This window comes from Coptis chinensis, chromosome 3 (assembly GCF_015680905.1).
Source record: "Coptis chinensis isolate HL-2020 chromosome 3, ASM1568090v1, whole genome shotgun sequence".
Taxonomy (NCBI): Eukaryota; Viridiplantae; Streptophyta; class Magnoliopsida; order Ranunculales; family Ranunculaceae; genus Coptis; species Coptis chinensis.
Genome location: NC_141458.1, coordinates 97,720,681 through 97,780,401, shown reverse-complemented (window position 1 = coordinate 97,780,401; position 59,721 = coordinate 97,720,681). Strand labels below are relative to the sequence as shown.

At 35.6% G+C, this 59,721-nt stretch overlaps 1 protein-coding gene and 1 long non-coding RNA gene across 2 annotated transcripts; both read right to left on the bottom strand.

Annotated features, from left to right (window-relative positions):
- Positions 1-11,935: 11,935 nt before the first annotated feature.
- LOC147511965 (uncharacterized) lies at positions 11,936-13,348 on the bottom strand. Its single transcript, XR_015217115.1, has 3 exons — positions 12,909-13,348; positions 12,554-12,784; positions 11,936-12,045 (listed from the first exon to the last, which is right to left on the bottom strand). It is a non-coding gene; the product is annotated as an uncharacterized LOC147511965 (long non-coding RNA).
- Positions 13,349-44,195: 30,847 nt separating this feature from the next.
- Positions 44,196-46,131, bottom strand: LOC147511964 (F-box/kelch-repeat protein At1g57790-like). Its single transcript, XM_086598625.1, has 2 exons — positions 45,518-46,131; positions 44,196-45,427 (listed from the first exon to the last, which is right to left on the bottom strand). The coding sequence occupies exons 1-2, from the start codon at positions 46,129-46,131 to the stop codon at positions 44,317-44,319; spliced, it is 1,725 nt and encodes a 574-aa protein (XP_086454751.1). The 3' UTR covers positions 44,196-44,316.
- Positions 46,132-59,721: the final 13,590 nt, after the last annotated feature.

The following is a 59,721-nucleotide window of genomic DNA, read 5'->3' as shown; positions in this document are numbered from 1 at the left end:
TTGCTCCAAGATGTACTGGAATCAAGGTCGTCCCTCATGTCTGCGTACTGGTACAGCAGTTGCACTCTAGAAGCTCTCTTTTTTTTTAAAAAAAAGAGAGGATGGTATTGATAAGTACCCAAAACTGTAATATAAACCCCGTAGAGACTTTACATATTGGTTAATTATGTATGTAATAAATGCAAAATAATTGTATTTCCATGCTTTTGTAGGTTTCGACACGTAAACGATGAAATTTCAACAAAACCGGTATTTTGGTATGGAAACAAGGTGAATATGCTAATTGAAAACAAAGCCTTTTTATCAAGTCCAAAAGAAGTTCATTGGAAGCTTAAATCAAGCCCATGAAGCAAGCCTGGTCAAAATGATCAATTCCGGGTCAAATCTTGTAGAAAAATCAACGAAACTTCGGAAAATCATATCTTTTGACTCCGAACTCTGTTTTGGGTGTGTGACCTGTCAAAACGATTAGTGTAACAAGCTCTACATAATTGTATATAGTTTCCATCAATTTACTAGACTAGGGGTAAAATAGGTCCGAACTAAGACAAAGTAAAAATCCAATTACTATTTATCATGATGTCATTAAGTGGAAGCTTATGTAATCGCCCACTTTCTCCACTTAATAAGTGCACAAACCACTCATAATTATTTATTTTGTAATGGGAATTACTATTCACCCACTTTCTCCACTTAGATTAAAATAAGGAATAGTAAATTCTATTATAATAGTTGATTAATTTGTAACCTTTGGATTGAAAATATAAGATGTAATCTTGGCCACCCATCCACTCCTATGAAACTATAAATAGGAGGGGTGATGCTCTAAATAAACTTGCCAATTCACTTGTGATTTGTAGCCTTGTAGCCCTTCACTCTCTTCTTCTTCTTCTCTAAATTAGGAAATAGGAGTAGGATTAAAGTAGTTGTAGAAGTAGCTATAATTTTAGTAATAAAACTTCTTATTCTTCTTCTTATTCTTCTTCATTTTTATTAGTTGTAGTTATCTCACCATGAGCTAACTCCTCCTTTGTAGAGGGTTAGATAAACCCATGTGAGGATAACTCTACTAATGAAGATTTAATTCAATTGCTTGAAATTTAACAAGTTTGATGTTTACTTCAATTACAAAATAGTTGAGTGGAAAACAAACTAGAGGTTGAAGAAATGCTCTAGAGATAGGGTGCTAATTTAATCTCTCATGCTAGTAGAATATCTTTAGAGATTTAGACATTCTACTAGGGATCAAAGTTTAATATTCACTTTGATTTGTCTATGAATCAAAGTGAATATGAAAACTAACAATTAAAATATTTCTTTCATTAATAGTAGTTTGAATCACATGGTAAATCAAACCTCCACAACTTTCTCTCTTCTATCTTCTCAAGTAATTTTAGAATTAAGTTGTTGATTGTAATTTGAAAGTGAATTAAAAGTAAGTATAATGTAAAAATTTCTACCAAAAGCCTTCTCTCCTTAAATGTTTCTTGTGATTAGTCTAGCTAAGTTGTGAACCAACACGTGCTTCAAATTTAGGCATGGGACGATACCTTTACTCGAACTATATTTCAACATGATTTGAGAGTAAGGTAATTGATTTAAGTGTGAGTTGGAGTAACGTCCAATTTAATTCTTATCAAATGGTGCTGCTGCCGTCCTGACATCTACCGAAGTGCGACAACAAAGCTCGTCTATATCACGGGGAATCCCCCCTCTTCTCTCCCTTCCATTTTTTTCTCTTTATTTTTTATTTTTTTATTTATTTTTGTCTACTATTATTTTTTAACTTTTGTTTTGTTTTTTTTTGTCACAGGTTTCATATCTTGCGAGGAAGTTCCGACATCATTTATATATCTATAAGGTGGAGTTGCGGGATGCTTTTCAAGTTCCATTTTCTACCACTCATCGACTCACTTGCTAGAGGAGTAACTTCTTGCATGATATAACCTGTTTAGACCTTGTATACGTATAATAGTGTGTATTATAGTTTTTGTATGTAAAAAAAAAAAAAAAAAAAAAAAACTCTCATAAATCTTAATCATATTCTAACGGTGTCTAGGAAACTTGAAAGTTGAGGTTACTTAATTAGGACCGTGCTTGCACGGAACCCTCCCTCATATCTTTTCTATGACCTGCCTGTTAGTTTATGCACTTGTGAAGAAAAAAAAAATCTCGAATAAATCTTAATCATATTCTAACGGTGTCTAGGAAACTTGAAAGTTTAGGTTACTTAATTAGGACTGTGCTTGCACAGAACCTTCCCTCGTATCTTTCCTGTGACCTGCCTGTTAGTTTATGCCCTAAAAATAAAATTAAAAAAAAAAAAAAAAAAACCTCGCATAAATCTTAATCATATTCTAACGGTGTCTAGGAAACTTGAAAGTTGAGATTACTTAATTAGGACTGTGCTTGCACAGAACCCTCCCTCGTATCTATCCTGTGACCTGCCTGTTAGTTTATGCCCTCGGAAAAAAAAATCATATACAAACAGTGTCTAGGACACTTGCTTGATTGAGGTTCTCTAATTAAGGAACGTGAAAGCACGAAAAACCTCCCTCAACTCTAACAAGTTCCCTGCCTGTTGGTATATGCGCATGCGATTCTAGCTTAACTGCTACAATTTACACAAGCCTAACCGTTGCCAGTAACTACCGTAGTTATGGCCAATCATTATGAGCAACATCCCTCTTGGAATAACTATGCACATCCAGAACCTTGTTCTTGTTGTGGTAGTCATTACCATTGGGCTTCTCAATGCCCATCATATCAAGAGTTTGAGAATACTATGGGACAATCGTACAATTTTGAGCCTCAACATTCCAACTTTCATAGTACTCAGGAGTTTTATAGTCATCCCAATAATTCATGGAGTTCAACCATAATGAGTCAACGACCATTCATGTCTACACCTGGGCAGTTCAATTACGGGTTCATAGAAAATCAATCCCATGAATTCTCTAGACTAATGGCCCAACAATCCCAAATATTGAGCAACTTCCCAAGTAACATTACATCTACTCAGTGGGAAGTACCGAACTCCCAGCTAAATTCGCAACCCCTACCCAATTCCTATTCCATGCCCATTCCATCCTTCCATACACAATCACCCACTAAACTCATATTTAATCAGTTTACCAGTTGCCCTGACTATTCATTTCAATACCCAACAGAAGCACTGGCCAACACTGACAATACACATACTCAGTGTGAAGAACCATACAATCCACCTTCCGCTCCGCCACCTTTCACAGACCTGATTCAGCAAGCAATGACCAATCATGCAAAAACACTTCAAGAAATAACACAGTCCTTGTGTTTGTTACAATCCACTTCGCCATATGCCCCACCTGAGACTAATATTCTTCCAACCAGGCCAGACCACAACGAACAAGTGGACCAAAGTGTTACCATAAATAAAACATTTGCTGAACAACCCCAACCCCATGACCTTCCATTTGACTATTGTGTGAACTCTACAACCTTTAATGATGACTATACGCCTCAAAATTTAGCATCTCTCATTCACCCTAGTGCACCATCACCCTTACACTTCATCATTGACATGTTAACCACAAACTATGAAACATCAGATTTCAGTCAATGTGAACCTTCTCAGTTGGAAAAATGCACTGCTCCCATGAATGAGGAAATTCTTGCAGAGGACTCTTTAGGCCTTAGGTTGAAAAATGAATCGACACATATGGACGAACCCATTGAGGAAAATTTTGAAGTTATAGGAAGAAAGGACAATGACATAGCCAAACTAGAACATTTTGATAATGTTATAATGGAACTTGTTACAGTTCCAGAGGAAAAGGGTAAGGAAATCGAGACCACTGATTCTAAACTGATGCAAGTCGAAATTGAGGTGTCTGACGTAGGAAATGTAAATTCTATCAAGCCTTCTATCTCTGGACCTTTTCGAATGAACCTCCAATTTGCACTTGAGCCTTTTGCCTCAGAGGTCCTGTATAACTTTTTCAATCCTCATGGTGACAAATCTTTTCCTAGCCCACATACCCATGAGTCCATTGCACCTATAGTTGAGAGACAAGTTTTGCCTGAGTATTTTGGGGAACCTATTTTGTCCACTCTTTCATTAACTAAGTCTCATGAAGGACAACTACAACCTCACTTCCATTCTCTCTCATCTCAAATATCACAAGTTCATCTTTTGGGACATTCTCACTCTCTTGATCAACTACAGCATGATGTGTTGCATGACGGGATCTTGCATAAGTTTTATGATGGGTGGAATAAGTTTATCTTTGTTACTATTCACCATAAAATTCAAGGACACCATTTCTTCTTGTTTGGGGGTGCATGCTATATTATATTTTTATGGCTAGACCCCCAACTCTTTCGACTATTAGTGTATAGTTGACAAAATATCATCCATCCAGTTGCACCTCAAGGTGTGCATAGTCTTAGGGAATCTGACTTAAAAAGACCCCCCATATAGTCTCGAGTATCTGACTATAAACGACTCATCTTGTCCTTCGGTGCACTCCATTCCATTCTTATTTAGAGGGAGTGCACCATATTGGTACTCGGGCCCTCATTTCTTTTCTTTCTTGGAGTATGTGGTTGCAAGCGCCGGAGTCTTAGTCCACAACAACTTTATTTCATAACTGAGTATAAATGTCGCCCCGATATCAATGTATATATATGTATTTGGTGTGTTTTTCCCTTTTTGTTGTGTGATATTTGTTTGTTTCTTTGTTTGTTGTTTGTTTTCTTTGCTTAGTGTGATATTTTCAGTTTTCTTTTGGTATATTGTATATTGTGCTCGAATACCATTTTGTTGCAGTTTGTTCGCTAAATCTTTGCTCAAGCTTCTCAGGTATTTTTTTTTCTCTCTCTTACACTTTGAGGACAAAGTGTCCTTCTGTTTGGGGTTTTTTTGCAAAAATTTAGCATATTAGCTTGTTTATAGTTTTACTTTCTTTTCTTTCCAACGTATTTAGTGACAAAGTCTTGTTTCCTTTTCTGTGATGAAAATTGTCTAGAAATCTCACCTTAACACTAGGACGAGAATTTGTTCCTTGAAACTTAGGTTAATATGTAGGCAATAGTTTTTATATCTTTTCATGAACATTCATGCAATAAGTATCGTTGACTGTACTTAGCAGTAAATTTCTGGGACCCACGGTTAGACTACTTAATTTCAAATCTAGTGAAAATCTAGCTTAAAAGCCTCGACAGGAGTGATTTATAAGTAATGACACAGAAGAGTAGTTATTTCGAGTAGAGAAATCACACGTCTACTTACTTGATCACCATCCGAATCCTAGAAGAGAATTTAGCCTTTCTTTGGATCGATATAGCCATAAATACATACCAGTACAAATTTTACCGCTAGTCGCCCCATTGAACCATTCATTTAGCTATTTTTCGTTTTTCACCAACATTTCCTTACCCATCTATTAACCCCAAAATAAAATAAACCCATCTATTTGATGAGTATGAGAAATAGGATGAATGCAGAATAGTGAAGAGAAAGACTTGTCCAAACAAAAATCAGTTACTTTCTTCAGAAAAGAAAAGAAAAATAGAAATAAGTTTCCAAAAAGAAAAGAAAAAGAAAGTTAGAACTCTCCAAGTCAAATCAAAATGAGTCATAAACCAAAAAGGCCTGAGAATGGAAACATAAGTTAGAAGCAGCAAACAAAGGATTTCTCTAGTGTTAATTTTTTTTGATTTATCCTGTTCTCTCATACTTATCATATTTTTTATTTTCCATTCCATTTTCTTCTACACTATCACCTAAGCCCCATAATTCCTATTAAAGACCTCTAGCTCAACTAGGAGTAGGGTAGTGTGATAATAAGTAGTAGTTGTGATCGATCGACCTCGACTCTTCTGAATGTCATTGAGTATGTGAGGAAACGTGTGCCCACTGCACACTGGAGTTAGCAAAACTTGAGTGGAAAAATTATGAGAGAATTTGTGTTTTGACACATACCTGTGAGAACCTACTTAAGGACGCTCTCCAAAGGATCCAGAAACAGCCTTGCTTATACAGTTCATTGTAAAAATTCACTGTATGCATGACCATATGTAGATGTTTTAATTATTGTAAATTTATTAACTTAAGTTTCAATGGAATTAGTTCTTGTTCCCCGTTAATGAGATATATAGATATTTGAGATTAATTAAGGGAAGAAGTCTTTGTTATTGAGTCGTTGTAGTATAAGTGAAGTTTGTGAGTATCTTCTCTGTAAAACTCTCACAAGGCTATAACTCGTCCACTAGGGAACTCCTAGTGGTTTAAGGCCTTGTTGCATACGGTCAATGCAATCGCACTCTGTGAAACGAGAATTAGAGTAGACTACACATTTTTGGCCACTTATCTGTTTATGGTCTCTTCTTTGCTTGAGGACAAGCAAAGTGTTGTTTGGGGGTGATTGATAAGTACCCAAAACTATAATATAAACCCCGTAGAGACATTATATATTGGTTAATTATGTGTGTAATAAATGCAAAATAATTGTATTTCCATGCTTTTGTAGGTTTCGACACGTAAACGATGAAATTTCAACAAAACCGGCATTTTGGCATGGAAATAAGGTGAATATGCTAATTAGAAACAAAGCCTTTTTATCAAGTCCAAAAGAAGTTCATTGGAAGCTTAAATCAAGCCCATGAAGCAAGCCTGGTCAAAATGATCAATTCCGGGTCAAATCTTGTAGAAAAATCAACGAAACTTCGGAAAATCATATCTTTTGACTCCGAACTCTGTTTTGGGTGTGTGACCTGTCAAAACGATTAGTGTAACAAGCTCTACATAATTGTATATAGTTTCCATCAATTTACTAGACTAGGGGTAAAATAGGTCCGAACTAAGACAAAGTAAAAATCCAATTACTATTTATCATGATGTCATTAAGTGGAAGCTTATGTAATCGCCCACTTTCTCCACTTAATAAGTGCACAAACCACTCATAATTATTTATTTTGTAATGGGAATTACTATTCACCCACTTTTTCCACTTAGATTAAAATAAAGAATAGTAAATTCCATTATAAAAGTAGATTAATTTGTAATATTTGGATTGAAAATGTAAGATGTAATCTTGGCCACCCATCTCACTCCTATGAAACTATAAATATGAGGGGTGATGCTTTAAATAAACTTGCCAATTCACTTGTGATTTGTAGCCTTGTAGCCCTTCACTCTCTTCTTTTTCTTCTTCTCTAAATTAGGAAATAGGAGTAGGATTAAAGTAGTTGTAGAAGTAGCTATAATTTTAGTAATAAAACTTCTTATTATTTTTTTTTCTTCTTCTTCTTCATTTTTATTAGTTGTAGTTATCTCACCATGAGCTAACTCCTCCCTTGTGGAGGGTTAGATAAACCCATGTGAGGATAACTCTACTAATGAAGATGTAATTCAATTGCTTAAAATTTAACAAGTTTGATTTTTACTTCAATTACAAAATAGTTGAAGTGGAAAACAAACTAGAGGTTGAAGAAGTGCTCTAGATATAGGGTGCTAATTTAATCTCTCATGCTAGTAGAATCTCTTTAGATATTTAGACATTCTACTAGGGATCAAAGTTTAATATTCACTTTGATTTGTCTATGAATCAAAGTGAATATGAAAACTAACAATTGAAATATTTCTTTCATTAATAGTAGTTTGAATCACATGGTAAATCAAACCTCCACAACTTTCTCTCTTCTATCTTCTCAAGTAATTTTAGAATTAAGTTGTTGATTGTAATTTGAAAGTGAATTAAAAGTAAGTGTAGTGTAAAAATTTCCACCAAAAGCCTTCTCTCCTTAAAGGTTTCTTGTGATTAGTCTAGCTAAGTTGTGAACCAACATGTTCTTCAATGTTAGGCATGGGACGATACCTTTACTCGAGCTATCTTTCAACATAATTTGAGAGTAATGTAATTGATATAAGTGTGAGTTGGAGTGACATCCAATTTTACTCTTATCAGGTATCTTTATGTTCTGATTGGAGACAAAATCTCTTTACAAGTGCAAAACTTGCGAAAACCCTTTTTCATTAATAAATTTTTGAAATCATCCTTCTCAAATAAAATTTTCTTCTAATTTTATGTTCTTGAGTGATGAGGAATTTCAATTTCCAGGGTCTAAAGGGTAAAGGTATAAAACAGTATTAGATGAGAAATTGGGAATAAGAAGGGTAGTGGAGTAATTTTGTTTTCTTTGTTTGAGTAGTGGATTTGAGGGAGCAATAGAAAATTTCCAGACACGTAGCCAGTCACTAAACCGGGCCAAAATGCATGTCACCGTAGAATTACTCTTATAAGACTCCCTAACTGGAGAGTGGAGACCAATTCAAGGATGTGCATCGGACCCGATTTGTAGATAATGCAGATAAAAGGGACTAGGGTAATTAATGGTATCATAATTTATCATTACTACTTTTGTTTTAATACACTAGTAAACTCCAGCGCAAATGAGGTGGTTTGAATAGGAGGGTAATAAAGAAAAATGATATGGCATGGTCTTGTGATATCATGATTTTTGAGTTTGATAGATTGTATAAGTGGGTGGCTCCTAATGATCAATAAGAAAGTAAGGGACGCAGTGAAAAATTGAGATTCTTGGGTATTAATTAGTGAGTGTTTGTAATTTGTAATTAATTATTCTTTTATTAGTGGACATAGGCATCGCCCGAACCACATTAAAACTTTTGGTCTCTTCAGATTGTATATGTATGGTTCACTTTTCCAATTGCTATAGAGAAACACCCCAAAACCAAAATCGTATAGAGGGGGCTTTCCACATATAGGTGCACCATCCAAATTCCAACAATTATATATGCACCTTTAAATTGATTACAATGTTATATGTAAAGAGTAATTCTACGAAGACATGCATTTTGTCCTGGTTTAGTGACTGGCTACGTGTTTGGCAATTTTCTACTGCTCTCTCAAATCTACTACTCAAACAAATAAAACAAAATTACTCTACTACCCTTCTTATTCCCAATTTCTCATCTAATATTGTTTTATACCCTTAGACCCTGGAAATTGAAATTCCCCATCACTCAAGAACATAAAATTAGAAGAAAATTTTATTTGAGAACTGGGTTTGCTGGAAAAGATGATTTCAAAAATTTATTAATGAAAAAGGGTTTTCACAAGTTTTGCACTTGTAAAGAGATTTTGTCTCCAATCAGAACATAAAGATATCATCCTCTCTTTTTTTTTTAAAAAAAATAGAGCTTCTAGAGTGCAACTGTTGTACTAGTATGCAGACATGAGGGGCCTTGATTCCAGTACATCTTGGAGGAATACGCACGAACCCTTGCCTGATGAGTGGCCCAGATGTGAGAGTACACCTACAGCATGCGTATGCTAGATTTTGCATTAAAAAAAAAACCAACAGTTGGTATTGTTCAGTGTTCATCGGTGGAAGAGAGAAGGAGAGTTGAGAGTCAATGTTACCTAATACCTACAATTACAAAGGAAGGGATTGGGGGCTATTTTCGGTTTTTTATTTTTTTTGTAACATGGGAAAGAGGTTAAAAAATCAGAAGTAGCTTGCCACGTCATCCATGTCACTAAACCAGGCCAAAAATAATGTCGCCCTAGAATTATTGGTCTTATAAACTTTTGTAAATAAAAAATAATTGTGTATTGATTTACAGTTTACTACATACTTTTACTGTGTGCCTTAAAAACTGACGGACGTTACTCATGTTAAAACGGTCCGGCTGTCAGAACCACATATCGTTAAAATCAAGTGGTTTTCTTTTCTAGCTTTTAACAATGACACGATCCCATGAACCTAAAACCAAGATGGATTAGAGCCACGTGCTGTATTACACCAGTGGAAGCTATCACATAACTAGGAGGGAGGCGAATTTTAGCGCGGACTCTGCCGCTAAGCATGGTGCTACTCTAAACCAAGAGGAGCATGTATGGAGTAGACAATCATTTGTTCCTATACTAGAAAACCCGAACCAGATCTATTATAGGTTTGTTTAAAACCGTATTTCTTCTGTGCCCATGATGTAAATCAACTTGTATCACCTTTACTCTATTTATATTTAATACTAGCTTTTATGCCCGACCTATGGTCAGGCCTGCTACATTGATAGTTAACGATAATAAATCCTTAAGTCCATTAGAAAAAATAATATATGTACATTGATTGTTATTGTTTCAATATCCCAAAGTCCACTTGATCCTTATTTGTTTGAAAATCAAAACTTTAGTTTATTTCATTAACTTATAGATAAGAAAAATTAATGGGTTTTCAAGAGGGAGAAAAAAACTTGATATTGAAACAATTTGAAAGAGTCTTGTAGCGACAGAGAAAGTGTGAGAGTTTGTATTCTTGTGATAGGAGATGAGAAAGAGAGATATGGAAAGAATGGTTTTCTTTTGGACCTTTTTTGTTTATTTCCCTTAATGATAAAGACTACCATCAAACAATGTGCAACATTGGCTAAAAGGTTGAGCTTCAACAACCAAGTTAAGCAAGGTACTCAGTAATCAGTAAATCATATTGAAGAAAAGCTCAGAAAGCGAATATGAGACAATGGGCTGAACACAATCAATTCAAAGAATATAGGTAAAAAAACACCACTGAAAGAATGTTTCTATAACCACCATGGAAATATAGCCAACATAGAATATGATATGTCCGTTGAACAGCCCAACTAAAAGACTCCAATGAAATTGACTACCAACATATGTTGCATATTGGAAATATTGGAAAGACAATTGACAAAGTATGTATGTTGCAATAAGCTTCATCACAAATAGTTTAAATGAAAGACAATGAGTTTAATGTAGGTATATTATCCCTTGGAATAACAAAAATATCTAATAAAAATAACTTTCAACATATAACTTGAACATTTTTTTTTTTGACACTATAGTGATTAAAAGGTTTTCACCCTCCCTTTTATTATTAATCTCTTTGGAAACAAAATTGCCATGTCATAGTAGGCCATTTATTTAGTCTAGCTAGAACTTCCCTTCTCCTACATTCCAATTTCTCCTTTGTGTCAATAAGGCTCTCGAAATTTGAATCATATGACACGTGTAACTTATTCCCAAGAAACATAAACTCATCCAATTTCCTCTTTGCAAATCTTGCATTGCTGACTTGTAAAAACTTATTCCTTTCCTCCAGCTTGAGACCGTGCAAGGGACTTTATGGCCGCATCCAAGTTCAACTTCAATGAACAAATGTGTCAGCCGTTCTGTATTGCCTAATGCTGAAACATAGAAAAATTGAAATTTTAAATCAAAACACTTATGAGTCTCAAATTTGGTAGTTAGGCCTTTTACAAACTTAAGTTATAATCAATTAATATAATCCTACACTATTAGATATTAGGGATAAATAAGCAAAAGGGCCTATACTTAACAAAATGGTACTTCAACATATTAGGGCGATACATTTATAGAACACTTCGAAAGACTTTTCTTAATGTTGAGTTGATAAGAACTACTGTTAATATCCATTTCCCATTGCCTATTATAAGTAGAACCAACTAAGGAAAAAAAAATACAATAGAGACTTACCTTCAGTTTGCACAACTTAAGTTTTAGTAGACTTCTGCAACTAATTCATTGGTAGAAAAACCCATCCAGAGTGATACTTAACATAATTTCGACATTGAAACGATTTGAAAGAGTCTCTAATTTGCGAACACCCCACCTCTAAATACCTATATATATATATTAAAGAAACTCATATATATTTCATCAAAAAAAGTTAATGCACATATGCAAGACAAATTCAAAAGAGTGGTAGGCTTAACATGAGTTTGTACCTATAGTCCCGAAGTTTTTATTGGAACTAAGAAGCTGTAGTTGCTAACGTATTCCCATTTGATTGAAAGTGGCTACCGATGAAGAAACTTGGCATAAAACCGTAGTCTTTGCTGCCAAGATGGCTGAGACCACACACTTTAAAGAAATAAATCCATCTAGATTTCCAAGTAGCATTAGATCCAAAGAAAAATCAGCAGTGGTAGCAGTCGATGTACACAAAAAATCATTAGATGATATGTAGCAAAATAGGAAGGTGTTGCTCATGCCAAATCTGCAAATGCATCACACACTTTATAGTCATTTAGTATTCCTGTAAGTGAAACAATCACAAAGAAGATATCCAAAGTTCATAAACTGGTTTTCATAGTTGAAAAAGTATGTGCAATTTAGGGAAAGGAGTTATGCAAAACGCACACAATATTAAACAACCAATTATACTCAGCGTAATAACCAAGACAAAGGTACATAAAAAAAAAAAAAAAACCACTTTAATTTGTCATCTGAACTTTTGTATCTACTTCACCGATATGTTCCTAGATTCAGTGTGGCTTCTTTACTAATATTACCGCTAGCAGATGACTATATATACTAAACTAAGAATACCAGCCTTTATAGAATCTCATTGCACCCATAATTGCTACGTGCATTGTTGTTGCTTCTTTTAATTTTTTTGCATACCGATGAAAATCGCATAGATTTATTAGCAAGGCCTATCAATGATTAAAGAGGTCAAGTCAAGAGGCATAAAGATTTTGTCATTAGCGGACATGTTGGATTACCTTATCGGTGAGAGAACCATGAATTGGAGGTGTAGCGAAAAACTTCATGTCCGGACAGATTGTAACTACTACTTTTGCACTAAAAGCAATGCCAACAGCCAATCCCAGGTAAGTAACTCTGTCTCCAACAGCAAGAGAAGTCACTGCGCTGCCAACTTCTTCAACAGCTTCAGCACACTCATGACCAATGATCGTTGGCTCTTCCACTAAAAAAGCTCCACGCCTCATATGCTACATAATTTCAATTATATTTTGCATTAGTGAAAGACAATTTAAATTTCCCTGGAAAAAGTATTTAGTGTGTATTAATTAACATAAATTGCAAGATCAAATCTAAGAGAAGTAAGATTGTTACCTTCAACTGGTAGTGAACATCACTTCCACCTACAACTTTTATTTTGATCTTAACATCATTCGGACTTGCAATCAGATCAAGTAAATTAAATGTAAAAAACACATGACTATGTTAAGTATACATCATGAAAAAAGGTTGGATGCATGAAATAGAAGATCATATCGTTGGGCTAAAAAGAAAAAGAAAGAGAGTCAGTACATACCAACAACAAGAAGTTTGAATGGTTGAATTTTGAGATTGTCAACACCTAGAAGCCATTCAACATTGTTTTCTTATTCAAGTACTCCTGCTTGTGCAGATGAATATCTTCTCTATTATGGTTTGGTGAACTTGCTGAATTTTGTGTGTCGTTGAACTGTTGAGGTCGAAGGATGTCAAGATAGCACTACTGGAAGAAAGAGAAACAGTAATAAACATAACTAAGAATATATTTGTCTCCACTTCTAAGATGATGGGTGACACCTATTAGGACCTTTGCAAATTGAAATGAAAGTAGATAAATTAGTTCATATTCCTATTTTCTCTCTCTTTCCAATAATGTATTCGAAAATAGAACTTCAAATCATAAAAACTGAAGAAGTTAGCCCTGTGGTAAGTCTATGTCATTCAACTTTCTTGCAAATTGCAAATGAGTAAACAATAGCTTATGAAGGCATGAATTGAAATGGAAATATTCAATCAAAATATTTTTAACGCATTGAAATAAAAAATTTGTAATGAAATAAACTTGAACAAACTTTATAGGATCTTTCGTGTATCCGAGAATTCGATAGCAGTCATCAGTCTACGATACACGATTTAAGATATAGCCATTTCAAATGATGAAGTAGATAAAATGAACCTAAAAAACACCAAAGCAAGGACTATAAGTAGATTATTCAAACTAGTGCAACAACTTCACACTTCACCTGATGCCCATGGTAAATATACTAAATGCAATCAATAATATACGTAGAACATTTTTTTCTTTCCAGATTTAGTCTAAAGAGGGGTGGGTACTCGCTCAGCAAGGGAGTTCTTGCTTGGTCATAAGGATTTGATTAAAGTCGGGTAGCTGTCTCTTTGATCTGAACAAAAAGAAGAAGAATCCAATTAACGATTATGAGAGATTACCGAGTAGTGGGAGCAACAACCTGCTCGATCTATTTATGAAATACTTATTACATCATACACCGATACGACACCTGTTCTAAAAAAATTGCTTCTATATTTTATCTCGTATAAAAGATCTTCTTAAATCACGCTCACTTTGCAAGAGCGTTTGCACATGGAACATGTATCAAACTAAGTAGAGTTGTGTTATCACTCACCTTGACACCTTCAGAAAGCCTTGAGCTGCAAGCAATTTTTTCCAATTTCCCATTGCATCATTGATAGTGTTCCATCTACATAGTCATGAACTTGAAAAGTATTACAGTCACATGCTTCATGTTTCGACCAAATATGATCAAAACACTAAGTGGTGACGAAAGAGACGAAGAACGTAGAAAAGTAGTTAGAAAAATAATGGTGACCGGGAGAATGATGAGACTGTACCTTGCGGTTGCCTACGTACCCAAATTATCAATGGGATCAAGTCTCAAGAACATAGTTCTGTATGAAAAATAGTATTGCATTTATATGTGTAGAGTAGCAATTTCTTGTAGCTCAAGTAATTGTAATTGAACATGACTCTTAATTGATGATTATCTCTTTGATACGAAATGAATCTTGACATAAATTAATGTACGTAAGTGGTAAGCCATGTGGCTAGGGTTCAACCTTAGACACATGAGTTAATGAGCCTGTACATTGATCCATGGTATTGCAAATTGGGTTTTAACCCTGTCGATTAAACGAATAAAGTGGAGACCCCTACTAATGGACGTTTGCCACGTAGGTGGGGGTCGAAACACCGCCCCCTCTTTGGCATGTGAACGAAGTTCATATGGCAAAGAAGAGAAAAGAATATCAACAAGGAAAAATAATGAGAAAAGAATAAGCAGAATGAATAACCAAGAGTGATGTGAATTTAAATGAATGATATATGTGAAAATGTAATGTTGATAAATATGCGTGAAAGGTGAATTATTGTCGCGATAGGATAATGATAAAAGAAAGTGTACTGGTATATAGAAACGGAAAAGAAAATGAATTGTACTTGCTTGGGAATAATGGGAGTTGGAAATAACTGAGGACTCCTGAAGAATTGGATGGTGTTTGTGTGTCGACTTCGGTGTTGTTATGACGCACCTTTAGATATGGGAGCTGCTATTGCTAACAAGCAATAGTGTAATAAAAAGACTTGGACGTAATTGGTGAAAGGAAAAGGACTAAAAAAAGAATAATAAAGTAATTTGAATTTGAACAGTACATGTGACTTAACAATAAAATGGAGGTGGACCACACATGCTGAGAAGAATACATCTTAGAGCATCTTTAGGAGTGATATCAACCTAGCACCAAACACCAAATTTCAACTTTGGTGTTTTTTCAACTTCAAGAGAGCTACATGTTGATGAAAACACCAAAAAAACACCAAACCAAACACCAATATTTGGTTCCAGGTTTGATGCTGTATCAAATCACTCACGTGGTTTGGGCTTGGGCTGGTAAATGGGCTTCTATGGCGCGGTTTTGGCAAAACAGCGTGGACTTGGAAACTTCTATGGGGTGTGTTGAAAAACCGCGTTTACAACAACGGGCAAAAAATGGCTATATCTTTCCAACCCTATAAATTGAAACACTCACCCCATAGTTTTACACTCACTTCTTTTCTCTACTCTCTACTCTCTACTCTCTACTCTTAAAACAACAATGAGTCAAGAACCAAAATCAAAATCTAGAAGGGCTTCATGGATACAAGAAGAAGATATTGCTCTCACCAATAGTTGGCTACAAGTTAGTCAAGATGGTGTAGTAGGAAATGAGCAAAAGTCGAACGATTTTTGGGCTAGAATTCTAAATGCATTTCATGCAAATTTATGAAGAATGACCGAACGCAACTTGACGGGTATGAAACACCGTTGGACTCTCATTCAAGCTAATATCAACAAGTTTCATGCTATTCTTTCTAAGATTCAAGCATCTCCTCTAAGTGGCTATAATGACAATATGATTGTAAGTATTTACTTTTTATTTGTTATTTTGATTCACAAATATATTTTTCAATTCTAATTTAGTTTTTGCTTAATTGGTAGGTTGAGGAAGCAATAAGTGCATATGTGATGCATAATGGGGTTTGGAAGTGGATGCGATACTATAATATGGTGAAAGACTCACCCAAATGGAAGAGGTTATAGTTGAGAAATGATTTGCATCCCACCAAAAAGTCAAAGTAAAACAGTGGGGAAGGAGGTTCATCAATTCCAATATCAACTGTGACAACTCAACCAATGGATTATGATCCACACCAAGTTCATGGGCTTGAGGATAGACCTCTTGGAAAGAAAGAAGACAAGAAAAGAAGACAAAAAGAGAAAGAAGAAGGTGATTCTAAAGTGGAGGAATCCGCTAAAAAACTTAATGATTTTCTGGTGGAGCTTTCTAAAACCACCAAAGAAGGTTATGAATTGGAAGCTCAAAGACGGTTGAAGAAAGATGAGATGGAATTCGAAAAACTTCAATTGAAGAAAAGTTCGATGGATTGGAAGCTCCAAATCCAAAAAGAAAAACTTCAATTGAAGAAAGATGCTCTCTGAGTTCGAGAAGATGAAAATAATGCTAAAAATACTAGGAATGAAATTAGAAGGATTACCCAAGACGAGCAATGAAATTTGGCAACTCAAAGGGCAGAAATTTTACAAAAAATGAATAATCGACTTGGCAATATCACTGGTAGTAGTCAAAGTAGTGCATAGTCTAAATTTGAGTTTGTATGTCTTTTAATTTGAGTATTTTAATTTGTCTTTTAATTTATGTCTTTTAATTTATGTCTTTTAATTAATGACGTACTTTAATTTGAGTTTGTATTTTGATTTTAATTGGAATGTACTTTAATCTTTAATTAAATATTTTCTTTTAATTTAAAGTTGATACTTTTTATCATTCTAAAAATAATTCGGCAGAGTCTACTTTGTATTTTCAAAATTCTCATATACACAAATCCTTTCATAAAACTACAAATACATAGAAATAAACTTGGAACACAAATACATAGAAATTGAAACGATAAATAAACACAAAGTCCAAATGAAGTGCAAATAGAAATAGAAATCAAGTCTGACCATGCCGCCCACGCCTATTCCACAAATGCTCGACCAAGTCATTCTTCAATCTATCATGAACAACTTTTGAACGAACCCTCTCGACGCCAAATGCCCAACGAGATAAAACAAAATGGCGTTGATCTTCAGATGCACCTTTTCTACTTGGTATTTCCAAATCAGGAATATACTGCGGGATATCCGTTTCACGTTCATCTTCTACAATCATATTGTGTAAAATGATGCAAGCCCTCATAACAGTAGCCATGTTCTCCAAATACCATAACCTGCACGGATTCGCTAAAATTGCCCAACGCAATTGTAATATACCAAATGTCTGCTCTATGTTTTTTCTAGCAGCTTCTTACTTCTTTGCAAAATGTTTGTCTTGTGCAATTGTCAGTTTAGCAATCGTTTGAATCAAGGTGGCATAATTAGGATAAATACCGTCAGCCAAATAATAGCCCATATCATAATGATGGCCATTCACAGTGTAGTTACAAGGAATAGCTTCATTATTGACTATATCATCAAATATTGGTGAGCGGTCAAGCATATTAAGATCATTGTGAGAACCCGCCATTCCAAAAAAAGCATGCCAAATCCATGCGTCACGATCGGCAACTGCCTCCAAAATCACTGTTGGTTTATGCTTATGGCCAGTGTGAGACCCTTGCCACACGGATGGGCAATTCTTCCATTGCCAGTGTATGCAATCAATGCTTCCTAGCATTCCAGGTCATCCGCGTTCCTCAGACTCTTTAAGCAAATGTTGAATATCTGCAGCATTTGGTTTGTGCAAGTATTCACCTCCAAAAATTCTAATAATTCCATCACAGAAATAGCACATGCATTCATGAACAGTTGGCTCAGCAACATGTAACATATCATCTACTAGATCAGCTGCAATCCCATAAGCAAGCATTCGTATAGCAGTAATTACTTTTATTTTTGGGTTAATCCCAAACTTACCCGCACAATTAGCTTTTTGTTGAAAATATGGTACATTATGATTAAGATGATTGAAAATACGAGTAAATAATGACCCAACCCATACCTAAATCGGCGCCGAAAGTCGGTCACGAAATATAGGATTTTGCACGAAGTAGTTAGCATTTACACGAGCGGTGTTGCCTCGATCGACGATTCTTACATTTTCTTCCTTTCTTCGAACCACCATGCGGTCTATAAGAAGACTCCGCTTCTTGCTGACGCAATAAACTCAGACGATGTCGAACCAAAGGTAGAGCAACAATAGCCACTAATTTACGAGTTTTAACTGCAGTGTTATTATTTGAAGAGCTCGAGCTTGAACTCGAGCTCGATGAAGAATCAGATGAAGATGAATCAGAAGAAGATGAATGATCCATTGAAAAATCGTCAAGAGTTTTGGTAGTGTTTTTTTTTTGGTTCAAAGAGATGAGTTTAGATGGGAGTGAACATGAAAAATGAAGAGAACATCGCATGACCAAGAGGGTTAAATGGATATATCACGGGTGTTCTCGAACACCATGCGGTTTTCAAAAACCGCGAGGGCTTGGGCCTATCGGTTTTGGGCTTTAGCTATATATGCGGTTTTGCCAAAACCACGTAGTTGCTTGGTGAAAATTTGATGTTGCTCCTAAAGTTGCTTGGTGTTTTTTTGGTTCAAAATTTTGGTGTTTTTTTGGTAGCTCTCCTAAAGATGCTCTTAGAATTGGAATCCCATTTGGAATTGAAGATGGTGGCAGAAGAGTAATAAGAGGAAAAGAAATTAAAGGTCAACATACCAAAAGCAAAAAATAAAGTGAAGACGATGGGAATTGCCTGCGAAACTAAACAATACAGGTGGTGTGAAATGACGTTTATGTTTATATATGAAACCGTCTCAAAAACAAGACTTGGAATAAGGGACTTAGAATGATAGTTGAACTATGAATAGTAATAGAATAACAGGACAACTATTATTGTATAATAATAGAAGAACGGTAAATCTATGGTGCGCAGGGTGTAGAGAATCTGGACCACTCACACACAAGGGGTGAGGGTGTATTGCATCACGAAGTACTGCATCTATGGTCTCTTGGGGACTGCGCACCATACATCCTGCGCACTGAAGACATGCTCATAGAAAAAACCTATATGAAGTCGGTCTAAAACGCATCCTATATATTTGGAAAAACAAGAGCTAGACGTTAAAAAATAACGATCGGCAAGGAGTGGGATGATGAACTTGGAATTTGAGAAATAGAAAGTGATAAAAAATAGCAGTAAAGTTGGGCCTGGAATATATACCGGATGAGATAGATTTTTGAAGAAGACCATGAACCACAAGCGGTGCGACAAGTCATGATGCGGTAAGGAACGGGAATACAATGTGCAAACGGAAAAAGGCGGTGTGATATGGTTGCAAGACGAAAAGGTGTGATATGGTTGCAAGACGAAAAGGTTAGTATAGTTCTTACTTGGTTATGTTTGTTGTTTGAAATTTGGTATATAAGATTCGTATATGGCGATGAAAAGATTAAAAAAAGACGACGATACTTTCAAGAGAATATTAAAGGATGTTAATGGTAGATTTTTGTCTTGGTTATAATGCGAAATAAACAAGGTTTTATCATATGAACTATATGAAGCAATCAAAGTGACAAAAACAAGGTATGGTGTCATCCAATTACTAAGTATATGGGGTATAGGTTGGGCATGTATAGAATTGGTTCTGGTCGAAAAGGAATTAGTAAAGCATTTAGAAGTCTACTATCTATATACTAAAGTAGAGACCTTTAAATGAGGATTTTCTCTCTCCTATGTGGCACTCTAATATGAGAGTTAGCCTTTTCTGTATCCAATGTGGCACTTTAATATGAAAGATAATATTTTCTAATAGCCTATAATCCCACGTACATTGAACCTTTTTGGATAGTTTGAATGTATTTTTAATTATTATATTTAGGGAGTTTGAGTGTATTTCTAATTCTTATATATTTGATCAAATAAAAAAAAAATGTATAAAAAAAATAGGTGATTTGTAGAAAGTAATTTCCTATTACGAATCAAACACTTTTAGTGTTCCAATTTTTATATATTTGATCAAATAAAAAAAATTGCAAAACAATAGGTGATTTGTAGAAACTAATTCTCTATTACAAATCATACAGTTTTAGTGTCTATGATAAAGCACCGACTTATTTCGAATATATCCATAACACGACTTCAAAACATAGTTAAAAACAATTATACAAAAAATAACATCACAAAATATATAATAGAAAAAAAAATAACGGCAAAGCAATAATGACAAATATTTTAAAATATATATAATATTGATTGAAACTAACGTAAAAAAACAATTAACGGGGAACTGAAAACTGGATGCAAATGCATCGAACAAACCTCAAATAATATTTAACGGGAAATCGGAAACTGGATGCAAATGCAAGTATTAAACTAATCTTAAAAAGTAATTAATAGAAAATCAGAATATGGATAGAACTGCATTAAACTAACCTCAAAGAATAATTAACGAAAAATTAAAACTTGGATGCAAATATATCAAATTAACATCAAAAAATAATTGTCGAAAAATCAGAAACTAGATGCAAATGCATTGAGCTAACCCTCAAATATTAAATTAAAGGAAAATCAGAAACTGGATGTAGCTGCATTGAACTAACTTCAAAGAAAAATTAATTATAAATTAGAAACATAATGCAAATGCGTGGAACTAATCTTAAAAAATAATTAACGGGAAATCGGAAATCGGATGCAACTACACTAAACTAATCTCAAAAAATAAACTAGATGCAAAACCTCAAAAAATAATTAACGGGAAATCGTAAACTGAATGCAAACTCATTGAACTAACCTCAAACAATAATTAACGGGAAATCAGAAACTAGATGGAAATGCAACTTTATCAAATAATAAACGAGAAATCGGAAACTGGATGCAAATGCATTAAACTAATCTCACAGAATAATTAATAGAAAATCAGAAACTGGATACAAATGCATTGAACTAACCTCAAATAATATAACAATTAACAACATGAAATTGGAAATTAGATGCAAATGTATTGGACTAACCAAAAAGAAAAATTAACGAGAAATCAGAAACTGGATGCAACTGCATTGAACTGATCTCAAAAAATAAATAACGAAAATTGGAAATTGGATGCAACTGCATTGAACTAACCTCAAAATATAAATAACGGAAAATCAGAAATTGAATGCAAATGAATTGAACTAACCTCAAAATATAGTTGGGTTATATGTTATGGAAATGTCTCGATAAGTATAGTTTTGCATTTAAAATGATATTTATCTTATCTCTTTCCGTATGATTGGGAACTCCTTGCTATTTAAGTAGTTTTAATATATATGAACTTCGCCTTATTAGGCAATCTCACCAAACTTCAATCAAACTTCTATTATTAAACAACAAAATGAAGTTGAAGGGTTTTATCAAATGCAAGTTATTTTTTTTTAATGGAGAGTGATGATTTTACGTTATAAGAAATTTGATTGAGTGATCAATATAATATTAATATATAATTGTTCTGCATATTTGCAAATATTTTTCAGAATAATTAATATAACAACACCTGTTTGTACATAATCTTTGAAGATTCCACATAGTGAGTCATGCATAATTTAAATAATAATTAACGAAAAATCGGGAACTGTATAATCTTCGATGATCCTATGCACATAGTTAATTAAGCATAATTTACTTTTTATGTTATGTTTGCAAGGACACTACAGATGGATCAGTAGAAGTTGGCCGGTATTATACACCACATTGGATAACTATAAGGAAATCGGAAACTGGATTCAAATACATAACTGAACTCAAAGAGTAATTAACGGGAAATCGGAAACTTTATGCAAATTACATTAAACTAACGACAGAGAGTAATTAACGAGAAATTAGAAATTGGATGCAAATCCTTGAAAAATATTTAATGGAAAATCGGAAACGATATGCAAATACATACATCAAAGAAACCTCAAATAATAATTAATGTGAAACCGGAAACTAGATGCAAATGCATTGAACTTAACTCAAAAAATAATTAACATAAAATCAAAAACACATGCAACTGCATTGAACTAACCTCATAGAATAATTGGTGGAAAATCGGAAACTAAATGCAAATGTATTGAAATAACCTCAAAGAATAGTTAACGGAAAATTAGAAACCGGATATAATTGTATCTAACTAACCTAAAATCATAAATAATCAAAAACTAGATGCAGATGTATTAAACTAACCTTAAAGAGTTATTAATGGAAAATCGGAAACTGGATCCAAATGCAATAAACTAATCTCAAAGACTAATTAACGAAACATTAAAAAATGGATGAAACTGCACTGAACTAACCTAAATGAATAATTAACGGAAAATTATAAATTTGATGTAACTGCATTGAACTAACCTCAAAAAATAATTAATGAGAAATCGGAAACTTGATGCAAATGCATTGAATTAACCTCAAAAAACAATTAACATAAAATCGGAAATTGGATGCTGCATTGAGCTAACCTCAAAGAATAATTAACAGAAAACCAAAAATTAGATGCAACTGTATTAAACTAAAATCAGAGATTAACTAACGGGAAATCCGAAATTGGATGCAAATGCATTGAAATAACTTCAAAAAATAGTTAACTAGAAATCAGAAGTCGGATGTAACTGCATCACACTGACCTCAAAGCACAAATGTCCACTTTTTTAGCCTCCTCACATGAGTAATTACAAGTAATTAGGAACCTAAAACAAAAGTGAGTTTATAAAAATAGACTCTTATATGTATGCAAACTGTATAGAAATTGTAAACTATCGAACTAACCTAGAAAAACAATTAACGGGAAATCAGAAACTGGATGCAGATGTATTGATTTAACCTCAAAGAATAATTAACTTGAGATTGGAACCTGGATGCAAATGCAATGAACTAATCTCAAACACTAATTAACGAAACATCGAAAACTAGATGCAACTATAATGAATTAACCTTTTAATGAATAACTAACGAAAATCATAAAATGGATGCAATTGCAATCAACTAACCTCAAATAATAATTAACAAAAAAAAAATCAGAAATTTGATAAAACTGCATTGAACTAATCTCAAAGAATAATTAATGAGAAATTAGAAACTTGATGCAACGTAATACATTAAACTAACCTCAAAGAATAATTAATGAAAAATAAAAAACTTGATGCAAATGCATTGAACTAATAACCCTAAAACATATTTGTATTATATGTAGGGGAATAAATGTCTCTACAAATATAGTTTTGCATTTCAAGTAGTGTTTATTATAATTATTTTATTGTGATTGGGAATGCCTTGCTATTCAAGTAGCTTCATTATTATCTTAAGCCATATTGGGCATTCTCACAAAACTTCAATCAAACTTTTATTATTAAACCTAACAATAAAAAGAAGTCGATGAGTTTTATTAAGGTTTGATGCTTCATTTTTATAGAGAGTGGTGCAAAAATTTAAATGAGTAATTAATATAATTTTCATATCTCATAGCTATGCATAGTTGCTAATATTTTTTAGAATAATTTAATATAATGGCACCCATTCGTAGGACACGTTCATGTGATAAATCTTTTCAAGTGGGAGTAGTGTATTCTTTGAGGATATGGAAACAATTAATCTGTTTTAATGATTTGTACACATTAGTACGTAAGCCGAACAGTAATGATTTACTGCTAAATCACCATAAATCTAATAAAACTATTATACAAGCTAGATCGAGTTTAAGATAATTTTATTTGAAAATTACGGATTAATATTCTAAACCACAAAGTGAAGAGGCTATCTCAATTTGATCCCTTAGTTTCCAAGTACTTATTCACCATAATCGCTGCTCATTAATGTATTTCGGTTTATTTTCAATAAAAATATATTCTGATTCGAAAATTTGCCGCTAAATCACCATAAATCTAATAAAATTATTATACAAGCTAGATCGAGTTTAAAATAATTCTATTTAAAAATTACGGTAGCAAATTTTCGAATCATAATATATTTTTATTGAAAATAAACCGAAATACATCAATGAGCAAAATGATTATGGTGCATAAATACTTGGAAAGTGAATAGACTATCTCAATATATTCTTATTCAAAATTTGTGTGAGACATTTTATAAAGCCTTTTTAGTACACAAAATATTTAATAGATCCCGAGCGTATGCCTGGGTCCAAAATCTAGTTAGAACTAAAAACGTAGTGCATGTGCACTCAATAAGCTATATATATGAACATGGTAAGAACTAGAAATTGGGTGAAAAAAGACTTGATAATGTGTATTGTATGTATACAAGGATCGCACAATATGAGTGTATGGCTCATGGAACGTAAGTGTCCACCCTTAATTGGGATAGAAGCTAGTAGTGTCCCACTTAAACTTGGTTTATTCGCGATTAGTTGTGCGAGGTGCGAATAAGATCTCACGAGAGAACATATAACAAGTATGTCATATGTCTTATTAGTTATTTTATAAGTTTGGTTAAGTCTGAAAGATTGACAAAAAGTTATTTTTGTTTTGCCGCAGATAGAAACGAAAGTGTTATACGAGTGAAAATTCCAAGAAGAGAAGTTTCGATTAATGTCTTAGAAGAATTAAATAAGCCGACAGAAAGGTTTGCTAAGAAAGTTTCGCTCAGAAGATTGCCTTAATTCCTTAAACGAAATAAAGAAAATTTTGCTCTGAAAGATTGGCTCAATGAAGCTGTCGGAATGATTCACTCAGAAAGATCGTCTCGTTGCCTTAGAAAAAATAATGAAGCTGTCAGAAAGTTTCAATTTGTTCGGAAAGATTCGCTCAGAAAAAGTGGCTCAATGCCTTAGAAAAAATAATGAAACTATTGAAAAAGTTCAAGTCGCTCGGAAAGATGCGCTCAGAAAAATATGCTCAATGCTTTAGAAAAAAGAATGAAGTTGTTGGAAAGTTTAACTCAGAAAGTTTCTCTTAGAAAGATTGGCACAATGCCTTAGAAAAACTAATGAAGTTGTCAAAAAAATTCGCTTGGAAAGTTTCTCGTAGAAAGATCGGCACAAGGCCTTTAGAAAAAAAAAAAAAAAAAAAAAACAAAACTGTCGAAAATATTTGCTCGAAAAGTTTCGCTCAGAAATATCGGCATAATGCCTTAGAAAATATTTTGAAGCTGTCAGAAATTTTCGCTCATAAAATTTCTCGTAGAAAGATCGGCACAATGCCTTAGAAAAAATAATGAAGCTGGCAGAGAGTTTCACTTGAAACGGAAAGATTTGTACGAGTTGTATAAGCGAAAAATTGGTAAGGAAACATTAGATTTTCCCAAAAACTAATGATTATGTGATTGTGTGAATGTAATACTATAAGACTAAAAATTCTTGTGATGAAAATAAAAATAAAGTATGGGATTGCTATTTAATATTGTTGTTGTGTTAGAGAACGTATTTGCAGAAAACTGACAGTGTTGTTGATTTATATAGTTGAAATTAAATAGAACGAGACGCCCCCATGTAGAGAAAAAAAACCCCCAATGCTAACTTAAGCGGGCAAAAATTAGACAAAGCGAAATAAAAGCGGTCAAACTTAGACTGACGAAGCTAAACGCGGTAACTTCGTCAGATTTTGTCATAGCGATAATAACGAACTAAGCGAGTGTAAAAGCGTTCAAACTTAGACTGATGAAGCTAAACGTGGTAACTTTGTCAGATTTTTTTGTAGCGATAGTAATGAACTAAGCAAGCGTAAAAGCGTCCAAACTTAGACTGACGAAGCTTAACGTGGTAACTTTGTCAGAGTTTGTCGTAGCGATAGTAACGAACTAAGCGAGCGTAAAAGCGTTCAAACTTAGACTTACGAAGCTAAACACGGTAACTTCATCAAATTTTGTCGTAGCGATAGTAACGAACTAAGCAAGTGTAAAAGCGTTCAAACTTAGACTGACGAAGCTAAACGTGGTAACTTTGTCAGATTTTGTCATAGCGATAGTAACGAACTAAGCGAGCGTAACAGCGTTCAAACTTAGACTAATGAATCTAAACGTGGTAACTTCATCAGATTTTGTCGTAGCGATAATAACGAACTAAGCGAGCGTAAGAGCATTCAAACTTAGATTGACAATGCAAAACGTGATAACACCGTTAGATTTTGTCATAACGATAGTAACGTACTAAGCGAGCGTAAGAGCGTTCAAACATAGATTGACAAAGCTAAACGTGGTAACTTCGTCAGATTTTGTCGTAGCGATAGTAACGTACTAAGCGAGTGTAAAAGCGTTCAAACTTAGACTGACGAAGCTAAACGTGGTAACTTCGTCAGATTTTGTCGTAGCGATAGTAACATACTAAGCGAGCGTAAAAGCGTTCAAACTTACATTGACGAAGTTAAATGCGGTAACTTCATCAGATTTTGTCGTAGTGATAGTAACGAACTAAGCGAACGTAACAGCATTCAAACCTGGACTGACGAAGCTAAACGTGGTAACTTCATCAGATTTTGTCGTGAAATGCGATAACAAAGAACAAAGCGAAAAAGAGCGTTCAAACTTAGACTGACGATGCTAAATGTGATAACGCTGTTAGATTTTGTCGTAGCGATAGTAACATATTAATCGAGCGTAAGAGCGTTCAAACTTAGACTGACAAAGCTAAACGTGGTAACTTCGCCAGATTTTGTTGTAGCGATAGTAACGTAAAAGCGTTCAAACTTAGACTGACGAAGCTAAACGTGGTAAAGCCGTCAAAACTTAAAAGCGAGCATAAAAGTGTTCAAACGTAAACGGGTAACTTCATAAGATTTTGTCGTAGCGATATTAACGAACTAAGCTAGTATAAAAGCGTTCAAATTTAGATTGACGAAACTAAACATGGTAACTTCGTCAGATTTTGTCATAGCGATAGTAACGTACTAAGCGAGCGTAAAAGCGTTCAAACTTAAACTGACAAAACTAAACGTGGTAACTTGGTCAGATTTTGTCGTAGCGATAGTAACGAACTAAGCAAGCGTAAAAGCGTTCAAACTTAGATTGACGAAACTAAACGTGGTAACTTCGTCAGATTTTGTCGTAGCGATAACAATGTTGTGATGGAAACAAAATTATACCATTAGAACTGAAGTGAAAGAAATACTTTATTGATCACCAAATATTGAAAAGTGCAAAGATAATAACGGAAAAGAAACTATTGAACTAGAAACAGACTAACAAATTTTTATCCGTTTTTTCGTTCAACTTGTTTATTTTGTTCGCTCACTTAGTAAAATAATTTGTTACAACGAGCAATAAATGAACACTACCAGGGGTTGGCGAAAATAAACCAACAATGTCAATGCCCCATTTCACAATTGACCAAGGTTTATGGATTGGATGACACTTCATCGTGAGAAGTTTGACCCATATCATACATCATGTTTTTGATAAGGCACACATTTCTCGGACAAACGCGTAACATCCTTTGGCATGTATGACCACCAATACCATTGGGTCATTGCTATGTGAGCGAGACTTCGCCCCCGGGAGTGGTGTTCACATAGTCCTAAATGAATTTCTTCGAGGCCTAGTAAATCGTTTGTTCTGCTCAAACAACGAAGGATAGGATTGAGACTTGTGCCACTGCGATAGAATTTTTGGTCATCAAGAATTCTGGAGCATCGTCAGCTGCATGATTGTCGTCGGTAGATACCGAGACAGTATTAGTGCCAAGCTCGTTAGAATCATCTAACAGCTAGCATAAGTGGTTAATCCAGTGTTGTCATGACAGTGACGACTTGATTTTTCACGGATAAGTATACGATAGAATCAAGATGCCTTACATCATAATGCGAGTACTGTACAATACTGATAGATGCAAAATTTCATGCAATTCGTTGAACTAAGTCCAAATAAACGTCCATTCTATCATTGCGAGCCGCATATTATCATTCAAAGTGGTTAGCGACTAACTTAGAATAATTAATCGTAACTTAGTTGCCCCCAGCAGAAGAGTTGTGTGTATACCGCATATAACAGTTTCATACTCGACCATATTATGTGAAGTGTCAAAACCCAAATATAGAGACCTCTCAATTATGTCTTCATTCAGTTTCAAGATGACAAAACCAAGACCGGAGGCAGACTTATTATGCGAACTATCGGTGTAAATCTAGCAATCAGCTGATATATCTGATAAATATTTCAAGTCATTGCCCCCGGGCGGTAATGAATTAATTAGGATCAACGTTTTCCTCATCGAGTAATGTGTTCGACATAGGAATATCATTAATAAGAAAATCAATCATTAGCGAAACCAAAGTTTGTCTCTATTTAATTGTACAAGTGTTAGAGACAATGTTGTAAGCTCTAAGGTAACTTTTCCATTCTGACTCAATTCATAGACATTATTGAAAAAACTTGCGCAAATGGATAGTCGATTATAAACTTTGATGATTCCTTCTTGGAAATAAGCTTAAGACGTCTTGCAACAAGAAACAAGGCCAATGCAGTTTTCTCAATGCAAGAATGCCTCGATTCAGCTGATATAAGCGTCTTGCTAACAAAGAATATGAGATGACTATCGGCACTATCAAATGACAATGAACAAATATGAATTGGAAATGTTTTGCTGAGATTCATGAAAAGTAACCAGTGTGAAGTCCGTATTTATTGTCTTGAACTCGTGGGTAACCATTGCGAACAACAAGAATCTAATCATCACCATGTAAACGATCCCACATGCTACGATGTCATTGGCGTGTGTTACATTGTGGTGTGACAGATACAACATCATCTTCGAGAGGAATGGTATGTTTTAGACGACGTTTGTAGTAGTTGTTATGTTTGTTGTACACTCGTGCACTTTTGAAGAAGTGTTTCTCGAGACATATGACGGATATTATCCGCAACAGATGACGAAGAATTTTCAGAGGCAATAACTTCGTGCCGAGTAATTTGGCGCATCGGTGGAACGGTAGCTGGGTCGCATGCAATCGGGTGTTGAAAAGGAATAGGAGGGAGTAGTCCAATACCGCCAGGTTGACCTTGAACCTCACATTCATGATGATCGTCAGTAAGTGCATCGAGAACTTAGGCTTGTCAAGTATTCGTCATAACTTTGGTAGAACGTGATCGTCGGTTTTGAATAAGAATCGTAGACGGTACCAATTATGTTTCGACCAAATATGATCAAAACACTAAGTGGTGACGAAAGAGACGAAGAACGTAGAAAAGTAGTTAGAAAATTATGGTGATCAGGAGAATGATGAGACTGTACCCTGCGGTTGCCTACGTACCCAAATTATCAATAGGATCAAGTCTCAAGAACGTAGTTCTGTATGAAAAATAGTATTGTATTTATATATGTAGAGTAGCAATTTCTTGTAGCTTAAGTAATTGTAATTGAACATGACTCTTAATTGATGATTATCTCTTTGATACGAAACGAATCTGGACATAAATTAATGTACGCAAGTGGCAAGCCATGTGGCTAGGGTTTCAGCCTTAGACACATGAGTTAATGGGCCTGTACATTGATCCATGGTATTGCAAATTGGGCTTTAGCCCTGTCGATTAAACGAATAAAGTGGAGACCTCTACTAATGGACGTTTGCCACGTAGGTGGGGGGGGTCGAAACACTTCACACCCAAGTTAAGCACTATACCACCGTTAACTAATCATCTAGAGGAGTTCATGAGGTTCATTCAATTCATGGGAATATGTGGAAGTTAAGATGTGTTAGGACTTAAGGTTGGTTTCAGTGAATATGCACCAAACAAAATGTACGTGCTGAAATTAAAGGAAGCTAATAATCAAACATTATTTGTAAAGCTATTTTTTTTTACGTCATTGCGGAATATGAAATTAGAAATATTCTAGTATATAGTAAGTCACTAAAACTACCAGCAGAAATATATAGTAATCTACTAAAACTACCAAGAAGGACAAAGATGAAAATAGAAAAGCATAACCGAATTAAATTATCACCTATTAGTCACTTAAACTAATGTGCAGTGTCAAGAGATTCAGTTTGTTACTTCAACGGATACTCTGCTTCACTTAATCTATTATATTCTTGAGAACAATTACGTAGTTAATGGTCGAGTTGTAAAAACAAATAAAATCGAAATTTTAAATAGCAAGTAAAGACCAACTATTATTTGATTGGAAATTCGTAATGCAACACCTGAATATGGTTTTAGTTTTGCACTATCTCTACTCATCCAAAAAAAAAGGTCTACTCTATCTCTCTTCCTGTTACTCGAGTCTTAGTTTATATGAACGGAAAGTGCGAAAAAAACTGGAGTTTAAATTGAAATATGTAAATTCCAAATTGAATTTATTACTACAAAAAATCTTCCATACTCATACCCTCGAGCAAAACATTTGAAAAAGAACAAAGTAAAAAGTAATACATAAACATGTCAATGCTAACCATTAAAATGGTAGGCCTCACACACTTGAGCTACAATCTGCAGATAAGTGTATGTACCATTCCATCTGTAGTATTGTTACCAGCATCAAGATCATCCTTCAGGTTGGGCATTCCAGACAATAACAAACCAAGGAAGCTTACCAAGACCTAGGGACCATCTTGCTTTGCTACATATAAAACCCAAAAGCTACAAAACATAAACATCAGTGAGAAATCACTACAGTCAAAATTCTTGTAACGTGGTTAATTATTATCAGTCCAGTTGTCAGTTGTTGCTACAGGCTTGGTATCTAGATGATGGGACTCTGATCGGAGATACATAATATATTGGTGGCGACAGCTTTGGGTATGATTCAGGAAGAAGGACGTTCTTATGGGCTGGTTCTTAATGTGGCTAAAACTGAGATATTTTGGCCATCACTGGATCCACGTCACTCCACTCCTGGTCTTTTTCCTTCAGATTTGTCCCGTCCTCAGCAGGGAGTCAAGTTGCTTGGAGGTGCGATCAGCACTGATTCATCCTTTGTCATGGGGCTTGCTCGCAAGCGTGTTGAAAAGGTTGTGTCTTTGATAGACCAGTTAGCTATATTGGAAGATCCACAGTGTGAGTTAGCTCTCTTACGTGCTTGTGCTGGGATCTCTAAGTTGGTTTTTGCGATTCGTACTTGTCCACCATCCCTTTTTAGAGAGACAGCTAAGACTTTTGATTGGCATCTCCGCAGTGTTCTCCAAGGTATTGTGGTTTTTGATGGTCCTAACTTCGGTGATTTGCAGTGGCGTTTATCAACACTCCCATTACATTTGGGTGGGTTAGGTATTTATTATGCCACTGATGTCTCTACTTTTGCGTTTGTGGCCTCCTATTGTCAGACATCTGAGCTTCAGAACCACATTCTTAGGAGTTGTGGGACAGTGCCTTTAGATGAGATTCTTGATGTTGCTAGCAGTGCATTGAGTCTTTGTCTACCCGATTTTGACCTCAGTTCTATGGCTGTGAATGCTTCTGTCCCCTCAAAACCACAAAAAGTTTTGGCAGAAGCGTTCTATGGTAAGATTGTTGTTGGTCTTGAGAGGGTGTTTGTGTTATCTGCTCGTCAGAAAGCAGTCATTGGATGCTTGCAGTCAGAACACGCAAAGGATTTTCTACTTGTTATTCCGATGGAGGGACTTGGACAGCGTATGTCGCCGGTGGAGTATTGTTCTATTCTCCGGTACCGTCTCATGATTCTTTTGTACTCTGATGGTGGTCTATGCCCTGTTTGCAAAAAGAGTAGACTAGATGCTTTCGGGGACCATGCAGCACATTGTCGACATTTTCCAGGTTTCAAATATCGACATGATCATGTCAGAGATATTTTATATGATGCATTTGGAGGGCTGGGTTACAGGTGAAGAAGGAGGCTCCCGTGAATTTTCTCACTGATCCGAATGAGGGAAGATCTACACTTCGGCCTGCGGATGTATTGATCTACAGTTGGTCTGAGGGGAGACATACATGTGTTGATGTAACTGGAGCCTCTCCATTGGTAGGGCTTGGGAATGAAGTCTTTGAGGTGGGTGAAGCAGCTAAGAGAGCATCGACAGGGAAGATGGAGAAGCATGAGGAAGTTTGCACGCGGCTAACCCAAAGATTATTTCATTCCGTTTAGTTTCAACACTTTTGGTTTCTTGGAACAACAGTCTGTTGAGATTCTCAAGAGATTTCAGAAAGTTATGGACAGTAACGTTATGACAGCTGGTTCTAACGAGTTTGTTTTTAGAAGAATAGGATTTGCTATTCAGAAAAGACTTGCGGCGCAGCTTGTTGCACACTTGTCCTAATTATTTGTAAAATTCCTTATCAGTTCCAATAAAATTTCCACTTAAATATATATATGACAAAAAAATAATAATGATAAAAAATTTAAGAAAGCATCTAGTTGTTTTTTTTCATACTAACTTTTAAGGAGGTGAAATTTGATGTCAAATTCAGTATGGTTTGTTTAATCATAGAATAATGAGTGCAATATCATCAAAATTTTGGATCCACTCTGCCTAAGAGGCAACTCCTAAAAACAACTTCCATATAAGTTTCTCAAATAGTGAGCATACTATCTAATCATTGTAATACTAACTACACTTAGTTATGTAGGGCTTGCTCAACAAACTAACAACCAATGTACCTAGGAAGCATAAAACTATTGAAAATCGATTATAATCGGACAAAGTTGTTAGAGTGTTACCATATAAGAGAGAATATATAGGCTGCCATCCTTTGGTAAGATAATCATAGAGCATAAGCAAATCATATCTAGAGCATAAGATGATCTTTCTAACGAAAAAAAATAGAAAAAGTAAGAGTAAAGTTTAGTGATCCTTCTATACTTTAGAGCTTCAAATTCATCATCATCTAATGATTGGTAATATTCACAACTTACAATAAACTATAACCAAGAATCTTACAACTGCAGAAGTTAATAGAGTCGTTGATATTTGGACGATTAAATTATTGATTTATAAAAACGGTGGAAGAAACTAACCCAAAGACAGTCATAACAACATGTAAAAATATAAATAAACTGAGACAATAAATATTTGAGGTACGACTCACTTTCAATTTATCCTCCTCCAAGTATTTCCCAATTTCTTCTCTGAGATGCAACCTGATCTCAGTTCCACATCCTAGTGGTTCGTTCCATGAATCCTCAGAGATAGCAAATGATCCATCAGCTATAAAGGTCCAAAAAAGATAACATAATCGTTAACATTGATACAAAACTACAAAAGAAGTTAAGACAAACTTCACAAAAACTTAAACGAAGAGAAAGTCCTATTGTTTGTGTCTTAGATGTGGTGAAAGCACAGCTAAGATGAAAGAAGCAAGCTAAATGGAAAAGGATGTTAGTTTAAGGATGTCATTTAAACGAAGAGAAAGTCCTATTGTTTGTGTCTTAGGATTAGAGAAGTTCACCACATTTCAAAGCACTGGATCTCTTCAAATGGCCAAGGACATTTGGTACCAAAAGCAATAAACTTATATGCGAGTAGGACATTTGATAGCAGTAAACTACTTGTATGAATTTTTTAACCACCAAAAGCCAAATCAGGTGCTTATCAGAAGCAAAGAGAAACTTCATAATATCGATATTATTATCTAAAAAAAGAAAAAAAAAAAATCAACAACAAATTATATTCAAAAATGTTTTAACACCAAAATAAAAATAATAAATTGGATTGAAAAAGAAATAAAGAGAACATAGTTTCTCAAAAAAGTGTGATTCAGAGAGAAAATGACCTTATACTTTATGTTGTAGATGATATGGTGTGTGGTGACACACAGAAGATCATATCATCAGTACCTTATAAAGTATAAGTAAACGTTCACAACCTAAATAGATTTGGACAAACCATTGGTATGATTGTAATATAATCTGGTATTAGTCTATCTTGACTATAGGATTACACTAGTACACTTTGTGTGTATTGAACAGGACCAAGTGAGGTTGTTTCTCTTTATACTGACTATATAAGAGAACAAACACCTCTGTTATTATGGATGCTTGTCATCTTAATCCGGATATAATAACGGGCACTTATGTGCATTGTACATTGCTTTAAATCATTAATGTGTGAGATTCATTTGTGAATCAACAAACTCGATGGATTGGGTAATGACATTGTATGTAAGGTGTGCTGTTGATTATAGAAGGAATCTGTGACCCGTAAGAAATTGGGTTGATGATGTCCCCTTGAGGAGCTCATAAGGATTGTCTTGTAAACCCTGCAGGTGGATTTAATCCGACATGACAATGAGGTTGAGTAGTACTACTCAAGGACATAAGAAGTTGATTAATGTAGTTGTCAGTAACTTGACTTAATCAACGGGCATTCGATATCTTAAACACGGGGAGATCAACAAGCATATAATATGGAGCCCATAAACGTAACACGTAATTTGGGATTAGGGCGGTAGTGCAACAATGGCCTTTAGTGGAATAAGCCATTTGTTGAGGGACTTGGGCCGTGTGTTCTGGGCGAACATGGGAAGCCCAAGCCCGTCAGGAGGCCCAACCCTAATTTCTCCTCATGGTCCCTATTGTAGCCTATAAATAGAAACCCTTCTCTCCTGGCCGAATTCACTATTCATATTGATTGAAAAGAGAGGTAAGAAAAGATAGATCCAAAATCGGTTCTAGCTTTATGAGAAAGAAAGGGGTTGGTAGATCGTTGCCCACACAACGTCTAATCTATTGAAAGAAATACAACAGAAGATCAAGAGGTTGTTGATTTCATAAATCATGGATTTTCAGAGTTATCTTAGCCGATTTACAGGTATGTTTTCCAATCAAAATCGTGAACCCCATTAATTTCGCTGCGCATGGTTTTCACGGTTTGTAGAAATTTACATTTTGAAATAACGATTCCTACACAAAATTCTAAAACTTCACCTATATATATTTTTTTTCTTAGGACTCTAATTGCCAATAAAAAGCCAAGAAGTTGATTGTCGAACCTAATGTCAGGTAACATAAGTAAAATTAAACAAACTACAACCCCATAAAACCCATGACAACACGAATTAGTGAAAAGAATAACATGATCGCAATGGCTTAGAGAACATACTGCAAAGATAAAGAATTGCGATTGTGAGTAGCTATAGAAAACCCGTTTAGGTGATTGTCAACCAAATGCCAAGTTGTCAACTAACACAAATAAAACAAAAATGACATAATAAAGTTGGGCCTATATACAATGGGTAAGAGAATGTAACGCAAAGGTAAAGAATCTACGACCTACAATAGTAACTAATCATCACTCAAAATATTTGTTCTATACATACACTTGCAAATCACTATAACTTGAAACTCAGTGGTAGGTATATACAATAGATTTATGTACATATGAAATAGAAAGATACATATGAAACTTCAGGGAACTGTCATAGATGTAAATGACATCGAAAAAATCATAATACGTATCACACATAGTGAGGTTGCAATTGAGCAAAAACAATTATGGTGAGGCTGAAATTATGCACCTTGAAGTAAGTCCCATGGCAAAGAAAGTTTAAGATTAAAAAAGGACGAAGCTATACATATATATCTTAATCGCCATGAGAAAAACTACATTCAAAGAGTCGAGTTCTAAGAAATTGGTGAGTTTCAAGAAAAACTTGAAGCGAAACAAATAATGAATCTAGAGACGCTTTATTATTGGCTTATCGCAGAACGAATTTAGCACAATGTACTAAGAAATAATTGTTGACACACTTCTTCCAAAAATCTTAGTATCTTCAAGTATATATTTTACTCACTGGCTCAAAGTCAAACATATTGATTGCAAAATTGTGACCGGTTTAAGCTTCTCCAAACTATGGTGTATGCCATGGCCAGACTTGCTACATAGATAGCTAATGACTCAAAAGCCTAAAGTCCATTTGAATAAATAATATATGCATATTTTGATTTCTAATGATTCATTACTTATAATATATGTATGTATACTTTGTTTTGTTTGAAGAGTTCATGTTTTTCTAATTTTTTTTTGAAGGGTTTTATTTCTATTTTTGGGTTATTATTGTCCTAAATAACAATCCTTATCATCCTCACCTATATAAACTATCAAAATATAACGCAACAATCAAGGAATAGAACACTCAAAACATACCATATGTTTAAACGATGACCGAATTATATTCATTGCGCACAATGGTCTCTCCATCTGCATACCATATGCTTGAAGGAATGAAATGTGCCAATTTCAGTACTAACACACTACCCAGAAACACTTATATATATAATAATGGATTGGAAAAAAACAAAGTAAATCTAAAATAAAACAATAGATAAGAAGACATATATATAAAAAGTCGAAGCTGAAAGTATATAAGTGCTAAAACGTTATGAAATCAATATATGTTATGTGTATCATATAGGTTTATTCTACTCTATTTTGGTTGAGTATCACATGTCATAGGATTGACTACTTAAATTCATTTATGCAATTTCTTGAGAAAGTACCAGTAAAATTACCTTCATTGAGCGTTCATTTCTGCGACGAACAATTATTTATTTGCTTGCTCTTACTTGATGAGTTGATGTTACATCGGATGTCCTTGGCAGGTTTAAAACCTATATCAACAAAACCACAATTCATGAGAGTTAGTAAAACATCTCATCTCTGATTTGTGATTTAATCATGATAAGAGAGCTATCATCTCAACTGTTAGTAGCTTTAGAAAGCCCACAAACAATGCACAATAACCTGATTTCCAATCTCCACCCATTTGTTTGCATAAAATTCCAGCTAGAAGAATCTTTGAGTTAAAGGCTAGCAAAAAAACCCCATCATATAATCTATCTATTGAAAGTCTAAACCTTACCTTCTCCTTCGATTGAGTTAAGTTTAGCTCTAGCACACCATACATGAGTGAGATCTGCATTTAAAAAGAATAGTAATGAGTCTTGTGTTCTTACAACTACAACTCACTTAACACCAAGTAGGCTAATCTATCATTCATATCAATTAGCTGTATGAGAATATGAATTCATACTAAACTCATGACAATGCATTGTACCAAAATTGTATACTAAACACTGTAAACCAATGTGAAATTGTGCACTATAATACAACTGATAACCACTCGTAAAATCAATTCTATATTACTATGTGTGCAGAGAGAAAGAAATAACAAAGTGTATGAAAATCAACCCATAGATTTTGTGATTGATAGCATTAACCTCGTTGGACCTGCTACTTGAGTGTTATTATTAAATCGATATTAAACTGAAGTTCATAATAAATGTGTATGAAAAAGAGATTATTAAAAAAGGAAAAAATGTGAATTCAGGTGTCTCTCTTGTCTAGGCAAAGCATCTAGAGGATGCCTAAAATGTTAGGAATCTTAGCGCCAAAGAGACTCAGTGTGTCATTATCAACATAAAGGTACATATTATATAAAAAGATACATGCCTGTATATTATATAAAAAGATACATGTCTTTAGTACTGAATTAACAATCAAGATAGGGGCAAACAACAATAGAAGAGGAATAAACAAATAATCACTGAAGTCACAAAACTATTCCTACTTCCTAATTCCTACTAAGTACTAAGAGTGGCATAGTGCTAAGTAGTCATAAACATTACCCAATATAGCATCCATGTTTATTGTATCTTAGTATGTGCTAAGTAGTCCTGGATGGAATGAACGGTTGAGTTACTTAGCCTTCTAGTTTTGCTTGTCAGTTTTGGTTGACAGAGGGAGCTATGCTAAGTGTACTGTTCAAGAAGATTTATGAGAGGGTCATGGACTAAATATTAACTACTAAGAATACTACTTAAATCTTAATTTTTTTCATAGATTATTGGCAATTATGAATTTCTTTTTCTTTCTTCCATGAGCAAAATCTTTGTATTGTAGACAGTTGTACATCTATTTTCTATATGATTACATGCTAAAGCATAGCGATGCCGTTTGATGCTAAATGGATCATAACAAACATTTTCAAAGAAAGTAGGAATCATGAATGCAAAAATGACTTAAGATAATTGAACAATACAGACTTTTGATTTATAGAATTATATTATGTCGGGAGTGATATTTATAGAGAACAAAGATGTAAGCCAACATCTTTATGCACAAATTATCAGCTTACATGGTCAATGTTTGAAGTTGAAATAGTTTTTTTTTCCAACCATTGCAATTGAAGCCCAGTCCACAAAAATCCAAAGAGAAACCCATCCCAATTCATGGCCCAGTCTCAAAAAAGTCAGCACTTGTTGACTACTATCATCATACTCTTATTAGACCCCATTAGCACTCTTGGATTCCTTATCACGTTTCATGTTGCTCAAAATTCTTTCACCCGTTTATTTACTTTTCTTGTTATATTGCATCCTTTTTGCATGGTTTAGATACATCTTCCTACCAATACATAGAAAAAAAAAATGCAATCAAGAGTTTTAAAAAAAGTACATAATCTTCTTTTTTGTTGTGTTGGAAATGTAAAACCCCATCACTATAAAAAAAACAAACTTAAGCCCATAGAGATGAAAGAGATTTACCAGAATACTTGTGGCGTCTTGGTCTTCTTTTTCCATTTGACTTCTTTCCAAGGCTGGGTGTTTTTGTAGAACGACCATTGATAGAATTGACATGCCTAGAGTCCAGTTTAACTTTATCTGTATTTTGAGTCAACTAGTCAGAATCATCAGTTTCTGTGTTTCTACCGGCGTCAAAAGACTCTCGACCATCATCACCCTTCCCTTCTTCGCTACTAGACTGACCTTCATTGTCAGGCTTAGTATCATCACTTTCCAAAACTCGAACATCCAGAGAATCAATACCGTCATCGTATTCATCATCAAACTCTGCCCCTTCATTTTCCAAATCAAAGTGGATGCCATTACTATTCATTTGCCTTAACTGCCCAACATTCTTCAAAGAAGCCTCATATTTAGCTTCATAATGCTTTAATTCATCCCTTCCAGCTTCATTATACAATCCCCCACTTCTCATATTACCAACAACAGGGGGATGCTTATTACTTCCACTCCTATTCTTCACATATTCCTTGTCAACACTCTCGTCTTTATTATTACCAATCTCCGACTCACTCTCATTATATTCATCATCCCTTCTCTTATCATCCCTATCCCAATATCTCGAATCCCGTCCATGCGAAACTGAACCACGACCAAACTTAAGTACTCTAGAACTCTTAGTACGTGTCACATTCGTAAGAAAATCAGAATCATTCTTTAAATCATCATACTGACCAGGTAATGATGTAGCATTTTGAAAATTAATGGGTTTTGAAGAGGGAGAAAAAAACTTACAGACAATAAAACCATTTGAGAGATTTTTGTAGCGAGATAGAAAGTGGTGAGAGCTTTCTCTTCTCTTCACCATTGTTTTTGTTCGGTTAGAGAGAGAGAGAAAAAGAGGCGTGAAAGGTTTTACTTTTGGGCTTTTTGTTTTATTTTTTTGGACTTTCCTTTTTGTTTGGTTGGGTTACGAACATTTGAGATTGAAATTGGGAAAAGAGGGCATAGAATTCATTTTTTTATGCTGAATTTTTGGAAAAGCTGAGGTGTCCATCCAAGAGAAAAAAAGGGGTTGATATGTTTCACTGGGAGCATTCTCAACTACTCAGTATTCATGGTCTTTGATTATTTACATATTTTCTACAAAAAAAAAAAAAAAAAAAATGGTTGCCACAACTTTCCCTATCAATAACAGTAACCATCAAATGAATGGTTAAGGCATAGATGTTTCCATCCTTGCAACTAATGACTTTATGAATGAAGTCTATCGTATTAGGGTCTTTTCCGACAAGTTCATAATTGTGGTTTGTCCAGTTTTTATCTCCTAGTTGCCATGTTAGAAAAGAATTTCTTCCCCGCAAACAAAACCATACAATCTGGGTTGGTTGAATTGGTGAAGGTTAGGATGTTTTTCTAATTCGCTTAATCGTACTTTCCATTCATTCGCTTATTTTGAAATAATCCATCTTGATCTTCTTTTGTAGGCTCAAAAGTGTGGGTTCGAATAGTACAAACATATTAAGTGGGAGAAAAATGGCAACCAAGTTATTGAGACTTAAGAGTGAGTCGTCTTATATCTTATTTTTCATTTTTTTAAAGTAATATGGTTTTTTTCATGAGCTTATAACATCCAAATTAAATTGTAATGCTGCTGCAATATTATTTTTAATTTAAGTAAGTTGAATTGTAATGGTAAATAAGTAAAATTTGAAAATGGTGAGATTGTCTTAAGGTGTCGTAATGAAATCCTTTTATAAGTGATTACAAATCCGTTCTATACTAAAATGTGTTGATTTGGCTTTGTGTAGGTTGATATGACTGATAGCGAAGCAAGCCATTGCTAGACATCTGAAGATGATTTTTTTTCAAGCTATGAACAGGTGAATAGTTTTTGGAACGTGCACTGGGTGCTACTAGGACTAAAACCAATTACTCTTTTCGCCGTCACAATAACAATGGATTTGATAGACTCTTTTCTCCCTCATGATAACGGTGAATTTGATCAACTCTTTTCTAGGACTGAAACTAATATTTACAGTGTTGATGATGCATATATAGAAAGTTTTGATTCTGTGTACCTATTAATAGGTATTCATAAGACATAAATAGGATAGCAGGCCTTAAGGTGACAACACTTTTAATGGAAACTATACATAATATTTGTGTTTTACATTTAGAAATCAACTCACCTTTTGTTAGACTTTGCTAAGAAGATTGTGAGCACCTATTATAGTTTGACAACGAATTTTTGCGAGTAGCGGTTTTGTAGGATTGTGGCTGGGATGCACTCTCATGCCTTACACAACTCAATGAGTGTTATAGTTCCCATGCTACCAAATTATAAGGGTATTAATGGTGTTCGTAATTATAAAGGTTGTCATAGTGTTCACTTTTTAACCATTTCCATCAATAATTTTTTTAATTAAATAGTGCCTTCCCACCTTTATATTTGTCTTTATATATACTTTTCACGCTCTAATAGAGATTTCCGATTAAAAGGAATCCATACAAAGGTAATGCCTTTTTTGTACAAGCAGATGAAACCTATGGTAGCTACCATGTAAGGGATTACCTTGAATGATGAAGCAACGGACACTGCGTATTTTTAACCTATTGTATTAGTAAAGTAAACATATTATATTAGATGCATCATCTTATGACATATCTGTGCAGGTATTCAGATGCAAATTCATTAGCACATCAGTGCTTTATGTAGTGCTCCCAAACCTCCTTTATGAAACTTATTTTTCTTAGTAATTTAATCACTTAATTTTCTTTTATTAAGATTTGAAGGAACAAATAGATCGAGTGGAACAAGCTAGAAAAGTGATTGGCAATCACAAGATGAAAGCAAATTATCGAAAATCAGATTGACATCAATGTTGTGTACTATTGTTGCAACATTTTATTATCTTATATTATTATTTTATTTATTTGATTATAAGGTGGTGTTCCAGATTTAAATGTAGTTGTATGACTAAATCATTTACATGTTGAGAATGTGTTGACATTGATGAATGAGTAAGATCTAAAGTTGTGGAGGTAGAACTGATACTAAGGATTTTGTTCATTTGTTTCCTAATGATTGTTTTGAAAAGAAATAAAAGAAATAGTCCAAGTTTTTTTCTTCATTGCATAATAATATTTCATTTTTCGCTATTGTGCAGGTACTCTCAAATACTCAAAACCAAATGAACACCTCTCCTCTCTCAGTTCAAGGTAGCCGATTTTCACTTCTAACAAATGCAGAGGTTGCAAGTTCAAATGCAAACTCGAGAAAACTCCCTGGAAGCTCTATGTAATGAATGTATTTTTTATAACATGCAAGTTCAACTTATCCAAGGGACAAACTACGTTCATGACTCTTCCGAAAGCTCTATGTAATGAATGCATTTTTTTTACGATGACTATAATTCAAAGTCCCTGCTAATGAATGTGTTAATATATTCAATGTTTTGACCAAGTTATTGAGGGCAGCATCAGGAACCATTCTTTTGCATTTCTCATTGATTTATTAAGGCTAAGATGGGGTAAAATCATCTTTAATTCATTCTGGACATGGCATTGTAGTCATATCAAAATGTCGTCGCAGTTTCTAACATTTAATTCTTGAAATTCATCAAAATGTTGTCACAGTCATAGTACAAAATATCCCGATATATCGCGATATTTGTGGATATCTATCCAGATTTCAGAGAAAGATATATAAATATCACGACATGTTTAGAGATATATATGACTGCAAATATCGGTGATATTTTGACAATATTTGCAATATTTGTGATATTTAGGGATATTTTGTGATATTTTGAGATATTTGGTGATATTTTGTGTATATAACAATTTTATTTAATATTTATCATTATATTTCAAATAAATATAAATAATGTATCATGATATATCAAGAAATATCTACAATATCCATGATATTTGCATGTGAAACAAAGTCAAATATCCCCAAAAAGAGAGATATATCCACGATACATATCTAGAAATTGAATATCGATAAATACCTATATCCTGATATTTTGTACTATGGTCACAGTAATTAATTTGTAGTTGATAGACCCAAGGAATCTTCCCTATCATATATATATATATATATATAGGTAGAATATGACATGTTCATGACTGACAGTATTCCACTTAAACTTTTTTTGTATCACTATGCATAAATATTTATTGCAATGGCATTCTCTCTTGAAGTTAGAGAGGAACTCAATGTTTTTGTATCTACTTAGCATTTGATTTATTGAAGCTAGAGGAACTCAATATTTTTTGTATGTTGCTTAGCATTTTAACTTTTCATATCACCTCGGACATAGGTTTGACTAATACAGTTTGATGATGCTATAACTAGGATAGAGCTAAATATTTATTGCAATCGTTTTTCTCTTCATTGAAGGTAGATGAACTTCGATGTTTTTCTATGCTTTGCTAGCATTTTATTTATTGAAAGTAGAGAAACTCAATAGCTCAAAAGGTCAAAGTGTTAAATTTTGATGGTGATGAAGATATATATGGTGTATTGATAGTTTGATTGTTTTTTGTTGAAAATAGGTACATTTTCTACGCACCAACTAAATTTAACTGGCCCAACAATTCTTGAACTTTATAACATGGGTAATGGTAGAAGGATGCTTGAAAACCAATTTCTTTATAAGATTTTTTTTGATTGTTGGCTTAGCTTAATGTAAATGAATAGGGGCAAGGCTGAGAAAAAATGAACCATAATTGACTGCAAAAAATAAAATGTATATTGATTAAGCGCACACCAAACATGAGCTTAGCATGAAATACAATTAAATGACATGAATCACCTTGCATAAAAACTAAATCAAATAGAACATCATATAGAGTGGATCATCTAGACAACCCATGTAAGAACAACTCAACATATCCCCAACACCTAATGTTTATGTGTGCTTAAATGGGGCTTGGCCTTTTCACTATGGGATCTACCACTGGGCATTTCCTGTGGTTTATAGCAATTCATTTTCCATTAAGAGCCTCTATCCTATTTTTTGGGGTTTAATGACTCAGATAAGGTAAGTTTTTTTTAGCACATCTTAAAGAACTTTGTGCATTGCCATCTTTATATTCTTTATAGGCCCATATAATTTTTGAACTGGGTTGATATAAGTTAAAAGTTGTGTACTCCATGACATTGATTATTTTGCTAATTGCATAGAATTAGAATTAGGAAAATATGATTCCTAAAGACGTAATTAATAAGAACTAACTTCTAAGTTAAGGAGATTGTGGCCATGTTTCTGTAACGAATCTCGCTACTACCTAAACAGGGTTTGGAACAAAGTCCTCATCTCTACAATATGTTAAACTTGATATAATTTGGATCTGAGCTCAACTCTAAAATTGCTTTAGATAGGAATGAAATGGATCACATTCCGATCAATTCTGGGCATACATAATTCTATCTCTTTTGTCTTTAGTCAAAATGTATTGTATGCTCAAGAACAACTATTGCCCATAAAATCAGGTTCACTCTTTTATTTAGCCTACCAAGTCACAAGTGTAAACCATTATTTATATTCTTTAATATAACCAAACCAATTCATATGATAATATGTAATGTCCTTTACACGAATTTAACAACACATGATTAGAGAGTATGGAAAGTTATTATGTTTTCTAACTATTTTTATTAGTGGGTTGTTTAGTAAAACAAATTTATTTCCAAATTTAATAAAAAAAAATACATAAAAACGGTCTCCGTTCGTTGAACGGTCCAAAAATCTAGTAAGGAACAATAAGAAAGGTCCTACTCACAAGAAGTCTAAATCCAAGTACAGTGCAATTTCTCTTCTGTATTGTACGTATCCTCCCTAAAATAGTCGCCCAAAGAGGAATTCCATTTGCGCGTCTCAAGAGAATAAAATAGACAATTGTTCTTGTTACCGAACGACATCGGAAAATAAATCTTGTTTTGCATCCTTTCTGATACTGCATTCATTAAAATAGAAGTTGAATGACTAACAAACAACATTTGATCCTCTAAGTTTCTTAAAACCTCCCAATTCATATTCAAACGGTCCAACTTGTAGATATTAACATACTTCCCCTCTCGCCCGACAAAAACCGATAAAATTTCTCCATCACTTTCAACCAAATAGTTTTTTTGAGTAGATGAACAAGGTTCGGGTGTAAGAAGAATAGTCCATTTATCATCCCTTAGATCAAAAACTCCCAAATATCTCTCAGCACCCAAGCAGTAGAATGCACCATCATGGAAAACAAGATTGTTGTTAGAAGGAAAAAATTCAACTTCATTTTCACCATACTCTTGTGTCCAAGCATCTTCTCCCAAATGCAAATATAAAATCTGAACAAAGAATTCATGAATCCCAGCAATACCAAAAACTATACAATCTGGAGACGTGGGCACCTGTGTGAACGAGAAACCATCATTTGGCGAATGTTTAGGTGGTAAATCTGGAAGTGTTACGGTGACCTTCGTGAAAGGGTTGAAGAAAAACATCGAATAATCACCTTTGGACATTAGACACCAACCATCCTTTGAGAAGCGAATTCTAGCACCCAATAGATCCGGCATATCAAAACAATAAGTGACATTATGCATTGGATCACAGAAACTGCATAGACTTGTTCTATTAGAAAACATAAGCTGGGGATATTGAGTTGTCAATGGGCTTTGCGGAATGGACGAGGCAAATGATTTACAAACACGGCCAAAGTTCACGAAATCAGCACTAGAATGGAGACACATTGCTATTGATCGTAGAATATCCATGGGAAGGTTAATCCACCGAAACCCAATAGATTCCTCCACAGGTTCCTCTACAGTTGCAAATTTATTGTCAGCCATCTCAATTTTCAGTTCCGTCTTAGGGACTGTATTTACATCTTCTTTCTGGATTTCCACGAGCCTAATTAAATAAAATTGATCAGATTTCATGTTAAAAAAAGAAGAAGAAACATTAACGGATAAAACAGAGAGGAAAAAGCTGATCACATACCAGTTATTAGGCAGATACCAAAAGGGTGTGAAGGAAGGTGTCGCTAAATTAGGACAAGGCAAATAATTTGATAGATTTCCATCTTCTAGATCAAACACGTATAGAAGATCGTCCGCCGAAATAGAGAAATATATGCAATTTCCTTTTAAACCTAAGTTGGTAGCAGGGAGAGAAATAGAACCACATTGTGCAACAAAGAACACTTGATGGCCTATGGATTCCACTTTCACCCATACCTTCTTGTATAAATCCATCTTGAAAACCTCAACGTGAGCGACCTGAATAGCTTTGTGGCCTACATATAATATGACAACAAGATAGATATCCCCACGTGATTCCACCAACTCTTCTTCCAAACGTATGGTTTCAGAAAATCGAGGTCTCGGAAAGTCTAGCGACCTTACTGAAAGGGTGCCACAACTTTTCCTATCAATGATAACAGCCACTGATTGAGTAGTTAAGGCATATATAATGCCATCCTTGCAACTAATGGCTTTATCAATGTATTCTTCTGTGTCAGGGTGCGTTCTCCCAAGCTCATAATTCTGTTTAGTCCATTTTTTATCTCCTAGCTGCCATGTTAAAAACGATTTCTTAACCACAAACAAAACCATACAATCTGGAGTGGTAGGTGGAGACAGTAGGATACATGTACCTATATCTTTAGTTTGCAGGTCAGCTGCATTGAACTTTAGTTTGCAGGTCGTAAAGGGAAAGTCTGCTGTGATTATTGGGGTGAGTAAGGAGAAATGGAGGCGTAGGCCGTTATTGGTTGTGGGTGATTATTGCCCCCCTGGTTGGGCGCTTGATAAACGTAGTGTGAAGACTGATGGTAGGTCGTTTATTTGATGTAGGTCGTTTTGTGTTATATGTCGTAGGTCGTTTGTTTTTGCTATAAGTTTGATATGATGACGTTCTGATAGTGTTGTTTTGTTTTTGCAGAGGTTGTCATTCGTGGGCGTACTAGTACTGACGCTATCGAAAGGTTTGCTTGTTTGAGTTGGAAGGAGAAACAAGCTTTGTTGGGGGAGGTTGCTCATTATTTTAAGAGGCGTGGAAGGGTAAAAATCAACAAGAAGAAAGATGAGCAAAAGAAGAGGGCTCGAAAGCTTTTTCTTGATATCTCTGATTCTAGCTCGGATAATGTCACACCCCGAATTTTGACAAAATCAGAAAAACAATATTTGTTCCCGACTCTTCGATTTTCGAGGTGTGATGCACTCTCAACTTCCAAAAAAAACCCATCATTTATTTAATTATTCTAATAATTTGAAACCAATAAAAATTTAAATAAACAAAAGTTTTCTTCAAATATGATTAAGTTACAAATTTTCTTTCAACAACTCTTTAATTATAATTACAACTGAAAATACAGAACAACATTGTCTCAATTGAAAATCTATTACACCTGAAGGGAAAACAAAACATATCCTCGAAATGAGGCGTATCACGAACCACAAGCAAATCAACCTTCTTTAACACTAATCTGTCAAGACTTATCAACTATATTTATTTTATGAACACACCATAAGCAAACATGCAAATCGGTCATTGATTATAAACAATCTTTGGTATGAGTAGCCCTAAAATACGAATCATACTTATACATATATATACACAAACAATACAGCAGTTAGTTCCTCTACCGAGGTGCCTTAACATCCCACGAATAATATAACATTCTTAAATACAATAATTAAGGCAGGTAGTTCCTCTACTGAGGCGCCTTAGCTTTAAACCGTACTAGATCAACTACATCTAATAATAAAATAACATAACTAAAACTTACTCTATACTTACACTGGTGTAAGCCTAATCACATAGTGGGTCACATTTGCATAAATAATCAATACAACCCACCCTTCTGTAAAACCATTGTGAATGCAATATAACTTACAATAAATAATTTATTATAGATTTAACGTACACTTTGATATATCATCACCATTATTGTTTAAAGTTTCTTCAAGTGTCTCTAGAATCACATCGTCTCCATGTCTTACCTAGTTTCCCTGGCTACCCCAATCGCTCTCCAATGCCGAACATGTACATCCACATGTCTCCCCTCACGTAATGAACCACTCCGTGCGTAATTACCCTAAGCGGGATATCACATACCAGGTAACCCCCACACGACAGTCATTACGTGGGTACTGCCACTATTCGGCATAAAATATAACACACGTCTCGTTCTAAAGTTTGTGAACGAGATAATCAAGCCACTATTCGACTACGCCAGAAGGGCCATTCAGATTTACTGAAACGCCAGAAGAGCCAATCAAATCACATACGCCCTTCACATGGGCCAATCACATGAGTTGTGGTAGCTAGGTTCCAGGATTTTTGTTACGTAATTTATTCAGGTGTCATACGTATATATCTCATAATAACTTTCATTCTTTCACGTGCCAAATAAATTATTGCACTAAGCCATAATCCTTTGGAAAATATCCACAAATATTATACTACCTCATAGTAGCATCTCATAGACATAATGATAGAGCGTTTACATTTATTTCTCAAAGATATTGCATTTAACAGATATCTTAACATATGATATCATTTAACAGAACAACAATTTCAACATACCACATAACGTCACAATTGCTCCAAACGTACTGCATAACATTTTTATAGCGTTTTAGGAATATCATGTCTCCTAAAATTCCACTCTCGTCACGTGTCAAAAATTGCACAATATCAACATCAAATCTTTCTTAGATAATGACAAACAAGTTTATACAGGCTTCCACAACATTCTACCATTTGATTAGTTCATAAAATATTAATATATAAAAAAAGTAATACAATAAACGATCCAACAAATAATGGTCAACCGTCCACGGTTAACGGTCAACAAGCTAAACCAATAAATCACCCGATCCCAAACCAGTGTTCCTCCAAACAGGTCCTAACCCAAACCCATGTTTAAAACAGTTCAACCGATTGTCCTAATCTAATTAAACAAGACAAAGCCCCAGAACCAAGGCCCGAAACCAAAGCCCGAAAGTCTACACAACCTATTTATACAACCTGACCCATTTTAAGTTATATGGACTGGCCCAAAATAAAAATAGAAACTGGCTCAAACAAAAATAGAAACTTGCCCAAACAAAACAAACCAACTTAGGTCTCGCCCAAAGAAAACAAAAGAATAGATTTTTGGCCCAAAGCCCAGCCCAACTGAGGTCGTCTTCCTCATCTGCTCCCTCCACCACCAGCCACCACCGGATCAGCCACTCCTCACTTCCTCATACCCACGGTTTCACTCCTCATCAAAAACCAAACATCTTTAATTAACCCACCACACCCTTTTAACAACTGTCGAGATCTCTCCCCAATCTAGATCTCGATCGCCATTAACACCTGTTCCAAGCTTCAACCACACCACTCTTCAGCACAACCCATCCATCAAACCCTTAATCCCCTGACATCACTCATCATTCAAGTATCAACCAAAAACCACCACAACAAAAGTTCACCTAATCTGGGAGATTTCTTTGGGCCACCATTAACGCCCTTTCAAGCTCCAACCGCCCCCGACATCAACCAAACATCCCTCCCTTAACCCTCGACATCAACCAAACATCAAACCCTTAATCAACCAAAAAGATTTAATTCACATAACCAAAAACAAAGGCAGTATAATAACCTGCGAAATCCCAATCATTATTTACCTAAATAAATTTTTGTCAGTAAATAACCATCACATTAGAGTCAATTAAATTCAAAATTGTTATCAATTCCCTTGTTCAACCTATGCAGACAATTTCGTAGACAGAGCATACCAAAAACATGGAACGGCACAGACTAGCTTCTCACAGTTTTAACTTCAGTTTTATATAAATAGTAAACCTTTTGTTTTCGATGTTTCGAGAGAACTTTCAATAGAAAATAGAAAAATTTAAGTGAAAGATATTATCTACTCACCTTCGTATCACGAAAAAGAATATCTAGAATCATGCGAGAAAACCAATCCCCAGCTAGCTAGATGACGCACGAATCTGCACCTTCTCCTTCTTCTTCCTTTTAGTTAAAATAGTTTAATTCTTAAGAAAAACCTGATTTTTTTTTGAAAACCCTAAATTTATGATAAGTCATTCCATTCCAAAAATTATCTACCATATATTATGCTTAATGTTTTTAGAAACTTTCGATTTTACTAAATATACCTATTCATAACTATGGAATATTATTTTCTATTAACAGTACTATATTTATTACATACATTATATTAACATCTCTTTTGAAAACTTTCCAACTATTAAAAATCTTTACACCAAAAATTCAAAATTCAAAATACTAATTTTCCCTTCTTTCTCTTTCTATCAAAAAGTCAAGCCCACGTTTACTAGCTCGTTGACCAAGAAATAATATCAAAATTCCAAAACGCTAAATATTGTTATGAAATAATGGAAAAATTATTTGGGGTCTTATAGATAAGAAGATGGAGAGGGAGAGCCAAAGGAAGGCACCTGTTTCTGGAGGGAGAATGGCTGGAGGGGCTGCTGATAGCCGTTTTGGTTTAGTGAGGATGGCTGGAGGAGCTGCTGATAGCCGTTCTGTATCCAAACGCTCTGAAGTGGGTGATGGTGAACGTTCTGCATCCAAACGCTCTGAAGGTGGTGATGGTGAATGTTCTGGTCACGATGGTGGGAGTGCTGGTGGTAGTGGTGATGCTCCCACTTAGTTTCGGAGGCCTAATATGAAAAGGCGCTCTGAAGTGGTTGAGACGGAGGGGTCGAAGAAGTCCCGACCTGAGTCTGAGGAACGATCTAGTACTGGTGGAGGTTGTTCTTCTGCAGGTCGGGCTCCATTGAAGAAGATGGATTTGAAGGAGCTTTCTGTTGATGTGGGGGTTGCTGATGCCCGTGGCAAGAAGAAGGCTAGTGAGAATGAGCCAGTTGCCCAGAAATTGAAGGGGTCGGGGAGTACGACCCCGAGTGACAAGATCGAGTGCTGATGACGTTCTAGATAGGCTTGTCACCTATGAGGACCCAATGAGTGGGTTGAAAAAGTTTGTGAAGAATGGAGACTGTAGTTTCAAAAACTATTTAGTGGCTGGAGGGTTGCCGAGAGCGCTGCTCCGATGGAGATAGGCATCACTGGAGACCGGGAAGGACTTGGGGTGAATATTAGAGATATGGATTGCTCCCTGTGCTTTGTAAGTGCCTCTCCGATCCGACTTGAGCATTGTTTTGTTCTTCGCTTTTACTGCTTTGTTATTTACCTTGTTTGTTGCCAAGTTCTGGCTATGTATAGGAAGCTGAAAGAGATGGCGCTTATCTCCTACCTATACAAGAAGGAGTTGGATGCTGCCAAGGAGGCCTATGACAAATTGCTCGCTATTCAGGAGGTGGAACGAGCTGAAGTGTAATGGGCGAGGGTCGCATGTCACTGACCTTGCTGGGAAGGTGGCTCTGCTGCAACCAGTGTAGTAAAGGCGTTAAAGCGCACCTAAGGCACAACACCCTCTTGTGCCTTAGGCGCAAGGCGCGAGGTGTGGCGCGCGCTTGATTGAAGTGAGGCGTGTAGTAATAAAAAAATAGATATATCAAATAAAAAATAAAATAAATATTAAATATGACATGAATTATCACTGATTTGCTTAGCCAAACTTTAAAATTAATTTTATGTGATTATATCAAATAAAAAATAAAATAAATATTAAATATGACATGAATTATCACTGATTTGCTTAGCCAAACTTTAAAATTAATTTTATGTGATTGTAAACATAAAACCATTGTAGTCATTTAAAAGAAAAATCTTAAGCAATAAGTAAAGAGCAAAATAAAACTCATATCTCTCAATATAATCTAGCTCAACTTCAATAAACTAAAATAATGAACCGATCGAATTGAGCCAAATGAGTTCTTCATAAAATAGAACACGTGATTCAAATTTTAGAATCCCGTAAAACTTCATTTAAAATTTAATCCATCTTTGTGTCTTCTCTCAATCCATACAACTTAGCAAAAACTATTCAAAATTAAGTTTAAAGTGTACTCCACAATTAAACTTACTAAATTTGTACAATTTCTTATATCATACAACAATTGGATCGAGTGTAAATATGTCACATATAGCAAAAATTGTAAAAATAAAATAAAAAAACTGTAAAAGTTGATAAGGCGCGACGCCAGGCACCTCAGCTACGACAAAAGGCGCAAAAAAGCACAAAAAATGCACGCCTTATGTTACCTCTCGTGCCTTGGTCAAGGCGAGGCACTAAAGTGCGCCTTGCGCCTTAGGCGCACCTAGGCGCGCACTTATTTGCGCCTTGACTACACTGGCTGCAACCATCTCTTGATGCTTCCAGGGTGGAGGTTCGTGAATCGGATCGGGCCGAGTGCAAGAATCGCGGAGGTCGCCACGAAAGGGCTCAGAAGGAATACAACGATCTGGTCTACTTGGTAGAAAGCGATGATGCTTACGTTCTGGTGGATGACTTCCTGGAGCTAGAACGTAAGTATAAAACCCTTAAGAGGTCTGTTGAAAGTGGGGATGCAATAGTAGTTGTGGATAAATCTGCTGCAGATGCTAGTAGATCGACTTCGATCTACCATCCGACCTTGATGTTGCTCCAAATGTTCACCCAACCAAGAGGTCTCCATAGAGGTTGTGAATGTGAGTGGTGATTCAGGTAGGGGCCCTGGTGGTGAAGAGGGTGGCCCACTCAGGAGCCTTTGAATGTGGAGAATCTTCCCGTCCTCCTCGCGTCTCTTTTCTCATGTTGTTATTGATTTGTTTGAATGATGGATGAAATGTTTGAACAATATTCTCTTTTCTTGTCAGAGTTGATAATCGATAATCGATATTGATGACTTTTGATTTTTGATGGGGGTACTGAGGTCGTTTTCTCAAGATAACATGGGGGCCTCTAGTATCTAACCAAATTTTGTAAGAAGTAAAATATTTAAATTACTTGTTTTGCTTTGATTTTGTCTTTGAGTGTTGCATGAATGTGATTGTCTTCACTGCTATTTGATTCGTTATATGACGACCTGTGCTGCATAGTGGTAGTCCTGATGACTTGTTGGACTATGGTAGGTCGCTTTAATGTCCGGGCGTCGTGATTGTTTGGTTTACGATCTACTTAGATGAGTGTAGCTGTCACCTAGGTCTCCTCGTGTGTGTTTGATTGGGTCGTTCCTTTTAGGGGAACTCTTATTAACTGATGACTAGCCTTTGAGTGGTAGCTATAGTTAAGCCAAGCTTAACCCTTTTGGAAAGGTCTTAAGTTGGCCTTGGGTCCTTTTGGAGGTCTCATATGTTTGAATTTGACTGATAATTGCGTGGAATTTATAGTTGAATCATGATTAGCCCTGGCCTTGGTGTTAAGTTGATTTAGGGTCCTTTTAGGGGACCTTGGATTGGATTGATTGATAATTAACCACTGCATGGTAATTATAGTTTAGTCGTTCTGGACTCCGTCTTTGACGTACGGCCTGACATTGTGGCATCCTAGGTCGGGTTGCGTAGTGCGAGATGCATGATACTCATGTAATGGAAAAGATGACATTTGTACTCGAAATGTTTGATGAAATTTTATTCATATTGACTGATACATCTGAAGAAAAATTTATTGATAAAATCGCTTGAGGATAGCTGTATTCCAAGGTCGGGGAAGCATATCACCGAGTAGGGTTTTGATCCAGTATGCTCCGTTTCCAACGATGTAGGGACCTTCCCATGATGGGTCAAGCTTGGCTGGAGCTAGCGTCTTTTTGAGAACTAGGTCGCCAGCTTGAAAAGATCTTGGGATGACCTTCTTGTTGTAAGATCGTTGGATTATTTGGTGGTACCGAGCTAGGGATATTGCAGCTATTTCCCTTCGTTCTTCTAGGGGATCGACCTCTTTTGCCAAGATTTACATTGTCATTTTCTCCTAATTCGACGATGTCAAAATGTGTGGTTGTGATTGTGAGTTCTGATGGTATGACTACTTCTGTTCAAAAGTAGAGTGTGAAAGGAGATTTATTGGTACTGGCTCTGGCAGTTTTTTTGTATGCCCATAGAATGTTCTCGAGTTGTTTTGGCCATTGGCTTTTCTTGCTTTCCAACTTCTTTTGGAGATTTTCCTTGACTGCTTTGTTGGTAGCCTCTGCTTGACCATTGCTTTGTGCATATCTAGGTGTAGAAAATGCTTGAACGATGCGCCAATTTTGTAGGAATGCCTTGACTTGTGAGCCAGCAAATTGAGTTTCGATGTCCATGACAACGGTGTGGGGTAGACCAAATCTTGTGATGATATTGATCCATATGAAGTTGATGACGTGGACTTCTTTGACTTGGACTAGTGGGATTGCTTCAACCCATTTGGTGAAGTAATATGTGGCTGCTAGGATGTATTTGAGTCTTGTTTTCTTTTGTGGGATGAATGGTCCCATGATGTCTAGCCCCCACATATGAAAGGGCCATGGGCAGGCTATGTTGATCAACTCTCGTGCTGGACTTAGATGATTATGTCCAAATATTTGACATTGGTAGCATTTGAGAACGTATGTCTTTGCCTCGATGTGCATGCCTGACCAATAATACCCTTGGACGATTGCTTTCTGAGCCAGAGATCTTGCTCCTGCATGGTTGCCACATTCACCTTTGTGAATCTCGTCAAAGATGAGTTGGCCTTCGTGTGGAGTTATGCATCTTAGGTGAGGTCCTCCTGTGGATTACGGTGTATCTGGGAGCTCGGAATTTTATGGCACGAGCGCTCTTTGCTTCTGCTGGGAGCTCCCCATGTAAGATAAATTGCAGAAATGGGCCCATCCAAGATTGAGTGATCTCTTATTCGGATGAGGGTTGAAAATCTGTGAGGCTGTTGACACTTTCTTGCTGGTATGCAGGCCTCTCCAAGATGTCAATGTAGACTGTGGTTGGACATGTCTCTTGGGTCTTCGAGGTAAGGAAAGACAGGATGTCTGCATGTCTATTGTCTTCTCGAGGAATGTGCATGTTCCAAGGAGAATGTTTTGAACGAGTTGATGATGCCATTAACGACCTGGGTGTATTTGGCCAGGTTTGCTCCGTTTGTTACATATTCTTTGGTGAGCTGCTTGACGATTAGTTGTGAATCACTGTGAGCTTTGAGTTTCTAGACCTGTAGCTATTGTGCCATGAGGAGGCCTGTGATTAATGCTTCATATTCCGCTCGTTGTTCGATGTTGCAAAATCGATCTTGATTGACTTCTGTAGTTGTGCTCCTTCTGGTGAAGTTAACACAGCCCCCAGTCCACTACCATTGTTGTTGCATGCTCCATCTACATAAAGGTGCCATATGTCTGGATGGATGGTTGATGAAATGAAGTAATTGGCTCGGGTTCCTAGTTGACATTAGATAAGAGCCCAAAACTGTAGTTTTAACCCCTTAACAATCATACTTTTAGACCAATTATGCGAGTAATAAATAAGAGTTAATGCTGATTACGTGCTTTTATGTATTTCGTATCAAGTCAATTATGTGCAGAAATGTGCCACTTTGGTGAGATAAAGGAGCAAGGGTTGGTGGTTGCTAAGAAGTTCTGTGATTAAAGGCCAAGATTCAAGGAGACAAAGCCTTTGTAAACCCCGGTCAAAAGCTGAAAAGTCAACGCGGGCAGAAACAGTGCACAAGTCAGCAGAACTTCCAAAGACCATATCTTTGGACTCAGGCCCCAGAATTGGGCCTACCTTAGGTCAAAACGACCGGATCGGAAAGAGCTTTCCAATGGTACAAGCCTTGACATAATAAAAGGAGTGGAAGTGGACGAAAAGTCTACTGAAGTTAAAGCCAGCTGAAACGGGCTCTGTGGACTGAAGAAATTGGGCTTTGGGCTCGATTTTCCGGCCCAAAATATGGCTCCTCAGCCCATGCACGAAAATGTGGATCTGGTCTCCTCCTTTACAAAAGACAAGACTTAGCTCTTAAGTATCAATTAGCTTAGGATAGAAAGTAGCCATTAGAGATAGCTTCTAGATCTAGTTTTGAGAATTTTAATTAGTTAATTAATTAGTTTTTCATACCTTGTTTTAGATTAGTTATTTGAATCATTGTTATTCATTCATTAGATAAATAAAATAGTTAGTTCTTGATAAATTCGATTTTTGTTATTTAAAATTGCTTAGATCTAATTTCAATTCTTTTTTGTTATTCATTTCTTAGTTATTAATTTATATTTGAATTATTGTTTAGTTCAATTTAATAAAGTTATAATCTTTATATTATGTCGATTTAATTTCACATGGAAATGATAGTTTGATGAATCAAGGCTAAACCTCCATTAGAAGGGTTTGATGAAGCCTTGATGAAAACTTGATTGTGTAGTGTAGAATCATTGTAAGAGTCTATTCCACTCTAGAAGGTCGTTGATTCTCCATGAGAATGGGTGGACTTCCTTTCATGCTAGTTATGAATTGGTAGAGATGTCATATATAATTAGGGATTAGAACGACCAATTCTTACCGTAAGAACGTAAGAATTGGATTACAACAATCTATGCTAGTTTATTAAGTTGGATTCAAGGTGGATTCAATTCTCCCCTAATTCTTATTCTAGATTCAAACCTGAGTATTTCGTAATATTTCGTAGTTGAAACATTTTAGTTAATATATTGTTATTTGAATTTGCATCGTAGTATAATCCCACCATTACTCTCATTAGACTTTGGATAGACTCGCAAGATTAGAAAACATTGAATGCTAAAGAACTAGGAGTAGAACGAATCTTTTACTCCACTCTATTTCGATAGTTTCGAGAGTATAATAATATTTGATAAATAATCTAGCATCGTAAATAGTTTTAGTTTTACTTGCGTTTAGAGTTTCATCGCTTTATTTCGTAGGTAAAACTATCATTTTAACTATTATCAAATGGCGTCACTGCCATCTTAGTTCCCTTTAGTATTGTTTTCTTTAGAATTGATAGTTTTCCAAAGTCCCATAACCCACCCACCCTTGTTTGATTCTCACTGTGGTTGTCCGTTTCAGCACTGAAAATTTTCCTCGCAGAATTACACACGTAGCGACCCGCGCCTTTTAGCAAGCTAAATTGGAGCGCCACGTGCGCCCAAAAACGCCTAGAACTCCACTTTTTGGCTGAGCGTGACCCGTACCCTGCCAAGGCAAAACATGAGCGCCACCTGCGCCGAAACGCCTGGAACTCCAGCTTGACTTGAGTGCGACCTACACCCTACCTAGGCCTATTCTGAGCGCGACCCGCGCCCTCTGCTAAAACTGCCCAATTTCCACAGGTTTGTTTCAAACTTCCATTTCTTTCAAGGTTTTCAATGTTCTAACTTGTTATATACACTGAGCACGCCTAAACAAGACGCTATTCATAAGCGAAGCAAGGAGGTTTTCAGGTACTCTTTTCTTCCACACCTCGCATCTTCTGTTAGAGGTTCATACTAGCATATCAGGATTGTTTGGAGTATTATTGTGTTTCGTTAAGATTGGTCTTAGCCTTGCATGAGATTAAGGTCAGCCGAAGAAAAACGCGTAACGTAATTAACCGACAATATCAACAAACACGCCTTTCTAGTATACCACTCACTACACCTCTAGCTAGCATACCACACACCATACCTGAAATAATGGCTAAAGAAAGAGTCTCCTCTCTCTAACTTTTACAAAGCCTTGAACGATAGCCCTAAATCTTGCATCGTTCTATCAGACCCAATGGGGGATTTCCGAATCCCCCAAAATATATTTAATTTGTTACCCGTTTTTCATGAGTTAGACCATGAAAAACCTTATCAGCACATGCGTAGGATTGACCAAGTCCTTACTACATTCCACAATCCTACGGTTGGTGCTGAACAAATTAAACTGAGGGTATTTCCCTTCACTTTAGTCGACAAGGCGGCGTCTTGGTTAACTGCCCAAGCGCCTAATTCTGTGGACTCGTGGGCTAAACTTGTTCAACTGTTTATGGAACATTTTTACCCACCACTGGAGACCGATGAAATGCTTTCCAAGATTCATTTCTTTCGATAGAATCCTCATGAATCATTTTCAGAAGCTTGGAATCATTTCACCCATCTACTTATAGAGTGTCCACACCATAACCTCGCGAAAGACACGCTTAGTTCGCGGCCTTTTCAAGGGATCTGCTATTACACCACCACAAGGAGGTGCTTGACATAATGAATGGGGTAGTTTCCTAAGTAAAGGAGCCTCGAGGCGATAAATTTTAGAAGATCAAACTAAGCGTAATAATAACTGGGGGGGTAGTGATGATATCTCCCGTTCCGCTAGTTCTTCTACAACAGTTAAAGTCGTCGGTATATTTGAGATGAAACCCGATCCGGAACTTAAAAATTTAATCGAATCTTTAACTAAAAAGGTAGATGCTATTTCTGTTCAACAAACACCTATCCCCGTCATGAATGTCAACTCCAATCCATGTAATTTCTATTTGAGTCCAGAGCACCCCGACTCCTATTGTCCTCTCGTTTACGAACAACAAACATTACAACAAGATAACATTTGCTCAATTAATAGTTATCCTATTCCTAACGCCCCAGCTTGGAGACAACACCCCAACTTAAGTTGGAGAAATAATCAACAAGTAACACCTCCAGGGTTTAATAATCAAAATGTTAGGCAAGCAAACAATTATAACCAAGCTCCACCACGACAAGGACAAGGTCAGGGTAATTATAATAATTATAACAACCAAACGCAACCACGACAAGGTCAGGGTAATTATAATAATTATAACAATAATAATTATAATGCTAATAGAGGTATTGTTCCGGTAAATTAAATAATCACTATCAAAATCCACCCATTAATAATCAACGTGACATAGTTCCCACACACAACCTATAACTAACACTCTTCCCACAACCGGATCGCTTTTGATACCTTTTTTATGCAATCTCAACAACAGATTTTACAAGCCATCCAACTTTCCTTACAGCAGTTAGCACAAGAGAAAGTACAACCCAAAGGTGTGTTTCCAGGACAAGCGATAGCTAATCCTAAAACAACAAACACAGCCTTTGAGGTGAACGGGAATATTAGTACGGAAAATGCAAACATAGGTGAGCTAAATGCCATCACCACTCTCCGTTCTGGGAGAGTGGTTAATAACAAAGTAACTATGCCTATAGTTACCCCACCAGTTGTCCCTACACCAGAGATTGAACTAGATACCGTAATAGAAACTGAAGAGCCTACCCCTCTAGAGGTACCAGTTAAACCACAACCTAAGAAAAAATAGAGAAAAGCAAAGATTAGATATCCAAATTGATCCATATGCTAAATATAGAGAGAAACCACCGCTTCCCCGAAATTAGCTATGTTAAACAAGGATACAAACTTTGATGAGATTAGGGAAATTTTAAAAATCTAAAGGTAAACTCACCTTTTCCTCGATGCAATTAAAAATTACCTCACCATGCTAAGTTTCTCAAAGAGTTGTGCAATAAAAGGCGAAGACAAATATTCCTCAAAGACGCCTTTTAACCGAATAGTTTCCAACTTTAACGGAACACAATGGAATCGCTATACAAGGACCCCGGTCGTCCCCAATCGCATAATGCATCTTAGGAGATTCCCACACGACAACCACTTTACTAGACCTGGGGGCGAGTATTAACTTACTCCCGTATTATCTATACAAAGAAATAGGTCTACAAGAGATGCAACCTACTAAAATGATGTTGCAATTAGCGGATCGATCTATTAAGTACCCTAAGGGTGTGGTTGAAAACGTGCTTGTTAAGGTCCAGGATTTCTACTATCCTGCTGATTTTGTTATCCTCGATACAGAAGTCACTAACGACTCTGTTCCAATCATCTTAGGGCGTCCCTTCTTAGCGACCGCCAACGCCAACGCTTATAAACTGCCGCGCGATGGTTCGATGTCCTTGTCTTTTGGCCATCTTTCGGTTGAGGTAAATGTTTTAAAAAGATGAAACAGCTTACCAATTCGCCTATAGATGGAGAGGTTAGCATGATCGGTGAGCTTAGCTCAAGATTATTTTAATAACACGCCTTAAAAAACCTTATGCATAAATTCCTTTCTTTTGGAAGTTCAGATTTTGTCGATGACTCCTAGTTAGAGGAAGTCAACACCATTTTGAGTCTACACCTATCGTAGACCATTCGTTTGCTCCATATACGAGTTTGAAGACATGCCGCCTAAGCAAGTATTCATTACTAAAGATGAGGACCCTCCGTAAGCATTTATCGATATTCCTTCCACCTCGGTGCTT

What these genes read in the sequence shown, in the direction of transcription:
- LOC147511964 (XM_086598625.1), bottom strand. Translation starts at nt 46,131, where the DNA reads ATGGTTTTGTTTGTGGTTAAGAAATCGTTTTTAACATGGCAGCTAGGA. An exon ending in TGGTATCTGCCTAATAACTG is followed by an intron (nt 45,428 to 45,517) that starts GTATGTGATCAG and finishes TTATTTAATTAG; the next exon opens with GCTCGTGGAAATCCAGAAAG.